Source organism: Tachyglossus aculeatus, chromosome X5 (assembly GCF_015852505.1).
Source record: "Tachyglossus aculeatus isolate mTacAcu1 chromosome X5, mTacAcu1.pri, whole genome shotgun sequence".
Lineage (NCBI taxonomy): Eukaryota > Metazoa > Chordata > Mammalia > Monotremata > Tachyglossidae > Tachyglossus > Tachyglossus aculeatus.
In genome coordinates this window covers 1,910,452-1,981,492 of record NC_052097.1, presented here as the reverse complement: position 1 = coordinate 1,981,492, position 71,041 = coordinate 1,910,452, and the positions used below count along the sequence as shown (strand labels likewise).

Here is a 71,041-nt window from a genome sequence, read left to right as displayed (position 1 = left end):
ATCTGTAAAATGGCAGAGGGGTGGGAGGGAGGAGATGCCTGCTTTCCCTACCTCTTAGACTGTGAGCCTCGTGTGTCCAAATGGATTATCTTCTTTCCACCCCAGTGCTTAGCATAGGGCTTGGCACATGGCAAGCACTGAATCGATGCTGTCAGTTGTTATGAAAGCTGGGGTCTCTCGGGCCACGTACGCACACCATGTCGCACAGCACATGGTCTCTGAATGGGCCACCTGAGGTCTCAGTGTCCCCAAGCCCCCGCCCTCATCCTGGTTTGGTCTTTTGGTAGCAGGCCATGGTGGGTGGGCGGGTGGGTATGCTTGCTTGGCTTTGGGAACCCTCATTAGAGAAAGCCAGGTCTCCAGGAAAAAGGGATGAACTCTTTGAAAAGGCAGAGGGGAGATAGGGTGGCCAGCTGGGTTCTAGTATCTGGGCTGCTGTGTGACCTTGAAAAAGTCACTTCTTTTCTCTGAGCCTCTGTTTCCTCCTCTGTAAATGGGGGATTCTGACTGTGAACCCCATGTGAGAAATTGCCTGTGTCCAATCTGATTAGCTTGTATCTACCCTAGCACTTAGTACAGTGCCTGGCACATAGTAAGTGCTTAAGAAATAACCTTAAAAAAAAAAGGAAAGAAATCCTGAAAGTGCTCAGGCCCTGAAGCCGGGGAGGAGGCCTGGGCCTGGGAACCAATGACTCCATGCGGGTGGCAGCCGAGATTAACGGGAACCGTTCCCAATGAATGTGGGTTGTGATTGTGATTCAAAATATTGTAAGCTCCTCGAGGGCAAGGATAGTATCTACTGACTCCATTGTACTCTCACGGGCACTTAGTACAGTGCTCTGCAGATTGTAGCTGTCCAGAGCAGTGCTGTGCATGCAGGAGACAACGCAGAGAACTAAACCACCAGGAAAGAAAAGTAAGATGCATATGAGGCCGCTTTGACAGACAAGTGTTAGCTTACAGAAAAGGAAAAGAATTGACTGATGATAATTGCCCAGGGAGCCAGTGGTGATGTAAAATAAATTGCCGGTGGGCAAGGAATGTGTCATGATGTCTGTTGGACTTTCTCAAGCGCTTAGTACAGTGCAATGACACCCAGTGGCACTCAGTCAGCACCATTATTCTATACTGCTGCCAACTAAACACTTAAGTATGTGCAAACACCTGTAGCCCTTCTGCAGCATATCTTACACACTCCATTACTTAAACACTAACTCACGTCCATATCCCCTTTTCCTCCTCTCTCTTCTCTGTTAATTTATTGTAGTGTGTTAGTACAGCATGGGAAGCAGCGTGCCTATGGATAGAACACAGGCCTAGGAATCAGAAGGATGTGGGTTCAGTGGTACAGTGAAGCTAGTAGACACCATCTCTGCCCTCGAGGGGCTTACAATTTAGCAGGGAAGACTGACATTATCAATCAATTGATGCTAAATATTGACTGCTTACTGTTTGTAGAGTGTATTTTTTTATGGGATTTGGTTAGTGCTTACTATGTAGCAGGCACTATACTAAGAGCTGGGGTAAATAAAAGCTAATCAGGTTGATGACAGTTCCTGTCCCACATGGGGCACACAGTCTTAATCCCCATGTTTACAGATTCATTCATTCATTCATTCAATCGTATTTATTGAGCGCTTACTGTGTGCAGAGCACTGTACTAAGCGCTTAGGAAGTACAAGTTGGCAACATACAGAGACGGTCCCTACCCAACAGCGGGCTCACAGTCTAGAAGGGGGAGACAGACAACAAAACAAAACATATTAACAAAATAAATAGAATAAATATGTACAAATAAAATAGAGTAATAACTGAGGCATGGGGAAGTGAAGTGATTTGCCCAAGGTCACACAGCAGACAGGCACCGAAGCCGGGTATAGAATCAAGGTCCTCTGACTCCCAGGTGTGGGCTCTTTCTGCCAGGCCACGATGCTGCTCAAATATCTTTTGAGTATTAAATGATTTAATTCAACCAATCCCTCAGGTCCTAAATAGTGGTCCTTTGACCCAGGGAGGAGCTGAGAGATTAGAAGCAGCATGGCTCAGTGGAAAGAGCACGGGCTTTGGCATCAGAGGTCATGGGTTCAAATTCCAGCTCAGCTGTGTGACTTTGGGAAAGTCACTTAGCTTCTCTGTGCCTCAGTCAATTCTAGTGCCCCTTCTAGACTGTGAGCCCGCTGTTGGGTAGGGACCGTCTCTATATGTTGCCAATTTGTACTTCCCAAGCGCTTAGTACAGTGCTCTGCACACAGTAAGCGCTCAATAAATACGATTGAATGAATGCATCTGTAAAATGGGGATTAAGACTGTGAGCCCCCCGTGGGGCAACCTGATCACCTTCTAACCTCCCCAGCACTTAAAACAGTGCTTTGCACATTCATTCATTCATTCAGTCGTATTTATTCATTCAATCGTATTTATTGAGCGCTTACTGTGTGCAGAGCACTGTACTAAGCGCTTGGGAAGTAAGATTTGGCAACATATAGAGACGGTCCCTACCCATCAGTGGGCTCACAGTCAACAAGGGGGAGACAGAGAACAAAACAAAACATATTAACAGAATAAAATAAATAGAATAAATATGTACAAGTAAAATAAATAAATAGAGTAATAAATACATTCATACATATATACAGGTGCTGTGGGGAAGCGAAGGAGGTAAGGTGGGGGGGATGGAGAGGGAGAGGAGGGGGAGAGGAAGGAGGGGGCACATGGTAAGCGCTTACTAAATGTGATTATTATTATTATTATTATTAGAAGCCGGCCCAAAGCAGAGGAGGGGGTGCCTGTCTGTCTCCCTCGAAGAGTGTTCCAGAGTGACATCTGCCAGAAGGCTGATAGCACAGGGGCAGCGATGTCTGCCAGGAAGCTGATAAGTTAGCACCCGGGCCTGAAGACGGGCTCATTGTCTGGGCCTTTTGTGGAACCAATCTCATTGTCGAGGTGCCAATGCTAATAGATGGAATGTCAAATAACTTCCATTCAAAGCTGTTAACCAACAGGAGGAAGGTCATTGGAATAGCCCTTGATTCACTGGGGGTGAGAGGGGAAAGAAGGGATGACCTCTAGATGAGAAATATGGGTGGGACTGGCCCATTTAACCTCTCTGTAGCCTGTACCCTGGTCTACCCAGCTTCCGTCCCTATCCCAGGCTTTGCGGACAAACTTTGGGGAGCACTGTGGCCCAGTGGATAGAGCACGAGCCTGGGAACCAACTTGTACTTCCCAAGTGCTTAGTACAGTGCTCCGCACACAGTCAGCGCTCAATAAATACGATTGAATGAATGAATGAATGGGAGTCAGAAGGACCTGGGTTCTAATCCCGGCTCTGTCGGTGTGACCTCGGACAAGTCTCTTCATTTCTTTGTGACCTCAGCTCCCTCATCTGTAAAATGGGGATTAAAATGGGGACTGGGTCCAACATGATTACCTTGTATCTACCCCAGCACTTAAAACAGGGCCTGGCACATAGTAAGCACTTAACAAATACCATTAAAAAAAAATTGGATAGAGGGGGAAGGGGTTCCCAGATTGTATTGATTTTGGAGCCTTGTTGACATCCTGGCTTAATTAATGGCATTAACTGAGCATCTGTAGTGTGGAGAACACTGTACTAAATAAACCCTTGGGAGAGAACAATAGAATCAGTAGACATGATTTCTGCCGTCAAAGAGCATACAGTCTAGCAGGAGAGACAGACCATAAAATAATTTACAGACAGAAGGAAAAGGACTCTGTATATGAGCTTGTGCTTAAATACTAGTGTGTGAGGTGTGCACAGGCATGCCACGAGAGGTTGTGAGTACACAAATGTGTAGGTGGTGCAGAATAGCTGAGTTTATGCAGGATAATAATAATGATGGCATTTGTTAAGCACTTACTATGTGCAAAGCACTGTTCTAAGCGCTGGAGCACTTTCTAAGCGCTGGGGTGTCACCTGGGGAGAAGAAAGGTTAATAGGGAAGGCCTCCTGGAGGAGATGGGTTTTCAGAAGAGCTCTGAAGATGGGCAGAGCCGTGGACCATTGGAGGTGACGGGGAAGGGGATGAGCAATCGGTCGGTTGATGGAGGGTCAAAAATGGGGTTGGACAGAGAGGAATGAAGAGGGAGAGCTGGGGATCGAGGATAAGAAAATAATAATTGTGATACTTGTTAAGTGATTACTATGTGCCAAGTGCTATTAGAAGTGCTGGGGTAGATACAGGTTAATCAGGTTGGACACGGTCCCTGTCCCTCATGAGGCTCATACTCTTAATTCCCATTTTACAGATGAGGTAACCAAGGCCCAGAGGAGTTAAGCGACTTACCCAAGGTCACACAGGAGACATGTGGCAAAGCTGGGACTAGAACCCCAGGCCCGTGCTGTATCCACTAAGCCACCCAAGCTGAGGGGAGAGGGCTGATGGAGGACCTCCAAGCCGTTGGATTTGGCAAGAAGGAGATTGTCGGTGACTTTTGAGAGGGCAATTTCGGTGGAGCGAAGTGGGAGTTAGCGAAGGGGACGGAAGCCAGATTGGAGGGGCTCAAGGAGAGAATTGAAGGAGATGAAGTTGAGACCGTGGGTGTAAACAACCCACTCAAGGAGTTTTGAAAAGGAATGGTAGGAGGGAGGCGGGAAGACAATCGGAGGGAGCCACGGGGTCAAGGGAGGGTTTTTTTAGGATAGGGAAGACATGGGCATGTTTGAAAGCAGTAGGGAAGAAGCCACTGGAGAGTGAACAGTTGAAAATGGTGGTCAGGGAGAGAAGAATTTATAGTAATGTCTGTCTCCTCCTCTAGACTGTAAGTTCGTTATGGACAGGGAATGTGTCCATTTATTGTTACATTGTACTCTCCCAAGTGCTTAGTACACTACGGTGTGCACAATAAGCACTCAATAAATATGACTGAATGAATGACTGAACGGGAGCAAGTGCTTTGATAAGGTGCGAAGGGATGGGGTCGGAGGCTCAGGTGGAAGATGTGGAATTTGAGAGAAAACAGGCTATCTCCTCTTGAGATACTGCTGAATAAAATGAAATATAAATAACATGAAACAGAATAATAATAATAATGGTATATGTTAAGCGCTCACTGTGTGCCAAGCACTGTTCTAAGCGATGGGGGAGATACAAGGTGATTAGGTTCATTCATCCATTCAATCGTATTTATTGAGCGCTTACTGTGTGCAGAGCACTGTACTAAGCGCTTGGGAAGTACAAGTTGGCAACATATAGAGACGGTCCCTACCCAACAGCGGGCTCACAGTCTAGAAGGGGGAGACAGACAACAAAACAAAACATGTGGACAGGTGTCAAGTCATCAGAATAAAGAAAAGTAGAGCTAGATGCACAGCATTAACAAAATAAATAGAATAGTAAATAGAATATCCCCCCTCCCCCACGCTTAGAACAGTGCTTGGCACATAGTAAGAACTTAACAGATGCCGTAATTATTATTCATTCATTCAATCGTATTTACTGAGCACTTACTGTGTGCAGAGCACTGTACTAAGCGCTTGGGAAGTACAAGTTGGCAACATATAGAGACATAGTAAGAACACATAGTAAGAACTTCACCAATACCATAATTATTTATTAATGATTGCTATTATTTTGGATGGCCGCCCAAGGTTGACACAGTCCCTGTCCCACATAGGACTCACAGTCTCAACCCCCATTTTACAGCTGAGGGAACTGTGGCCCAGAGAAGTGAAATGACATGGCCAAGGTCACACAGCAGACAAGTGGCATAGCCGGGATTAGAACCCACGACCTTTTGACTCCCAGGACCCGGCTCTGTCCACTATGGCACGCTGCCTCTCGTGGAATAAGGAACAGGGAAGCGACATTTAGTGCTGAACTCTCGAATAGATGGGGGATCGTCAGAGAGAGGCAGCCACACAAGAGTCTGTGTAATCTCTCCTCGAGAACCGTGAAAAGAGCCGTCCGGCCGGGCCGGAACCCCTTCTGCCTGGACGAGCCGGGGAGGGTTTTTATTTATTTGATTTGAACTCGACAGCGCGTGTTCCCTAGGCTTCCTGCCGGGGCCCGCGACCTCAGAGTACCTCAGGCCCACCCCCAGCAGGAAAGGAAATGGAGCCAACTCAAGGGTGTCAGGGGGCAGACCAGTGTCAGAGCCCCCTGGGGTCCCCGGACCCCCGGGAACACTTTCGTTCATTCAGTCGTATTTATTGCACACTTACTGTGTGCAGAGTGATGTACTAAGCACTTGGGAGAGTACAATATTGCAATAAGCAGATACATTCCCTGCCCACAACAAGATTACAGCTTAGATGGGGAGAGAGACGTTAATAGAAATAAATACATTACAGATCTGTACATACATTCTGAAGGTCTGGGAAGGGGGTGGTGAATAAAGGGAGCAAGTCAGGGCGACGCAGAAGGGAGTGGGAGAAGAGGAAAGGGGGACTTAGGAAAAGCTTCTTGGAGGTGTGCCCTCAATAAGGCTTCGAAGTGGGGAAGAGTCACTGTCTGTCGGATCAATCAATCAATCGTATTTATTGAGCGCTTACTATGTGCAGAGCACTGTACTAAGCGCTTGGGAAGTACAAATTGGCAACACATAGAGACAGTCCCTACCCAACAGTGGGCTCACAGTCTAAAAGGGGGAGACAGAGAACAGAACCAAACATACCAACAAAATAAAATAAATAGGCTAGAAATGTACAAGTAAAATAAATAAATAAATAAATAAATAGAGTAATAAATATGTCGGATTTGACGAGGGAGGGCGTTCCAGGCCGGGGCAGGACGTGGGCAAGGGATTGGCGGCGAGATAGGCGAGATTGAGGTGGAGTGAGTAGGTGGCATTAGAGGGGCGAAGTTGGCGATCTGGGTTGTGGTAGGAGAGTGGTGAGGTAATAATAATAATAATAATGGCATTTATTAAGCTCTTGCTATGTGCAAAGCACTGTTCTAAGCGCTGGAGAGGTTACAAGGTGATCAGGTTGTCCTACGGGGGGCTCACAGTCTTAATCCCTATTTTCCAGATGAGGGAACTGAGGCCCAGAGAAGTGAAGTGACTTGCCCAAAGTCACACAGCTGATAATTGGCGGAGCAGGGATTTGAACCCATGACCTCTGACTCCAAAGCCCGGGCTCTTTTCCATTGAGCCACGCTGCTCGGCCACAGTTACCTTACCTCCTTCCCTTCCCCACAGCACCTGTATATATGCATATATGTTTGTATGTATTTACTATTCTATTTATTGATTTATCGTGGCTCAGTGGAAAAAGCCCGGGCTTTGGAGTCAGTGGTCATGGGTTCAAACCCCGGCTCCACCAATTGTCAGCTATGTGACTTTGGGCAAGTCACTTCACTTCTCTGGGCCTCAGTTACCTCATCTGTAAAATGGGGATTGACTGTGAGCCCCCTGTGGGACAACCTGATCACCTTGTAACCTCCCTAGCGCTTAGAACAGTGCTTTGCACATAGTAAGCACTTAATAAATGCCATTATTATTTATTATTTATTTATTTATTATTTCACTTGTACATATTCTATTTATTTTATTTTGTTAATTTGTTTTGTTTCGTTCTCTGTCTCCCCCTTCTAGATTGTGAGCCCACTGTTGGGTAGGGACTGTCTCTAGATGTTGCCAACTTGGACTTCCCAAGCGCTTAGTACAGTGCTCTGCACACAGTAAGCGCTCAATAAATACAATTGAATGAATATGTTTGTACATATTTATTACTCTATTTTACTTGTACATATTTATTCTATCTATTTTATTTGGTTTATATGTTTTGTTTCATTGTCTGTCTCCCCCTTCTAGACTGTGAGCCCGCTGTTGGGTAGGGACCATCTCTATATGTTACCAACTTGTACTTCCGAAGCGCTTAGTCCAGTGCTCTGCACACAGTAAGCGCTCAATAAACACGATTGAATGAATGAATATGTCTGTTTATTGTTGTATTGTACTCTCCCAAATGTTTAATGTAGTGCTCTGCAAATAGATAAGCGCTCAATAAATATGATTGACTGACTAAGCCTGGCTCCACCACGGGTCTGCTGCGTGACCTTGGACAAGTCACTTCACTTCCCTGGGCCTCAGTTATCTCATCTGTAAAATAGGGATTAAGATTGAGTCCCATACGGGACATGGATTGGGTCCAACCTGATTAGCTTGTAGCGACCTCAGCGCTTAGTACAGGACTGGGCACGTAGTAAGAGCTGAACAAATACCATAAAAAGAAAAGTCAGCCAAGGACCCCCGAGGCGGGGCACTGGAAAGGCAGCATGACCCAGGAGAGCAGCAAGACTCCAGGAGGCAGGGCACCTGGGTTCAAGTTCCGCTTCTTCCACTGGGCAGCTGGGTGACCCTGGGAAAGTTGCTGTGCCTCTCTGGGCCTCAGGTTCCTGATCTGTAAGATGGGGCTAATAATACTTGCCCCTTTCCACCTCCCAGCAAATTTGTGATGACAGCTGGGGGGCGAGTGGGGACAGAGGTCAAAGCACTTGGGAAAGAGAAAATCACTCTCTGAATTCATGATTTTGACGGCTTCCCAGCTTCAAAACCAGGCCAGGAAGCGGGAGGAAGGGTGAGCAACTGACGTGAAAGCGAGACGTCTTCTCCTGGCCTAAGAGCCATGTGGATCTGGGTATTGTCTTCCGGCCTTTTAAATATTTGTGGAAAAGCAGCAGTTTCCGCTTTCCCCTGCAAAGGGTCACGGGGCCCTGTTATGAGAAAAGGTCTGTGAGAGGATTTTTTGAGCAGAGAAAAATAACAAAAGGTTTTTCTCCCGTTTAAAATATTTATGCGAGGGAGAATACTGGGCTATGTCAATCCCACAGTGGGGCCCGCCGACCTGCGCCTTTGGGCCTGAGGAGAGCGCGTGCCGGCCGGCTCTGAGGCGGCCCCGTGACAGGGGCAGGCCGGCGGCCCCTCGGGTCCCCAGCACAACAGGAAAGGATGTCTATTTTCGATAACACGGTCTGGTCTGTATCTCTTTCATTTCGAGATTCTAATCCCCGCACTCCGAACGGGGCGGTTAGAAATGATCGTTGGGTCCGGCCAGTGTCTGTTTCTGAGATTCGGGACCGCCGCCCCCAAGGCCTCCCCGCTGGGTAACATCATGATGCGTGGAGTGTGGTACAGGGGTTGCTACAGACAATAATAGTAATTGTGGCATTTGTTAACCATCTACCGTGTGCCAGGCACTGTACTAAGTGCTGGCAAGCAAATCAGGGTGGACACAGTCCCTGTCCCGCATGGGGCCCAGAGCCTCAATCCCCGTTTTACAGATGAGGGAACTGAGGCACAAAGAAGGGAAGTGGCTTGCCCACCATCACACAGCAGACGAGGCAGAGCCGGGATTAGAACCCATGACCTTCTGACTCCTGAGCTAAATCTACTGCACCATGCTGCTTCTCAGACAACGACTGACCAATGAGGAGGGGTGGACGGTGGCCCGCACACCACCTGCGAGGACCAGTTAAAACCAGAATCCCCAAAACTATGGCACATACTGAACGTTTACCACATGTCTCACGCTGGAGTAGGTCCAAAGTAACCAGATTGGACCCAATCCCTACCCCACAGTCTCGGAGGGAAGGAGAGCAGGTGTCTTTTCACTGAATTTCACCGAGGTCCAGAGTAGTTAAGTGACTCGCCCAAGGAGACACAACAGGCCAGTGGCAGAACTGGATCTCAAACCTGAGTCTCCCAACCCTCAGTTCGTTGCTCTTTCCACTAGACCACACTGCCTCCCAGATATTCAGAACGTGAATTGAGAATCTATGCTTCCGCCTCAAATTATAAAGGTGGGGCTTCAGCGGGGCAGCGAAAAGACTGGGAAGTGGGACCGGGGGGAACTGTGAGAGCCCTGGGGGTGTGGAATTAATAGGCTTCTCTGTCTTTTGGTTTCTAGTGATATCATTCCTCTACGGAGAGAGGGAAGCAAGGGAGGTAGAAGCAGAGGCCAAAAGTCACCTGACAGCAATTGCAGCAGCCAGAAGATGGGCCAAAGGTAGGTTCCGGCAGAAAAGTGTCTTGCCATCGAGGGGATGGAGCGACTCAGAAGAGTCAAAACTCCAGCAGAGCTCTGGTGGGGGTAGAGGACTGGGTGGAGGGTGCGAGTTTTTGCCAAGGACAGAGGTCTTTTCTCGTTTCCTGCGCCCTGCCCCTCCTCTTCCGGGCCGGTGCCCTCAAGGTCTGAATGGGCGACTTCCTAGACTGCGTAGCCGTAATGTATGGAGTTGCCCTTCGTGCTCAGAGATGCCAGTGTCCGTGAGATTTGCCCACGGGTGTGTGTAACTGAAAAGGCCAACGTGGGACCCACATTCCTGACCCTGATGTTTACACAGTGTGCGCACCCAAAGGCTGTTTGTTTGCTTATGGTATTTGTTAAGCACTTACTAAGTGCCAGGCACTGTTCTAAGCACTGGGGTAGATCCAGGTTAAACAGGTTGGACCGAGTCCCTGTCCCTCATGGGGTTCATAGTCTTAATCCTCAGATGAAGATGGGGGAACTGTGGCACAGGCAAGTGACTTTCCCAAGGTAACCCAGCAGACAAGTGGCAGAGCTGGGATTAGAACCCAAGTCCTTCTGACTCCCCAGGCTGTGCTCTACCCACTAGGCCACACTGCTTCTCTGTGCCTGGCTGGGCTGTCAGCGCTGTCTGCAGCTCCCAGGGCCATTTGCCTTTGAACCCAGGGCCACTTCAGCTCAAAAAGAGCAGCTCCTTCCCCTACAGCAGGGAGCCAGGCTGGTCCGCCTGAAGCTGGTGACTCCTGGCTTGCAGCTGGGGTACACCCTCCTCTGGAGGCTCTGTTAATACTAGTTATTGGGGTATTGTAGACTCCCAGCCGTGGTTCTTCCACACCTGCCGTGAGCCTCCGGTACAGATTGCCACAGGAAGAGGCTGCAGGCAAGAATTCTGGCTACTGTTGGCTACTCTACCAGCAGAGATCAGGGTGTTTGAGGCACGAGAGAGGCGTTCCTCTGGAAGCCAGCGCAGGGCGGTGGGATGGAGGAGAAGGGAGACCGGCTTGTTAGTGGGTCGGCAGTGAGGGGTTTGCAGCCAAGGCCTATGGGAAACCATGAAAGACAACCAATATCATCATCATCATCATCATCAATCGTATTTATTGAGCGCTTACTATGTGCAGAGCACTGTACTAAGCGCTTGGGAAGTACAAATTGGCAACATATAGAGACAGTCCCTACCCAACAGTGGGCTCACAGTCTAAAAGGGGGAGACAGAGAACAAAACCAAACATACTAACAAAATAAAATATCAGAATACTGGAGACCCATTTTCTCCCCCTGAGCCCTGGCCTCTCCCACAGCTGGAATTTTGTTGGTTCGAAGACCATCCTGGCAGGAGAGCTCGTCCTGAATTCCAGGGACCTGGCTTTTTCTTTTATGGCATTTGTTAAGCACTTACTTTGTGCCAGGCACTGTACTGAACACTGGGGAAGATACAAGATAATCAGGTTGGGCACAATCCGTCTCCCACATGGGGTTCACAGTCTTAATCCCCATTTTATAGATGAGGTAACTGAGGCACGGAGAAGCGAAGTGACTTGCTCAAGGTCACACAGCATTCAAGCGGCAAAGCCTGGATTAAAACCCAGGTCCTCTGATTCCTCTAGGCCACATTGCTTCTCTTTATTTTCCGCCCAAAGAGTGAAGGTGATGAAAAGGTGATAAAAAGCTACTAGAGGGCTCCAGGTTTGAGCTGGGCAAGTGACCCAGGCCTGCCTCCCACTCCCTCCAGGGCCGCCTCATCAGCATCACCAGGGTTTATTGAGCAGCTGCTGGCTCCGAGAGCTGGACTGAGCACCTAGTCCCTGGTGGAAGAGTCCTGACTTCTTAAGATGCTCCTCAAAGGGAAGAAAGCATCTCCATCCCCCCCTACCCCAACGTACTTCACGTGCCCTTAATAAACCCTGGTTAATATTGATGAGCTGGAGAGGCTGGGATCAGAGAGATTGAGGGATTATCCTGGAGTCACCCAGAAAGGTGGAAAGAGCAAGGGCCAGGGAATCAGAGGACTTGGGTTCTGATCCCAGCTCCGCCACTTGTCTGCTGTGTGACCTTGGGCAAGTCACTTAACATTTAGGTGCCTCAGTTTCCTCATCTGTAAAATGGGGAATAAGACTGTGAGCCCCATGTGGGACTGGGACAGGGTCCAACCCGATTACCTTGTATCTACCTCAGGGTTTAGAACAGTGCCTGGCACGGAGTAAGCACTTTATAGATACCATTTTAAAAAATGGAGAGTAAATCCTACTCCTACCTACTCAGGCTGTGAGCCCTATGTGGGACAGGGACTGTGTCCAACCTGATTAACTCATCTCTACCCCAGCGCTTAGAGCAGTGCTTGGCACATAGTAAATGCTTAACAAATACCCTAATTATTTTAGAATTATCAAGGAGGAGCCGGGCCAGGAACCCAGAAGGGCTGCTGCTCTGTCGTTCTGCCGCAGCCTTTAGGCCAGGCCCTCCCTCCCATCCCCCCAACTCCAGGCTGCTTCTTGGGGAAGCTGGGATTTTACCAGGGAGGCACAAGTTTCACCGGTTGAAGGTTTGAAGGGTAGAAAATGGGGATTTAGTTTCCTGGGAAAAGGTGGTCGGGAACTGCTATAAACCACAACACCGGGAAGGGGATAGAAACATATGACTTCCGTGTCGAAGGAAATTGCTTTCCACTCTCGAAAATTACTGGGTGTTTCTGTCTCGGTACACAGTTCTTTCCCGCTATTATGAAGTCAGTCAGTCCGGTCTCCCTCTCTCTCTCTCCCTCCCTCCCTCCCTCCTCCGCCCCACCCTTGTTCAGTTCTTTTGCTGTCAAGCCTCAGCCTCTGCAGTGCGGATCACAGGGGGTTTTATTAAAAAGAAAGATCGTGAGCCACCACATCTCTCCCCGGGGCCCGCTGTGTGCCGCTCAGATGCCTGATGGACTTTTTTAGGCTGTCCGCCGCCATCGACTTAGACACGTGTGCTCCAAGCATTTCTGCAGGGGGTGGGGAAGACGGGCCGCCAGGGAGAGGGAATCCTCAGGGAAGGTTCTTGGTGGCCGGGGCTGGGCTGGGGAACGTCCTAAATGGAGGGTGGGAGCTACCGAGTCGGGGATCCGGGTGAGTAGAGTGACCCAGTGGCCCCGCCGTGGAAGGCCAAGTCCCCTCAGAAGGGCATCTGACTAGACTGTGGCCTATTGACTGGCAAGGCCAACCCTTTTGTGGTTAATAATAATAATGATGATGAGGACATTTGTTAAGCGCTTACAGTGTGTCACGTACTGTTCTGCATGCTGAGGTAGATACAAGCTAATCAGGTTGGACACAGAGTTCCCCATCCCACATGTGATCACAGTCTCAGTCCCTGTTTTACAGGTGAGGGAACTGGGGTCTGGAGAAGTGAAGTGACTTACCCAAGGTCACAGAGCAGACAAGGGGACGATCTGGGTTCTCAACCCAGTCCCGGGCGCTATCCACCAAGCCATACTGCTTCTGCGGAGCTCCAAGTTTGGCTCCCAGAGATGATTCGAGGCTCCCCAAGCCCCAGTGGGGGGCTTCCATCTGGGTTCCGCCCCCCCACCCGCTTCTCTGAGACCCCACCCACCCATAGACAGTACGTAAGGTAGGAGGAAAATGTGTCGTATACGAGATGGCTGAGGTAAGCTCGCTGTGGGCAGGGAGTGTGTCTCCCAACTCTGTTATATTGTTATATTGCTTTGCACACAGTAAGCGCTCAATACGATTAATAAATAATCAATATTTTACTCTCCCAAGTACTTAGTACAGTGCTCTGCGCACAGGAAGAGCTCAGTAAATACCACTGAGTGATTGATTGATTGGGTGAGGTAAGCATGTTGTGGTCAGGGAAGGTGTCTACCAACTCTGTTATATTGTACTCTACCAAGCGCTAAGTTCAGTAAATACGATTCATCGACTTGGAGGTGAGCAACACAGAGTTTAGTGCTCTTGAGGGGTGAGTTGGAGCGGGCTGGGGGGCGGGGAGGTCAGCTGAGGCAGGCGTGACAACCTTCCCCCGTCCCAGGACCAAGAGAGCACACAGGAAAACCTGGAGAACAGTTCAAGTAACGGATTCCAAACTTCCTGTGGTTGTTTATGCCTTCAGACAGATGAAAAGACTATATTCACAGACGTTTGAGTTGAGGGCTTTTCGGCGTGAGCGGAGAGTGCAAAGTCCTACGGGTAAAACCTGGAAAGCTTCCTGCTAACGAGCTAGCCGGGTAAAAATCCAGGAGGGGCTCCCCGGGCCCTCGCTTCTAGTTTTGTTCTCTCCAGACCCCGGTCCTCTCCTCTTGGCTCCAAATGGGGATGGATTCGAGGGGGTGAGGCGGGCACTGAAGCTCCAGTGACCTCAGGTTGGTCCTGGGGTTGGAGGGGGTCCGCATCAAGGTCAGCCGTGTAGCGAGGTGGGATGGTGCGGATGTGTTACGAAAGGCACGGAGCACCGGGGGGGGACATCAAACTGTGCCTGCCCAAACCTGTGACAGGAGTAGTGAATACGAACGATAAACGCCACCGGCTACTAACACTGGGCTTTGTGGGTCCTAACCCAGAAATCAGCACCAAGTCACGAGGCCCCTGTCGGTGGTGACCACTTTCTCTGTCTGAGCCAGCCCTCCTGGCCCACCGGGCCATTCCTGGCATGGGGACTCTACCCACCCTCCTGCTAGCCACCCCCGGACTGGACCTTCTTTGAGGGGGCAGGGCCTGGAGAGGAGGGAGGTGACAGTAGGCGACTGAGGCTGTCTGAACTGCACCTGGCCCGTGGAGTCAGTGGTGACAGCACAGCAGTGTGGCCTAGTGGAAAGAACCCCGGCCTGAGAGTCAGAGGACCTGAGTTCTAATCCCGGCTTCGCCACTTTCCTCTGTGACCTGGGGCCATTCACTTCACTTTTCTGTACCTCAGTTCCCTCTTCTGCCAAATGGGGATTCACTCATTCATTCAATCATATTTATTGAGCGCTTACTGTGTGCAGAGCACTGGACTAAGCGCTTGGGAAGTCCAAGTTGGCAACATCTAGAGACGGTCCCTACCCAACAGCGGGCTCACAGTCTAGAAGGGGGAGACAGACAACAAAACAAAACATAATAACAAAATAAAATAAATAGAATAAATATGTACAAATAGAGTAATAAATACGTACAAACATATATACATATGTGGGACCTGATTCTCTTCTATGTACCGCAGCACTTAGTACCGTGCTTGGCACATAGTAAGCGCTTACCGACTACCACAGTTACTATTATCATCATCAGGACAGCAGCCAGAATTCTCCCTTTGTCTCTGGGCTGTTCCTGCTCACTACGAACCCTATGTGGGACCTGATTCTCTTGTATCTACCCCAGCGCTTAGTACCGTGCTTGGCACATAGTAAGCGCTTACCAAATACCACAATTACTATTATTACCATCAGGACAGCAACCAGAATTCTCCTTTTGTCTCTCGGCTGTTCCTGCTCAGGCAGTCGGGCTGTGCCCCCCTGGGGCTACCGGCCCACAGGTCCCACTTCCCCTCCACAGCTTCCCCTGCCTCATTTCCCCCTGCCCAGGAGGAAGCCAACCTTCTTTCTCTAGGTGCACCCGGGGGTCGAGAAGGGACCGAGACATTCAGGATTCATTTAGAGGAGGTCCCATATAATAACGGTGTTCTTTGAAGCGCTTACTCTGTGCCAGCCACTGTACTTAACTCTGGGGTGGAAAAAAGCAAATCGAGTTGGTCACAGTTCCTGTCCCATGCGGGGCTCACCGTCTCAAGCCACATTTTATAGATGAGGTAAATGAGGCACAGAGGAGTGAAGCGAGTTGTCCAAGGTCACGCAGCAGACAAGCCGCAGAGCCCCGTGACCTTCTGATTCCCAGGCCCTATTCACCATGCCAGCGACGGCAAGTGCCTCCGTCCACGGGACCGGGCACGGAGCCTCCACGCCCCCCCTAACTTCAGCAACCCCCGCACCCGCTTACCACCGTTGACTTTCGCTGTTGGACCTTCATCAAGGGCAGCGTGCTGGGCACCGTGCAGGGAAGGAAAGAAGGGGCACCTTTTGAGAAGCTAATAGGGCAGGTATTTGGGGTTCTGCATGGGGAAGGGGCTCAGACATCAGCCTGGGGGCTTACCGAAGATTCTTCCAGGTGGGTAGGGAACTGAGGGTGTGGAAAACACCAGATCTGCTTGAAATCCCGATTCTTCTTTTGTCTTTAGAAGAGGAAGTTCATTGTGATGAGAGGGCCCTCAGGGAGGGTGCTAGCAGGCAGCCCCGTAGGTTGCTCGGGAGGTAACCAACAAACAGATAATACCCAGTAGTGTTGGAGGCTTGGGGCTCCTGCTGCCGCTGCCAGGGAAAAGCAGCTGAACGAGAGCAACTTCTGCCCTCGGAAGCAGGCTGGGAGAGGGGAGCCGGCTTATAGAGAGCCAGAAGGCTTGGGCCTGTTGGTTTTATTCTCAGATATCCAAGATGGATAATCCGTTGCACAGGTGTTCCTCAGCTCAGGTGATCTGCCACCACACAGATAATCCACGTGTGCATTTTTGCCAGTCGACTAGAGTCCCTTCCATTTCACTACTTTCCCCCCCCAATTCTCCCTCCTCCAGCCCTAACTCTCCCCTCGTGCTCCAGCACAGACCATTCAGCACCCGACTCTCCCTTCTCCATCCCTAACTCTCCCCCGTCACCTAGCATGAACCATCCAAAACCCCTGACTCTCCCTTCTCCGTTTCTGATTCTCCCCCAGTCACTCAGCACAAACTAGTGACCCAGCAGGGAACACCGCCCATTTTTCCCCTTTCCATCCCTACCCTCCCCTCAATGACCCAGCAGAGACCATTAAGTTATCTGAGTAACTTAGTTGTCATCAAGGCATATTTGGCTCAGGGGAAAGAGCCCGGGCTTTGGAGTCAGGGGTCATGGGTTTGAATCCCAACTCTGCCAATTGTCAGCGTAAGTCACTTAACTTCTCTGGGCCTCAGTTCCCTCATCTGTAAAATGGGGATTAAGACTGTGAGCCCCCCGTGGGACAACCTGATCTCCTTGTAATCTCCCCAGCGCTTAGTACAGTGCTTTGCACATAGTAAGTGCTTAATAAATGCCATCACTATTATTATTTATTATTATACTTATCACATGACCTGTCTACACCAAGTCCTCCAGCTATTTGCTCCCACTGCTGTTTGACATCAGTTGTCTAGATGCAGCTCTCATCTCCCCAATTCTCCCCAAATGATCGTAGCCCCTCTCTCCCCTAGCCCTTCTCCGCTGTTCCGCCATGGCCCCTCCAACCCCCAGACAGGACCCGTCCTCTTCCTCGGAGTTGCAAGTGTTAGACTCAAACAAATGCTGAGGCTGACGCTCAGCGCTCCGGGCCCCCCTCCCCTCCGATTCCCATCGGAGTGCCAGGCCCTGATTGGGAACAGATGCTGCTTCCCCCGAGCACAGCTTGTTCCCCCATCAGCTCTGTTGGCGGAAGAGTGGGGCGTCTCCTGGGCCTGCCATTTGGGGGGCTGTTGACTGAGCTCAGCAGGAGCACCGGAACGTGGTCCCGAGCCGATCTGGCCGGGACCCGGGAATCGTGTTGAGTCAGCGGGGTCAGCAGTGCCGGCGAAAGTGCTAGGGGTTGGGGAGGGGGCTGATTTGCCAGTCTCTGGGGCCAGTCCGGCTGCCTGAGCCCTGAATATGGAGCTCAAAACAGTCCTCCAGTCCCCCTGGCCCATCTTCTGGCCCTTCCTGCCCATCTGGGGCTCCAAGGGACAGATCTGGGCCAAGCCAATTATCAGAACAGGATTATCAGAATTCTGTGGAATTCTCCCAAGTGCTTAGGCTCCTGTTCTGCCCACGGTAGATTGTAAGCTCTTGGAGGGCAGGGATCATGTCTTCTCACTCCATTGCACTGTCCCAAGCACTTAGCCCAGGCTCTTCAGTCACCTCGGTGCCGGCGCTCAATGAGTGCCATTACTGGATCGCTGGATTGATGTGCTCCCAGTATCTCTGAGGCTGGAAGTCAGACTAGATCTTCCTATAATAATAATAATAATGGCATTTATTAAGCGCTTACTATGTGCAAAGCACTGTTCTAAGCGCTGGGGAGGTTACAAGGTGATCAGGTTGTCCCACGTGGGGCTCACAGTCTTAATCCCCATTTTACAGATGAGGAAACTGAGGCACAGAGAAGTTAAGTGACTTGCCCAAAGTCTCACAGCTGACAATTGGTGGAGCCGGGATTCGAACCCATGACCTCTGACTCCAAAGCACGGGCTCTTTCAACTGAGCCATGCTGCTTCCTGATTGAGCATTGTGTGTCAGGAATACCCCTGAGCCTGAGACTCTCTGAGGACCCTTCTCCACAGCAGCTGTTGGGCCTCACTCTCCAGCAGTCATTCAATCAATGGGATTTATTGAGCACAGACTGTGTGCTCAGCACTGTGCTAAGTGCTTGGGAAGGAACAATACAGTAGAGTTGGTAGACACGATCGCTCTCCTCAGCAGTTTCCAGGACCTTTGTTCCCGCCCCATGCCCAGAAAGGGTCCTTTAGTGGAATCCCGCTCACCCACCTGAGGACCCTTTCAACACGACTCTTAACAATAATAATAATAATAATGGTATTCGTTAAGTGCTTACTTTGTGCCAGGCACTGTACTAAGCACTGGGGTGGATACAAACAAATCGAGTTGGTCACAGTCCCTGTCCCGCATGGGGCTCACAGTCTCAGTCCCCATTTCACAGATGAGGTAACTGAGGCCCAGAACAGTGAAGTGACTCACCCAAGGTCACACTGCAGACAAGTGGCAGAGCTGGGATTAGAACTCATGACCTTCTGTCTCCCATGCCTGTGCTCTATCCACTACGCCACACTGCTTCTCCAGCTCTTCAGCTCCCAGACCCTGGTCCTTGCTAAACAAACCCTGTGGGTTTAATAATTAATAATAATTATGGTATTTGTTAAGCGCTTACTATGTGCCAAGAACTGTTCTAAGCGCTGGGATAGTTACAAGGTAATCAGGTTGGATACAGCCCCTGTCCCATATGGGTCTCACAATCTAAATCCCCATTTTACAGATGAGGTAACTGAGGCATGGAGAAGTGACGTGACTTCCCTATGCGGACAAGTGGCAGAGCCGGGATTAGAGGCAGGTCCTTCTGAATCCCAGGCCCGGACTCTATCCACTAGGCTACACTGCTCCACGGTGTGCTTCTCACACTCCTTCTCAGGTTTCTCTATTCATCCATCCCGTTTCCTCCCCGGTCTCCAGGGAGCAGATCGCAGGTCTCGGAGGCAGAGGGAAAGGGAAAAAGAAACCAGGAGAATCCCTCCCATTCACCCTTCAGGTCTAAGCTGTCCTCAGAATATAAACATTGCCCCCTCTCCCCCCTTTTGTGATGGGCTTGTGCAGGAGGGTCGGTTCTGCTGATAAAAGATGCCAGTGGAAGGAGAGTCAGGAGCAGCAGTCACACCTTGAATTGAGAAGAGCTTTTTTTCCTAAATTTTCCCACAGCACATTTCTGCATCAGTTATCCCTTCCCAGACCTTCCCAGACTAAGCCCCCTCCTTCCTTTCCCCCTTCTTCCCCTTCCCCCCAACCTTACCTCCTTCCCCTCCCCACAGCACCTGTATATATGTTTGTAAGTATTTATTACTCTATTTTATTTTTACATATTTATTCTATTTTATTTTGTTAATGTGTTCTGTCTTGTTGTCTGTCTCCCCCTTCTAGACTGTGAGCCTGCTGTTGGGTAGGGACCGTCTCTTTAGGTTGCCAGCTTGTACTTCCCAAGCACTTAGTCCAGTGCTCTGCACACAGTAAGTGCTCAATAAATACGATTGAATGAATGAATGAATGAATCCCTGTTTACCCTCCCACCAGGCTTGGGAGAGGCAGGGATCGGGCTTCCCATTTTACAGTCGAGGCCCAGAAAGGTTAACTGTCTGGGCCAAGGCCACCAGCAGTGCCGGTCTCCCAACTCCCACAGCCCCGGGGTTTTTCCGCCAGGCAGCACTGCGTCCCGGGCCCCAAGAAGCCAGGAGTTTTGGGCAACTCGGTCAGATTCTTAATACGATTGATTGATTGATTGATCGGAAGGCCTCCTGGAGGAGGTGAGCTCTCAGTAGGGCCTTGAAGGGAGGAAGAGAGCTAGTTTGGTAGATGTGGGGAGGGCTAGAGACGGGGACAGACATTAATACGAAGAGTCAGTCGGTCAATTGTATTTCTCGTGTGCTTACTGTGTGCAGAGCGCTGTACGAAGCGCTTGGGAGAGGACGATAGAGCAATAAGCAGGCGCATTCCCTGCCCGCAAGGAACGTACGGTTTAGGGTCCAGACTGAGCCCCTTCCTCCAGACTGAGCCCCTTCCTTCCTCTCCCCCCGTCCCCCTCTCCATCCCCCCCGCCTTACCTCCTTCCCTACAGCACCTGTATATATGTATATATGTTTGTACATATTTATTACTCTATTTATTTATTTATTTATTTTACTTGTACATATCTATTCTACTTATTTTATTTTGTTAGTATGTTTGGTTTTGTTCTCTGTCTCCCCCTTTTAGACTGTGAGCCCACTGTTGGGTAGGGACTGTCTCTATATGTTGCCAGTTTGTACTTCCCAAGCGCTTAGTACAGTGCTCTGCACATAGTAAGCGCTCAATAAATACGATTGATGATGATGATGATGATGATTCTTCTGTTTCGGGCACATCCTGAGAGAACCAAGTGTGTTGGTTTGCCTCGAGGCCTGCCGTGTGGATCCTCCCGTGGTTGACAAGTGACAGATAAATCTCCGGCCAGATCGGCGACTGCCTTTGCATTGATTCACTGCTGAATGTTTCTCAGCTGTCCTTAGTCGCGGTAATTACAGCAACACGTGAAGGGTTTTCAGAGGCTCTGAAGTAGCTGCGCTGTTGTAGACGAATGAGAGCTTTTAAAGAGCACGCCAAGGGGAATGTGCGGGCTTGGCTTTCAAGTCACCAGGCACAGAGCTGTATTCCTCACCCTCTCCCCTGCCCCTTCGAGCTCCACCCTGGTGATTGGCCCTTTGAAGAGGTTCTCTGAGAGACGGGAAGAGTCAGAGTTTCATTTCGTGGGTATTAAATTCGCCGAGATCCTTCAGCAGCATCCCACTCGGCCGAGATTTCCTTCCAAATGGAAAGAGGGAGGGGAAGATCGCGTGACGGTCCCAGCACAACACTCTGATACCGACTGGATGCCACACCCGGAAGGAAATCCAAATCCCTTTTAAAGCCATCTGTTAACGAGCCTTCTACTTGATATTAACGCTCAGAACTTACATTTCCATTTCGCAGAGGGAAATGCCCTCCCAGGTTATCTTTCCCATTAGCGAAGCCCGGGGTTCTGGGCGTGTGAGTATGCTCACCCGTTAATCACTTTCACCCAGTCAGAAAGGAACGAGCAAAGATGTGAAGGCCTCCTCCAAGAGGCCTTCCACGACTAAGCCTTCATTTCCTCTTCTCCCACTCCCTTCTGCATCACCCTTGCACTTGGATTTGCTCCCTTTATTCACCCTCAGCCCCAGAGCACTTATGTATAGATCTGTAATTTATTTATTTATCGTAATGTCTGTCTCCCCCTCTATACCATAAACACTCTCGTAGGCAGGTAACGCGTCTACCAACTCTGTTATATTGGACTCTCCCAAGCACTTAGTTCAGTGCTCTGCACACAGTAAGTGCTCAATAAATACGATTGAGTGAATGAATAAATGCAATTGATTGTTCGATTGACTGAAATGAGCTCACAGTGTCTGAATGGGCTGATTGGCCACCCGACTCCATCATTTTTTTTTCCTATGGTATTTGTTTAATGCTCTGTGCCACGCACTGTATTAGCAACGGAGTAGACTCAAGCTAAAGTTAGAACCAGTCCATGTCCCACATGGGGCTGACAGTCTTAATCCCCATTTAACAGATGAGGGAATTGAGGCGCAGAGAAGTGAAGTGACTTGTCCAAGGTCACATAGCAGACAAGTGGCGGAGCGGGATTAGAACCCACGACCTCTCACTCCCAAGCCCGTGCTCTGTCCACTAGGCCACAGTGCTTCTCTACTGACAGGATCCTCCGGATGAACTGGTTTCAGTGTCAGGAAGCCACACTCCCGATTCCATAGTTGAACCACATTAACCCGTGCAGAGATTTTGGTATGTTCATGGATAACGCAGTCTGTGTCTTCCCACGGCCCCTTCCCCCCACCCGAGGACCAGGCTCCTCCTCCCCAAATTGTGCAGGGCACTTCCTATAGAATATAAGCTCATTGTGGGCAGGGATTGTGCCTACCAACTCTGTTGTATTTAGCTCTCCCTAGTGTTCTGTGGTTTTTGTTAATAATAATAATAATAATGATGGCATTTATTAAGCGCTTACTATGTGCAAATCACTGTTCTAAGCGCCGGGGAGGTTACAATCAATCAATCAATCGTATTTATTGAGCGCTTACTGTGTGCAGAGCACTGTACTAAGCGTTTGGGAAGTACAAGTTGGCAACATATAGAGACAGTCCCGACCCGGCAGTGGGCTCACAGTCTAAAAGGGGGAGACAGAGAACAAAACCAAACATACTAACAAAATAAAATAAATAGAATAGGTATGTACAGGTAAAATAAATAGAGTAATAAATATGTACAAACATATATACATATATGCAGGTGCTGTGGGGAAGGGAAGGAGGTAAGATAGGGGGATGGAGAGGGGGACGAGGGGGAGTTACAAGGTGATCAGGTTGTCCCACGGGGGGCTCACAGTTTTAATCCCCATTTTACAGATGAGGGAACTGAGGCACAGAGAAGTGAAGTGACTCGCCCAAAGTCACACAGCTGACACTTGGTGGAGCCAGGGCTTGAACCCACGACCTCCGACTCCAAAGCCTGGGCTCTTTCCACTGAGCCATGCTGTTAAGCATTTACTATGTGCAAGACACTTTTTTGATGCTATTGATGCCTACTTGCTTTGTTTTGTTGTCTGTCTCCCCCTTCTAGAGTGTGAGCCCGTTGTTGAGTAGGGATCGTCTCTATCTGTTGCCGAATGGTACTTTCCAAGCGCTTAGTACAGTGCTCTGCACACAGTAAGCGCTCAATAAATACCATTGGATGAATGAATGAATGTTGTAAGCACCGGGGTAGATAGAAGATCATCAGGTTGGACACAGTCCATGACCCAAGTGCTTAGAACAGTGCTCTGCACACAGTAAGCACTTAGTAAATACCACTGATTGATTGAGAAACGAGATTGAAGCACACCGAGTTGGTGTCAGAGGAGTGAAGTGTGTGGGCCAGTGCATAGCAGGAGAGAGCTTATTGAGTGTCTTAAAGCCTTAAAGTATTAGGGGGGATTCCCGGCGGGTTGATTCTTTCGGTCCGGAGTCCGGTGTGGGGAGCAGCCCCTCAGCCATCCCGCCACCGCCCCATCAAATAGAGAAGCAGCGTGGCTCAGTGGAAAGAGCCCAGGCTTTGGAGTCAGAGGTCATGGGTTCAAATCCCGGCTCCACCAATTGTCAGCTGTGTGACTTTGGGCAAGTCACTTAACTTCTCTGGGCCTCAGTTACCTCATCTGTAAAATGGGGATTAAGACCGTGAGCCCCCCATGGGACAACCTGATCACCTTGTAACCTTCCCAGTGCTTAGAACAGTGCTTTGCACATAGTAAGCGCTTAATAAATGTCATTATTATTATTATTATCAAATAGGGGAAGACAGGGCCGGCCTATCTCCTGTCCTGTTGGGCCACTGCCGTGCCGTGACTGTCCCACCGGCCCTCTGGCTTAGTAGCTCCAGGTTGTGCTCCAGGAGAAACAGGAGAGGCCTGGGAAGCGGGGATCTCCTCCCACCTCCTGCCCCAAAATACACACGTGCACGCACAGCCCTCAGAAGACAAAGCTGCCCTTTGTCCAGTGGCGCAAGGTCCACCCAGGGGAAGCCACAAGAGCGCTGTGGGCTGACTCCCCGGAGTCTTTCAGATTTTGCCTGGGCCGAGGCCGACCACAAAATATACGGTGGAAACCACCTTGGTCTGGGCACCAAGGCCAGGGCTCGATCATGGTTCATGGGAAGGAGGCCTTCCCAGACTGAGCCCCTTCCTTCCTCTCCCCCTCACCCCCCTCTCCATCCCCCCCATCTCACCTCCTTCCCTTCCCCACAGCACCTGTATATATGTTTGTACAAAGTTATTACTCTATCTATTTATTTATTTATTTTACTTGTACATATCTATTCTATTTTATTTTGTTAGTACGTTTGGTTTTGTTCTCTGTCTCCCCCTTCTAGACTGTGAGCCCACTGTTGGGTAGGGACTGTCTCTAGATGTTGCCATCTTGTACTTCCCAAGCGCTTAGTACAGCGCTCTGCACACAGTAAGCGCTCAATAAATGCGATTGATTGATTGATGGTTCAGATCCTGCCCTGATGCTCCTATTCCGACTGTGCCAGAGCCCCGAGGACACAGCAGGATGGACAAAGCACGCATGCATCCCCCACCCCCTCTACACAAACGCACACACAAACACACACACACACACTTGTGCTCTCTCTCTCTCTCCCCCCCATCTCCCCTTTGCCCTCCTTCTGGGTGGCCACTGATGGCGTTTGATAATAATTACGGTATTGCTTCAGCACTTCTTATTGAGGACCAACATGGCCTAATGGAAAGAGCCCAGGCCTGGGATTCAGAGGACTTGAGTTCTAATCCCAGCTTCGCCACTCAATCAATCAATCAATCGTATTTATTGAGCGCTTACTGTGTGCAGAGCACTGTACTAAGCGCTTGGGAAGTACAAGTTGGCAACATATAGAGACAGTCCCTACCCAACAGTGGGCTCGCAGTCTAGAAGGGACTGTCTTGTCTGCTATGTGACCTTGGGCAAGTCACTTCACTTCTCTGTGCCTCAGTTCCTTCATCTGCAAAATGAGGATCAATACCTGTTCGCTCCCCTACTTATTTTGTGTGCCCCATGTGGAATATGATTATCTTGTATCTACCCCAGTGCTTAGCAAAGTGCTTGGCACATAGTATGTTGCCGATTTGTACTTCTCAGGCACTTAGTACAATGCTCTGCACACAGTAAGTGCTCAATAAATACAACTGAATGAATGAATGAATAGTAAACAGTTAACAAATGCCACCATTTATTTATTTTTTAATTAATTATTATTATTGTTATCATTATTATTATAATGGTATTTGCTAAGTACTTACTTAACAACCAAGGCTGCCTTTTACTGCTTCCTTAAACGTTTCCCCCTCCAAACAGGCCCATGCTAGTTCACCATACCACAGCTATTGACTATACTCGGCGCATAGAAGGTGCTCAATAAATACGATTGAATGAATGAATGAATCAATCAATCAATCAACAGAATTTAACAGTAGTGCTCAATAAATTCTGTGGAGTAATTGATTGATTCATTCATTCAATTGTATTTATTGAGCACTACTGTGTGCAGAGCACTGTACTAAGCGCTTGGGAAGTACAAGTCGGCAACATATAGAGACGGTCCGTACCCAACAACGGGCTCACAGTCTAGAAGGGGGGAGACAGACAACAAAACAAAACATATAGACAGGTGTCAAAACCGTCAGAATAAATAGAATTATAGCTATATGCACATCATTAATGAAATAGAGTAGTAAATATAATAATAATAATGGCATTTATTAAGCGCTTACTATGTGCAAAGCACTGTTCTAAGCACTGGAGAGGTTACAAGGTGATCAGGTTGTCCCACGGGGGTCTCACAGTTTTAATCCCCATTGTACAGATGAGGGAACTGAGGCCGAAAGAGGTGAAGTGACTTGCCCAAAGTCATATAGCTGACAGTTGGCGGAGCTGGGATTTGAACCCCTGACCTCTGACTCCAAAGCCCGGGCTCTTTTCCACTGAGCCACGCTGCTTCTCCCCCAAAAGAGTAATAAATATGCACAAATATACACAAGTGCTGCGGGGAAGGGATGGTGAGGAGGAGGAGGAGAGGGAAAAGGGGGCTCAGTCAGGGAAGGCCTCCTGGAGGAGGTGAGCTCCCAGAAGGATTGATTGATCCTGCCGATGTCCATTTCCCCGCTGTGCTGATTCCCGTCCCTTCCCTGGCTCCAAGATCGAGGAATAAAGGAGGAGGGGGGAACACACAAAATCTCCCCCCAACTTTCCTGCTTCCTTCCTGCTAAAAAGCTGCAACAAAGAGCAGATCTGGGCCTGCCGGTTATTCCCTGGGTTGGTGCTGCCCCCTGGTGGCCAGTACGGGCACGGACGCTTGGCCGGGCGAGTTGTCCCTGATCTGCCCGCCTCAATCAATCAATCAATCAATCAATCGTATTTATTGAGCGCTTACTGTGTGCAGAGCACTGGACTAAGCGCTTGGGAAGTCCAAGTTGGCAACATAGAGAGACGGTCCCTACCCAGCAGCGGGCTCACAGTCTAGAAGGGGGAGACAGAGAACAAGACAACAAGACAGAAACTCAACAGGGCAGAAATTCCTCACCCTGGGCTTCAAGGCTGTCCATCCATCACCTCACCCCCTCCTACCTCACCTCCCTTCTGTCCTTCTCCAGCCCAGCCCGCACCCTCCGCTCCTCTGCCACTAATCTCCTCACCGGGCCTCGATCTCGCCTGTCCCGCCATCGACCCCCCAGCCCACATCATCCCCCTGGCCTGGAATGCCCTCCCTCCGCACATCCGCCAAGCTAGCTCTCTTCCTCCCTTCAAATCCCTACTGAGAGCTCACCTCCTCCAGGAGGCCTTCCCACACTGAGCCCCCTCCTTCCTCTCCCCCTCCCCATTCCCCCCACCCTACCTCCTTCCCCTCCCCACAGCACCTGTATATATGTCTGTACAGATTTATTACTCTATTTTACTTGTACATATTTATCCTATTTATTTTACTTTGTTAATATGTTTTGTTTTGTTCCCTGTCTCCCCCTTCTAGACTGTGAGCCCGCTGTTGGGTAGGGACCATCTCTATATGTTGCCAACTTGGACTTCCCAAGCGCTTAGTCCAGTGCTCTGCACACAGTAAGCGCTCAATAAATACGATTGAAAGAATGAATGAACGAAGGTAATCAGGTTGTCCCATATGGGGCTTACGGTCTTAATCCGCATATTACAGATGAGGTCACTGAGGCCCAGAGAAGTGAAGTGACTTGCCCAAAGTCACGCAGCTGACAAGTGGCGGAGCCGGGATTTGAACCCATGACCTCTGACTCCCAAGCCCGGGCTCTTTCCACTGAGCCACGCTGCTTCCAAGATCTCTCCTGGGAGAACTGAAGAATGTAGGGGAGGTGGCGGTGCAGGATACCAGGCCCGGGAAAACCCACAGCTCCATTCATTCATTCATTCATTCATTCAGTCGTATTTATTGAGCGCTTACTGTGTGCAGAGCACTGTACTAAGCGCTTGGGAAGTCCAAGTTGGAACATATAGAGACGGTCCCTACCCAACAGCGGGCTCACAGTCTAGAAGGGGGAGTGCCCACACTGCTAGCCGTGGGCACACCGGCCCCGGCAACCTGGTCCACCCCTTAATCAGCCGGTCAGTGATATTTCTTGAGCAATTTCTGTGTGCAGAGCACTGTACTGAGTGCTTGGGGGAGAACAATGCCATGGGAAGCAGCATGGCCTAGTGGATAGGGCACAGGCCTGGGTGTCGGATGGACCTGGGTTCTAACCCCGGCTCCACTACGTGCCTGCTGTGTGACCTTGGACAAGACAGTGCACTTCTCTGTGCCTCAATTACCTCATCTGTAAAATGGGGCTCAAGACTGGGAGCCCCATGTGGGGCAAGTGCTTAATACAGTGCCAAGCACTTAATATAGTGCTCTGCACACAGTAAGCGCTCAATAAGCTTACTTTTATTTTACTTGTACATATTGTATTTTACTTGTGCATATTTTCTATTTATTTTGTTAATGATGTGCATCTAGCTTTACTTCTATTTGTTCTGATGACTTGACACCTGTCCACATGTTTTGTTTTGTTCTCTGTCTCCCCTTTCTAGACTGTGAGCCCGTTGTTGGGTAGGGACCGTCTCTATATGTTGCCAACTTGTACTTTCCAAGCACTTAGTACAGTGCTCTGCACACAGTAAGCACTCAATAAATACGATTGAATGAATGAATGAACATCAATAATCAATCAATCATATTTATTGAGCGCTTACTGTGTGCAGAGCACTGTACTAAGCGCTTGGCAACATCAATAAGCTCAATAAGCACTTACGTCTCATCTGTAAAATGGGGATGAAGACTGTGAGCCCCCCGTGGGACAACCTGATCACCTTGTTAACCTCCCCAGCGCTTAGAACAGTGCTTTGCACATAGTAAGCGCTTAATAAATGCTATCATTAATTAATTAATATGACAATGACAGGGACTGTGTTCAACCTTATTAGCTCGTGTCTACCCCAGCGCTTAGAACTGTGCTTGACATATAGTAAGCACTTTACAAACACCGTCATCATTATTAGTAGTATTCATATTATTATTATTACAGAGCTGGTAGACACATTCCCTGCCCTCAAGGAGCTTGCAGTTTATTAGGGGAGGCAGACATTAAAATAAATGAGAGGTAGGGAAAGGGGCAGGGTATAAGGATATGAACATGAGCGCTATGGGGGTGGGGTCGACACCCCTCCGGGCCCTCCTGCCCCATCTCCCGCTTTTCCACCCCATCCCCGATTCCTTTCTCCCACTTGGATCTTCCCGCTACACCAAGCCCCAGTCATCCCCATCCTCAGCACCTCCTAAAAAGCCACCCTTAGTATTCAGGGATTTATTCTTTTATTTATTCACTGAGGTCCAGTATTTAAATTGCTCTCACATTGATAGTTCTGGCCTACTTAACCATAAGGAAGCAGCGTGGCTTAGTGGAAAGAGCCCGGGCTTGGGAGTCAGAGGTCGTGGGTTCTAATCCCGGCTCTGCCACTTGTCAGCTGTGGGATTTTGGGCAAGTCACTTAACTTCTCTGAGCCTCAATTACCTCATCTGTAAAATGGGGATTAAGTCTGTGAGCCCCACGTGGGGCAACCCGATTACATTGTAACTACCCCAGCGCTTAGAACAGTGCTTGGCACATAGTAAGCGCTTAACAAATACCACCATTGTTATTAGAGGGCAAGGACCTTGTCTCTTACTTCTTTTAAGCTTCCCAAATGCCTAGTACACCCAAAAGACACCAGTGCAGCACTGGGCACATAGTAATAATAATAATTATAGGATTTGTTGAGCACTTATTATGTGCCAGGCACTGAACTAAGCTCTGGGGTGCATATAAGCAAATCGGGTTGGACGCGGTTCCTGCCCCACGCGGGGCTCGCGGTCTCAATCCCCATGTTACAGATGAGGTAACCAAGGCACAGAGAAGCGAAGTGACTTGTCCAAGGTCACAAAGCAGACAGATGGCGGAGCCGGGATTAGAACCCATGACCTTCTAATAGCCCAAATATCTAACTGCAGTTGCCTCCTTACCAGGCTTACCTCCAGCTGGACTTTCTCCTGGACAGCTTCCTTGAGTGTCAGGGTTCCTACTTGAACCTCCTCAGACATCATAAGGGTTTGCGTTTAATGGATTCCCCTCCAGTATCCGGCACCACCACTCTCCCCATTTCCAAAGCCTTAGGAAAATCCCATCTCCTCCAAGAGGGCTTCCCCAGCTAAGTGCTCACTTCCCTTACTTCCCCTCCCTTCTGCATCACCTATGCACCCATACACCCTCCCTCTTCATAGTCATTCATTTATTCATGCATTCATTCATTCAATCATTTTTTGAGCGCTTACTGTGTGCAGAGCACTAAGCATTTGGAAAGTACAATTTGGCAACAGATATAGACAATCCCTACCCAATAACGGGCTCACAGTCATATCCAACAGACGATCATTCTCTCCACCCTCGAAACCTTATTAAAAGCCCATCGCCTCCGGGAGGCCTTCCCCGACCAAGCCTCCCTTTTCCTCTCCTTCCACTCCCTTTTGCGTTACCCTTGCACTTGGATTTGCACCCTTGATTCACCTCTCCCTCAGCCCCAAAGCACTGATATACTTCCCAAGCGCTTAGTCCAGTGCTCTGCACACAGTAAGCGCTCAATAAATACGATTGATGATGATGATGATGATGACCAGGCCCATGCTCTATCCACTACTCCATGTTGCTTCTCAATAGGCACCCAGCACAGTGCTCCCCATGTTAGGCCCTTATTACAGTGCTCCACACACACCTGGTGCTCAGGACAGTGCTCTGCACATGGCAGTTGCCCACTCCAGTGCTCTTTCAGCCAGTTCCCAGTGCAGCGCTGGTGATACTGGTATTATGCCGCCTTACTCTGCTTCTCCTTGACCCCCCACCACAGTCCAACAAGACCACCGCTGCCACTGCAGCGGTGCAGAGAAATGACTTTTTCTTTGATTGGAACCAAATTCCGGCCCCCTTGGGGAAGGCCTTGGGGCTGGGGAACAGAGGGCTCAAATGACCTTTTCCCCCACCCCTAATAATAATGATGGTATTTGTTAAGCGCTTACTGTGTGTCATGCACTCTTCTAAGCACTGGGGTAGACACGAGCTAATCAGGTTGAACACAGTCCCCGTCCCACATGGGGCTCACCGTCTTAATCCCCATTTTATAGATGAGGTAACTAAGGCCCAGAAAAGTGACTTACCCAAGGTCACACAGAAGACAAGTGGCAGAGCCGTGATTAGAGCCCACGTCCTTCTCACTCCCAGGCCCATGCTAAGCCTGGGAGTCACTTATTCATTCATTCATTCATTCAATCATATTTATTGAGCACTTACTGTGTGCACAGCACTGTACTAAGCGCTTGGGAAGTACAAGTTGGCAACATAAAGAGACGGTCCGTACCCAATAGCGGGCTAGTCACTAAGTCCACTAAGCCACGCTGCTTCCCGGAGGCAGAGTTTACCCCCGTGATGTTACCTTCCTGTCAATCCGTCAGTGGTATTTGATTGCTGACTACATGCAAGGGGCTGTACTAAACGCTTACCCAAGTCTAGTACAATTGGTAGTGACGATCCCTGCATCGGAGGAGCTTACAGTCTAGGGAGAAAGAGGGAAAAATTTGGGGTGTTTCCCGAGCCGGTCTGGATCACATCATCCTGGCCTGCCCCCAGCCCCACGAGCAGGAGGGCTCCTCGACCATCCAGTTCAAACAAACGAGACCAGCACCCAGTCGCGCTTTAAATCATACGTCATTTATTGAAGGATAAAGATCTCCGTTTACAGGCTTGAAAATAAAATCCCCCCACAGGGGCCTGACCATTTCATTCCCCAACCCCCCCACCCCCACCACCCTCACCCCCCACCGGGCACCCCTCACACATTCAGCACACCGTCACTGGGAAACACTTCAGTTTTTATTATTCTAAAATAGACATTTGGGACTTTTCAAAAGTGCAACAGTTAAACGTGCCTGTAGGGGACTATCACAGTCAAAAAAAAAAAAAATTAAAAGGCAGTGATACAGCTTGTCATAAATGTTTTGGCAGTATTCTAGATGCCTATATAGAAATACATATATACACACCGATGTATAACATCACCATTATCGTCTAACCCTCTGGGCGAAGCCGGAGCGGTCTTCCCAAGCGGACACGCCACGTTCCTAAGGAAATCCTGGTGGGTGGGGAGGGGAGGAGAGCCATCTCCCTGTGGGAGGGGGCTTTGATTGTCGTGATGGAGGGAGGAGGGAAGGGGCGATCCACGGGCACAACGAGAATCGGGTGGACACAGTGGTCTGCCCCGAGGCGCCCACCCCAACTCAGCCTGGGCCTGGGGGCGGCAAGTTGGGTGCTCCCAGAATGGAAGGTGGCAGAGTGAGGCAGGAATTTGGGGGGCTGCGTGGCCCGTGGACCCACAAGAAATCAGGTGGCTTCCTCGGCGCAGCGGGGAATGGACAGAAGCCAGAGGTCGGCTGGTGCCTGGGCTTCAGAGGTCAAGGGTGACCAAGTCGGGCCTGATCCATGGCCGCGCTGGAGGTTCTTTCTCCACTGTGGCCCCTAGTCACCTTCCCACGGTCTAAGCTGGCCTGGGGGCCTGGAGCGGTCGGTGGGCACAGAGGTGTCGGGGCTGCGTGGGCTTGGGGTGAATCCCAGGCCGGTTTGCGGGGGGCACGGGTGCCTGATGCTGCCGGGCATCCTACCGCCTCCATTATTCTGGCTGTAGAGGAATGGAGTCCCTGCTTGGACTTTTGGCAGCATCAGCAGGACCGGGTTGTACCGCCTCCAAACACGGCAGCCCCTTCCTCCCCGTCGGCTACAGAGGGCAGGAAAAACCCTGCCCTGCTCAGATCCGGGGACCTACCCCTCAGGGGGCACAGAAAAGGGGGTGCCTGCAAGGCGCAGCCCCTCCGGCCTCCCCGCTTTCGGCTCCCGGCCAGAGGACTTTCTCCTCGGACTCGCTAGAACGCGCGGCGTTGTGCTGTGCTCTCTGCTCCGCTCTCGTCTCGGCTGCGGCCGTGACCCCATGGGACCCGGCCCCTCAGAAAGACTTCCAGTTCGATGCTTCGAATGGCAAAAACCTGGCCCCTCCTGAGTCCCCGTGGGGGATTGTGCTTTAGCTCGAGGGTAACGTGTCGCAGGCTCCACACGTAGAACTATTGAAGACAGTAGTAGTAGTAGTATCATACACGCTGTTAGTACGCGGACAGACTTCCTGGGCTTGTCGCTAGTGGGAATCTATTCGGGGAGGGCTCCCGTCCGTCATCGCCGTTGGCCTCCAGCATCCCGTGAATGCTAAGAAAGGAGGATGCTATCGTCCTGGTGCCTGGGAATGTCACAAGTGGTTTTGGCTCTTGAGCTGAGCCCGGGGCTCGAGGGGGGAGATTCCACAGGCGTCCGGAGAGGTCCCTTCTCCGGTCCAGGGCGGGAAGAGCGGCGGACGGCATACTGGGGTGGACGGCTATTTACATAATTACAGGGGGCAGGGGGGTGGTGTCTGCAGCGAAGGGACGGGGAAGCCGTGGGCCTAAGTGGTGGGGCATTTCCAGGCAGCCACAGATGCCGCTGAGATGTTCCCCTATCCCCCCACTGAGAAACACACACCAGAAAGGTCCATTTGGGCCCAGCGTGCCCAGTTCCGGGGCCCTGGGGGTCCGTCGGGGCCACCAGCCTCTTTTGACACAGGCCAGAGGCTCCTCGGGGGCTTTTGCATTGCAATAAAGTGGTTTTCGGCAAGACGGGGAGGGGCGGGGGGCGGGGGGGGGGACGCGTATGCGTCCCAGGACGGGGGTTTTGGGGGGTGAGGGGTGGGAGGACTACAGGAAGCTGTCCTCCACCAGATCCGACGAGTCGATGCCGATGTCATCATCCATCAGGTCGATGTCCTCGATGGTCTCGTCCTCTCTCTTGACGAAGGTCGAGCTGCTGGAACCGGTCTCGATGGCGCTCTCCTCGGACGTCTGGGAGCTGGGGAGCGGGCAGAGGCGCCGTGGGGTGGGGGAGTCGGTGGGGGCAGGAGCAGGGTGGACATCCAGGGCCCCCACCCTTGGGGGCAGAAGCATCCCCTCCAGGGCAGAAGCGGATAAGGGGACCCCGACCCCCCGGAATGGCCCCGCTGTCCCAGGGGCGTCGGAGGGACCGAGATTCCAGCCTGACACGGTACGCCGCTCCCATCCTCCCGCATTGAGCCGTACCGCTCCGCCGGCCCCCGGGGACCAGTGCCCGGGATAACCTCCGCGGTTGGCACCTGACCTCAGTGGACAGTGCCAGGGTCACACGCCTCCGGTAATGGCACGGTGGGCAGCAACGGCTCCTAGCCCAGGGGCTCGGGGACTGAAACCCGCAAAACTGTCTCCTTCCCCCTCCTCCCTGCTTTCCTCGCCAACCTTCCACTAGGGCCGGGAAGAAGCTGAACGCCTCTATCGATTGATTTGTTCCCATGAGCGATCTATCGCTTGGATTTACCACTCCCATGCCCCCTCGCACCCTTCTGACTATGCGTCTCTGCATCACTTTATGTTGATTTGTCACCCTTATTAGACTGGGTTTCTCAAGGGAACGAACTACATCTCTTATTTCTGTCTGTCTCCCAAGCACCTTCTGTAGTGCTTTGCCTATAATAGGTGCCCAGTACAGTACTCTGCACACAGCAGACACCCAATACACTACTCACACTCCCTCTGCATCACCCTTACCCTTGGATTTGTACCCTCCTTGAGCCCTACAGCACCTATGTACATATTCATAATTTATTTATAAGTAATGTCTGCATACCCCACTAGACGTTAAGCTCGTTGTGGGCATGGAATGTGTCTGTTATACCATACTTTCCCAAGTGCTTAGTAATAATAATAATAATAATGATGGCATTTATTAAGTGCTTACTATGTGCAAAGCACTGTTCTAAGCGCGGGGGAGGTTCCAAGGTGATCAGGTTGTCCCACGGGGGGCTCACAGTCCCATCCCCATTTTACAGATGTGGTACCTGAGGCCCAGAGAAGTCAAGTGACTTGTCCAAAGTCACACAGCTGACAAGTGGCGGAGCTGGGATTTGAACCCATGACCTCTGACTCCAAAGCCCGGGCTCTTTTCCACTGAGCCACGCTGCTTCTCCGCTGCTTAGTACACTGCTCTGCACACAGTAAGTGCTCAATAAGTATGATTGATGGATTGATCTGCACACAGCAGGCATCCAGTACACTACTCTGCACCCCGTATGGGCACAGGACATGCTCTGCATACAGCAGGTATCTAGTACAGAGCCTAGGGGAGAGGGAGGGGAAGCTGGCAATTATCTGACCCTACAGAGGGCCAATCCCAGCCACTCAAGTAGGAACACCTCCCCGCTTTTCCCCAGTTATTGGGGCCAATCAGTCAATCAATGGTATTTTTTTTGAGTGTTTATCGTGTGCAGAGCCCTGTACCAAGCAGAGGGCTCGCCCGGAGGTGACTTAGCCAGTGCTCGGGAATTCCACAGGGAATTTGTGGTCCCCAGCAACTTGGCACCCGGGCAAGGGGCTCCCAATCAATCGGTCAGTCAGTGGTATTTATTGAGCGCTTACTGTATGCAGAGCACTGTGCTAAGCGCTTGGGAGAGTACAATATAACAGGAAGGTGGTAGACACACTCCCTACCCACAAGGAGCTTACATTTAGGCAAAACCTCCCAAACCTCCAAACTGTAGACTTGACTGCGTCTGCCCGGTCTGGATGAGGTGTGGGGGGTGACAGGTCAGCGGGCACCGCGCAATGGGCAGGAGGATGGTGAGGACCACGGCGTCGGGGGGTCAGGGAGAGGGTGGCCGGGCGGCCGGTACCTGTGCCGGTTCCTCTTGCCGAGCTCGTCCTCCAGTCCGGGTTCGAGGTCCGGCAGGGGGATGATGTAGCCGCTGTCGGCGCTGAGTCTCTGCTCGTCCAAGCCGCTCTCCCACTCCTTGAGTTTCTCCTCGTTCTTGTAGGTGACACCCACGTACGGCTCATCGCTCTCAACTCTCATCCGGGCCACGGCCGGGTGGTCGCTCTTCAGGAAGTCCCGGTGGATTTTCTCGTAGCTCTGGGGACACGCGACGGGCCCCGGTTACTATAGGCTTTGGATCAACGTGTTGCCAATTTGTACTTCCCAAGCGCTTAGTACAGTGCTCTGCACATAGTAAGCGCTCAATAAATACGATTGATGATGATGATGCTAGCAACGACAGGGTTTACCAAGTACGCACTGAGTGCCGAGCATTGTGCCAAGTGCCAGGCTGGTTGCGGTCCCCGTCCCCCACGGGGCTCCCAGTCATTCATTCATTCATTCAATCGTATTTATTGAGCGCTTACTGTGTGCAGAGCACTGGACTACGCGCTTGGGAAGTACAAGTTGGCAACATACAGAGACGGTCCCTACCCAACAGCGGGCTCACAGTCTAGAAGTCCTGGAGGGAGGGAGAGCAGGGATCTTAAGCCCCGCTTTGCGGGGGAGGAAACTGAGGCCCAGAGAGGTGAAGGGACTTTCTAAGGTCGTCCAGTGAGCCCGGGACTCCCAGCAGCCCGGATTCTTCTGGAACGCCGCAGCCCAGCCCCTCCGCCCCCGTAGTGCCAGCCCAAGGTGGGCGAACCTTCTTGTAGTGGCCGGGCAGCAGGCTCTCCACGATCTCGCTCAGGTGGTAGAAAGATGGTCTCTTCTCCGGTTCGCTGTTCCAACACTTGACCATGATCTCATACCTGGAGAGGGAGGGGAAGGGGATGTGCCGGGAGAGCAGGACGCAGGCAGTGGGGGGAGAGGTGCAGGGGCCCAAAAGGGAAAACTTAATAATAATCATAGTAGTTTTGATATTTGTTAAACACTTACTACGTGCCAGGCACTATACTAAGCCCTGGGGTGGGTACAAGCAAATCTGGTTGGATATAGTCCCTGTCCCAGGTGGGGCTCACAGTCTCAGTCCCCATTTTACAGATGAGGGAACTGAGGCGGAGAGAAGTGAAGTGACGTGCCCAAGGTCTCACAGCTGACAAGTGGCGGTAGTTTTGGTATTTGTTAAACACTTACTACGTGCCAGGCACTGTACTAAGCCCTGGGGTGGATACAAGCAAATCTGGTTGGACGTAGTCCCTGTCCCAGGTGGGGCTCACAGTCTCAATCCCCATTTTACAGATGAGGGAACTGAGGCAGAGAGAAGTGAAGTGACGTGCCCAAGGTCTCACAGCTGACAAGTGGCGGTAGTTTTGGTATTTGTTAAACACTTACTACGTGCCAGGCACTGTACTAAGCCCTGGGGTGGATACAAGCAAATCTGGTTGGACGTAGTCCCTGTCCCAGGTGGGGCTCACAGTCTCAATCCCCATTTTACAGATGAGGGAACTGAGGCAGAGAGAAGTGAAGTGACGTGCCCAAGGTCTCACAGCTGACAAGTGGCGGTAGTTTTGGTATTTGTTAAACACTTACTACGTGCCAGGCACTGTACTAAGCCCTGGGGTGGATACAAGCAAATCTGGTTGGATATAGTCCCTGTCCCAGGTGGGGCTCACAGTCTCAATCCCCATTTTACAGATGAGGGAACCGAGGCAGAGAGAAGTGAAGTGACGTGCCCAAGGTGTCACAGCTGACAAGTGGCGGGATTAGGATCTATGACTTACACCTCGCTGGTGGCGTGGTCCGGCTTGGCCATTCGGTAGCCGCTCTTGATCTTGTTGTAGAAGGTGGAGTCGACCATCATGCCCGGGTAGGGCGTGCCCCCTGTCAACATAGCAGTACCGTCCCGTCAACCACGGGATGCCATTCCGGCCACGGAGGGCCCGGCCCATGGTGACTTGGGAGCCTGGACTGCCAGTTCCACAGCCTTGGAGGGGCGGGCAGGGCGGATGGGGAACGTGTGGTCCCCAGACACCTTGGCACCAGGGCAAGGGACTCTCACAAGAACGAGAAGCTGGCAAGGCCAAAGGGAAGCACAAGGAAAGGGGGTGAGCACAGGACTTTCTTCCCCAAGAAGCTGCTCAGCCCGAAACCCCAGCGGGGACAGAGGAGATTGGATATAGCCATGGATGAGGAATTTATGCCGGATCTGTGCTGGGGCACCGGAGAGAGAGTCAGGAGTGGAAAGGGGAGAGTCAGGGGTCCGTACTGGGTTGACTGGGGAGACAGAGGTCTGTGCTGGGTCACTGAAGGGAGGGTCAGGGGTGGAGGGGGGAGAATTAAGTGTCTGTGCTGGGTCACCGGAGAGGGGGGAGCATTAAGTGTCTGTGCTGGGTCACCGGAGGGAGAGTCGGATGGAGAGGGGAGTGTCAGGGGGTCCGTGCTCAGTTACTGAAGGAATAATTAGGGGTGGAGAGGGGAGAGTCAATGTTCCATGCTGGGTCCCTTGGGGAGAGGCAGAGATGAAGAGAGAGAGGTGCGTGCCCATCCACAGCACGAGGTTGGGTGTCCAGGAGGGCAGCTGGCCACCAGCCCCTTCCGGCGTGCCACCAGGAGGATGCCAGGGGCAGGACGGGGGCGTTGAGAGGGACGTACCGAGAGAGAAGATCTCCCACAGCAGGATCCCGTAAGACCAGACATCACTGAGCGTGGTGTACAGGTTGTCGAAGATGCTCTCCGGGGCCATCCACTTCACAGGCAGGAAGGTCTGCAGCGTGGAGGAGGCACACAGAAAGGATTCAAAAACCCCATCCCGCCCTCCTAGGAATAATAACAACAGGACTAGTAATAATTATGGTACTTGCTAAGCTCTTTCTGTGGCCCAAGTAATGGTAATAATAATTACAGTATTTGTTAAGGACTTACTATGTGCCAGGCACTGTTCCATGCACTGGGGTGGATACGAGCTATCAGACTGTACACAATCTTGTACCACGTGGGGCTTAAGGTCTCAATCCCCATTTTAGAGATGAGGTAACTGAGGCATAGAGACGTAAAGTGACTTGCCCAGGGTCGCAAAGCAGACAAGCGGCAGGGCTGGGATGTCGTACTAAATATCATACTAAGCAGTCAATATCACAGTCTTTTAGACTGTGAGCCCACTGTTGGGTAGGGACTGTCTCTATATGTTGCCAGCTCGTACTTCCCAAGCGCTTAGTCCAGTGCTCTGCACACAGTAAGCGCTCAATAAATACGATTGATGATGATAAGCACTGAGGTAGAGCCAGGATAATCAGGTTGTATTGTATCATACTCTCCCAAGTGCTTAGTACAGCGCTCTGCAAATAGTCAGCCCTCGATAAATGCCAACAATTGACTGACTAGTGCTCCAGCAAATCGTGTTATTGTTGACGACTGAGAATGAGAACACCCTTCCAATCTACTGCTTTCTTGGTTACAATTAAACCCCTTCCCAGCCTCTCCCAGAGACCAATTCCCCCTCTCAGCCCCACTGCACTTATGTCCACATCTGTAGTATTAGTAGTTTATATTGATGTCTGTCTACACCTCTGGGCTGTCTCCCCCTCCAGCTTCTTGTGGGCAGGGAATGTGTCGGTTATATTGTTATAATGTACTCTCCCAAGCACTGAGTACAGTGTTCTGCCTACAGTAAGCACTCAATCAGTACAACTAACTGATTGACCGACTGACTGGACAAGTCTCCGCCCGCAGCCCGCCCCCTCCCCTCCCCTCCAGCATCTCGAGGGGATGGGCAGCCTCCCCTCGGCCCCTAAAATCCACGTTTATGCCCTGAGCTCATACTTACGCTGCCCTTGGACACGTAGTTGGAGTCGTGCATGATGTCCCTCGCCAGCCCGAAGTCGCAGATCTTCACGATCTTCCCTTGCGCCAGTAGGACATTCCGCGCAGCCAGGTCCCGGTGGACACACTTTGGGGAAAAGGAGATGGACCTGGTCATTGCGGGAGCCACAGCCTCGCCAGTCCTCGGAGGCCGGCCGCTTATGGTGGACTAGGGCCTCTTCCCACTGCCCAGGGGCAGAAATATCGAAATGCTGGGAGGGGATGTCTGGGTACATGGTGGGCGAGCGGTCTAGATGTGTCTGGAGATCTCTAGACGTCAAGAGGACTCATCTAGACTATGGTGGGGGGGAGGCCCATTTCCCACTGCAGAAGTGACCATTTCCACCAGAAACATAGGCCCTTGAGCCTCCACCCCCCATCCCCGCATTGCACACCCCACTGCACCCCCCCCCCCCCCCAGAGACACGCACATTTTTCGAAGCCAAGAACTCCATCCCGCGGGACACCTGGTAGGTGAAGCTCAGCAGGTCCAGCAGGCCAAGGCCTTCCGAACCGTCATCCGACAGGAGGTCCGTGACTTCAGCGTCTGCCAGTTGTAAGGGGGGAGGGCAGAGAGGATGTCAGGAATCTGACAAGAGCAGTGCCATCCTGGAGGGCCGGGCTGGCTCCCCTAGAGAAGCCCCCGGAAAGGGTCTCCTGACCCCACCATGACTGGAGAATTCTGTTATGTTATTATGTTGTTATTATATATTATTCTGTTATTATGAATTATGTTGCCGACTTGTCCTTCCCAAGCGCTTAGTACAGTGCTCTATACACAGTAAGCGCTCAATAAATACGTTTGAGTGAATGAATGAATGAATGAATGAATGGAGAATCCCCCTGCCTTTGAGACCGCCCTACCCAGCCCCAGGAGAAAAAGGTTGCTACTGGCCCACAGCCTCCAGCCCTCGACTCTTTGCTTCACTCTGACCCCCATCTCCCACCACTTCCTCCTCCTCCTGCCCCACCTAAGGGAGAGATTATAATAATAATAATAATAACCATGGCATTTATTAAGCGCTTACTATGTACAAAGCACTGTTCTAAGCGCTGGGGAGATTATCATTATTATTATTATTATTATTATTAAAATGGTATTTGTTAAGTGCTTACTCTGTTCCAGGCATTGTACAATAATAATAATGATGGCATTTATTAAGCGCTTACTATGTGCAAAGCGCTGTTCTAAGCGCTGGGGAGGTTACAAGATGATCAGGTTGTCCCACATGGGGCTCACAATCTTAATCTCCATTTTACGGATGAGGGAACTGATGTCCAGAGAAGTGAAGTGACTTGCCCAAGGCCACACAACAGACAAGTGACAGAGCCAGGATTAGCAGCGTGGCTCAGTGGAAAGCGCCCGGGCTTTGGAGTCAGAGGTCCTGGGTTCAAATCCCGACTCCACCAACTGTCAGCTGTGTGACCCTGGGCAAGTCACTTAACTTCTCCGTGCCTCCGTTACCTCATCTGGCAAATGGTGATTAAGACTGTGAGCCCCCCGGGGGACATCCCTATCATCTTGTAACCTCCCCAGCGCTTAGAACAGTGCTTTGCACATAGTAAGTGCTCAATAAATGCCATTATTATTATTATTATTATTATAACCCAGATCCTCTGACTCCCATGCCCAAGCAGAGGACTTGGTTCCCAAGGTGGCAGAGCAAATGATCCCCACCCACATGCTGCAGTGCCCAAATGGCCTGGCATTCTCTACCTAGTCCATTCATTCATTCATTCATTCAATCGCATTGATTGAGCGCTTACTGTGTGCAGAACACTGTACTAAGCGCTTGGGAAGTACAAGTTGGCAACATACAGAGACGGTCCCTACCCAACAGCATGCTCACAGTCCAGCCAGCCTCCGCCAGTAACGCCCTCAGCCCTTCACCTGGACGCGCTGCCCCCGGCCCACCTCTCCACCCGACAGTCCCACTCACCCGACACGGACTTCTTCTTGTAGGAGGCCGGCCGGTTGTACAGGGATCGCTGGATGTCCGAGTACTTGGATGACTCCTTCCTCTCCAACATGGACACGTACTGCGTGGCGTCCGCCTGCTTCATGTCCATGTAGTCCCCGTTGTTTTCGAATGAGAGGATGACGTAACTGCGCCAGCCGAGTAGAAGCGTTAGCCGGGGGGCCCAGCTCCCCCGAGGGAAAGGTTCGTCCAGAAAATAGGCGTTTAAGGAGGGGACGGGGGCTGGCCCTGATGGCCTCTCATTGGTCAGGGATCCTCCAGAGTGGGGCCACTTCTGGCCCTTCCCTTCCACTGCGGCAGAGGGATTTCCCGCCACTAATTCCTGATTCCTCTCCAGCCCCGGGGAAGCCCCCGTTTACAGAAACAGAGGCCCAGAGACCACCAGGTTTTGAGCAACACCTGCCAGCCCACCCCCAAGACCCCGACTCCGAACGGGCAACATACTGGTTGTCCTCCTGGACAGTTAAGGATGGACTGTCCAACATCCCTGACTCTCCCCCAGTGACCCAGCACAGACCATCCAACACCCCTGACTCTCCCCTCTCCATTCCTAACCCTCCCCGAGAGACCCGGCACAGACAATCCAACACCCCCGATGCTCCCTTCTCCATTTCTGGCCATGACGGTGGGCATTCAGGAGGGCAACCAGTACACAGCCCCACCCCCTCCGGTTTCAGGGCGATACCCAGCACGCCCTGCCCTAACCCACCTCCTGGTGCTCTCGTCGGTGGGGCTCATCCCAAAGATGTCCAGCTCTTTCTTCGTCTTCTCCGGGTGGCGAGTCAGGAAGTTATCGCGGTTCTTGTGCAGGTAGTTGACCAGGTCGCCGTAGAAGCAGTACTCGGTGATGATGTAGATGGGTCCTGAGGCCGGGGCAATGGGAAGTGAGCGGGGGTGGCGGCGGAGAGGGGTGCACCCACTGAGCCCCAGCCCTCCACCCCAGTCATCCCTCGGCCCCGGCCGTGCCCTTCCCTGGCACCCCCACCCACCTGATTTGGTGCAGGCCCCCAGGAGGTTCACGATGTTCAGATGGGGGCCCAGATGCGTCATGATCTTCAGCTCCGACATGAGGGCCTGCTTCTCGCTGGATCGAGCCGTGGCTGTCGGGGTCAAAAACCGTGTGTCGGTCAGTCTGGGCAGTCCGGCCCCCAGGAGCTAGAGCCCCCACGGCATGGCTGCAGACCCCCCAAGGGTCCCCCACCACCCAACTTCCCAGCCCTCAGGATGTTCCAAAAAAAATTTTCCCCATGTCTTTCTCCTCCTGCAGACTGTAAGCGCCTTGTGGGCTGGGATCGTATCCACCAACTCTGTTATACCATACTTCCCAAGCACTTAGCACAATGCTGTGCACACAGTCAGTACTCAGTAATTCCAAGCACTGCCCCACTCCTTTATGGCACAAAAAGGCCTCTCTGTCCACTCGCCTTTATGGCCCGAACCCAGCCACTTCCCTTATGGGCTAAAGGTCACCAGTCTTAGAGCGGGGTGATGAGTGGAAGGCGAGCCCCCACAGCCACAAAGAGGGGAGACCGAGGTGACAGAGATGCACGAGACCCCCAAGATGTGGGAGGAGAGAAGAGCCTTTCTCTAACAGCTTTCCCCACCCCGGACCACTGATAAACGGCAATGGAAGGGTTGTTCACCCTTCTCATTTCCCCTTCCCGGCCTCGGAGAGGGGCTGACAAGGGGCGAAGGGCACTGGAGGAAGAACAGGAAGGGGAAAGTGGGGGCCTGGATAGTCCACAAAGCAGTCCCTGAGAGTTGACTATCGTTCCCTTGGTTACGATGGTCACCGTGAGTGGCACAGAGCAGTTGAGGTGGGCGCTGGTGGCCCGGTTTGGACTGTGCTCACTTCTGGGGGCTGAGGGCATTGCCGGAGAAACATAAGCTTCTCTGTGCCTCAGTTCCCTCATCTGTAAAATGGGGATTAAGACTGTGAACCCCCCCGTGGGACAACCTGATCACCTTGTAACCTCCCCAGCGCTTAGAACAGTGCTTTGCCCATAGTAAGCGCTTAACAAATACCATCATTATTATTATAAGGTGGGTGCCCTGCTCTCAAAGAGTGTGTCCTAGTGGAGGGGGCTGTTCTCCATGAGCTCTCCCTGCTACCTTATAGACAGACGTAGGTCCTAGGGAGGAGGAAGAACCAGAAGTTGGTATGATGAGTGCGTGCAGCACGGGCATGGTTAGTCAGGGGAGGCTTCCTGAAGGAGGGGGGCTCAGGAGAAGGGCTATGATGGGGGCGGGGAGGGTATTTCCACTGGGAGGAGTGGGGGCAGGGGCAAGCAATGTGATGGGAGAGGGGACGGTGGTCGGGGGGGAGAGGCCCAGCCAGCTACAGGAGAGGTGGGCATCCAGAAGGGCAGAAACTCAGTCCAGGAGAATGGGTAAGGGTGTGTCGTGTGAGGAGGGGATGGGGGCCTGCTGGATGACCTTGATCAAGTCATTTTAACCTCTCTGGGCCTCAGCCTCCCCATCTGTAAAATGCGGATGAGATTCCTGCTCTCCCTAACTGTTTAGCCGTGAGCCCCAAGCGGGACAGGGACTGTGCCCGACCTGATAATACTGAATCTACCCCAACGCTCACCGTAGCGCTCGGCACCTAGTACGCCCTTTATCAATACCGTTACCAGGCCGCGGCCGGCGAGAGAGGCTGGGGCAGGGAGGCAAGGAGCTGGGGAGACCAGCAGCACCACCCACCCCGTTGCACCCCAAAAGAGTCGATCCCAGGGGATTCACCCCAGCAGGGTGGGGGGACGGAGCGGGAAGGGTGGAGAGGGAGCGCCCTCCCAGTCCCCCCTTGCATCATGGAAGCCCCCAAGGGCACCAAGAGAGTCACTCACGTTTTAACATTTTCACGGCCACCTTCATCACGGGCTGGGAGCGGCTCAGCCCGTATGCAGTGCCTTCCACCACCTTCCCAAATGCTCCGGACCCAAGGATTCGGCCTGTGGGCGACAGGGCTGGTCAGAGCAGGAGGGAGCCGGACCCACCTCCCTCCCACTGCTTCCTGCCCGCCTGCCTTACTGGGGCTCTCCTGGGGGGCTGTGACCTGGCCTGTGGGCACATGTGTGTACGGATGTGCGGATGTGAGTGTGCATGGGCCTGTGGAGGTATGCATTTGTGCATGTGCATATATGAGCATGTGTGTCTACGTGTGTGCAGGGGTGAGTGCGTATGTGCATACAAATCCCCGCTATCCCTCCCTCGTAGACTGTGAGCCACGGGTGGAGCAGGGTCTGTTTCTGATCTGATAGTCTTGCGTCTACTCAGCGCTTAGCACAGGGTTCTTGGTTAAACGGCCCATAAAGCCATCGTTAGTCCTTGCTATCGCTAGCCCGTTGGCTTTGCCCCCAAGGTCGCTCGCATTGGGCAGGAGTCCCCGGGGTTTGGAGGCCACGGGCCGGCCGGCAGGGAGGACCCTGGGGAGCGTACCGAGCACCAGCCCGTCCCTCGGAAACTCCCAGCGCGAGTCGTAGGGGAGCTGCATCGGGTCCACGTAGATATACTCGTGGCCGTCCGGGCTGATGGACTCGATGACCCGCCATCGGATCTCATAGCGCGGCTTCTGCAAGGCGAGAGGGGCGTCAGGGCCCGGGGAGGCCGGGCCGAGCAGAGACCCCGGTCAGCCCCCGCCGGGGGGGAGTGGGAGGGCTCTGCCCGGAGTTGGTCCTGACCTGTTTCCAGATGATGACCAGCACGATGAGGGAGACGATCACGATCACCAGAAGCACCAGGACGGCGGCAGCCACGGTCAGCTCAGAGCGCAGGGCTGGGGGCGGAGAGGCCCGAGGGTCAGCGCGGCCCCAGATGGAGAGGAGGGAGGAGGAGGAGGAGGAAGGGAGGGCTGACTCCACTTGTCATCATCCCCCTCTGTCCCCTACCAACTCACCAGGGGCCACCAGCTTCAGCTCCCGCGTCACGGCCCCGAGGTGGTTCTTGGCCAAGCAGCGCACCGCCAGCGTCTCCTCCACCTGCCGGAAGGTCACCTGACTCTCCATCGTGTCCTTGTCGCCCATGTGGGCCTCCACGGCGATGTCGGACGCGTTGGCGGCCAGGAGGGTCCACGAGGTCTCGTTGTTGCATCTGGGGAGAGTGGGGAAGGGCGAGGCTTGAAGTGGGAAGGAGGCAGGATTTTGCCAGCATTTTCCACCCCGACACGCCTGCTGGTCACCGCACCCTCGGCTGGTCATCCCAGAGAATAAACCAGGCCAGGGGCTGTGCTGAGTCCCCAGTGGACCTAAGCTCCCTACCGGCTTCAGTTTCCCCGAAACCCTCAGCAGCCCCAGGGTCCCTCGGCCCCTCAAAACGCATCCCCTGGGGCTCAGACCACCAGCGCAGACCCTCGGACCGAGGCCGGGAAGGAAGAGGTCAGGCAGCGCGGGCTGCCCTGCGTACTTTTTAATGTCCCTGCAGACCATCCAGTCGACGTCAGGCAGCGGCATCCCTTCGGCGACACAGCGGACGGTCTGGCCCCCCGCCGAGCCGTGGTGGTCGTCCACCAGATCCAAGATGGAGGCCGGCACTGGAGGGAAAGGTGGAGCAATCAATCAATCAATCGTATTTATTGAGCGCTGACTATGTGCAGAGCAGGAGCGGTGGGGGAAGGAACGGCTTTCAGCGCTGGGCCTGGGGCACCTCAGGGGTGCAGAGCGCCTTGCTGGATGCCTACTCTGGTCAGGGCGCTGTGCCGGGCACCCATTATGTGAAGGACCCTGTGCTGGATGGGGAGAGGCCCCATTTATACAAGCGCCGCCCCCTGCCCTATCTGACCAGCTGTTCTCCCCCTCCGCCGCGGACCGAACAAGAGGAAATGGGCTTGAACCGCAGTGAGAGGCAAAAAGAGTGGAGACGGGCAGTGCCACGGGAACGGGGCTCGTGGGGAGCCCGGAAACTCCTTCTCTGGGAGCCGGTGGCCAGCAGGAGTGGAGCTGAGCCACCCCAAATAGTTACTCTCCACCCTCTTGGAAATCGCCATTTCTCCCTCTTGGAAATCGCCATTTCTGGTAGTGGGGAATGGGGAGCCGGTGTGCTCTACTCTGAGCTCGTCGCTGAGCACCTGCCCCACAAAAAGCTCACCAGCCCATGACTGGGGTGAGTCTTCAGGGCCTTTCTAAAAGCCCATACCCCCAGGAAACCTTCCCTAATTGATTCAATTAATCAGTGGTATTTATTGAACACTTACTGTGTGCCGAGCTCTGTACTAAGCATTTGGGAGAAGGCAGTATAATAGAGTTGGAAGGCTTGATCCCTGCCCACAGGGACCTTACGGGCTAGACTAATTCCTACATCTCCAGTCCCATCAGCCTTCAATGCTTCCTCATTTTATTCCTGTACTCCGCACTCATGCTGGCAATTGATTTAATCCTTATATCTATATCTCTACATTTAATTAGTTGTTCAGCTAATCCACCCAGATCTATTTCAATCAATCAATCAATCCATCATATTTACTGAGAACTTTATGTAGAGTACTGCAGTCAATATATAAATCAATCAGTGGTGTTTATTGAACGCTTACCGTGTGCAGAGCACTGTACTAAGCACTTTGGGAGAGTACAATGTAAAAGATCTAGTAGATATGATCCCTGTAAATAATTTTTGCCAGCCACCCACAGTAGGTCAGGAGTACCCTGAGGGTAGGGAAAGTGCATCTGGCTGCTATTGTACTCTCCCAAGTGCTTAGTACAGTGCCAGGCCCGGTGCTCGGGGAATCTTGTCGATTGATCGATTGGCTGACTGGGTGGGGAGCGGCTGCCCTGCTCTCACCCCCAGACTGGAAGCGATAATAATAATAATAATAATGGCATTTATTAAGCGCTTACTATGTGCCAAGCACTGTTCTAAGCACTGGAGAGGTTACAAGGTGATCAGGTTGTCCCACGGGGGCTCACAGTCTTCATCCCCATTTTACAGATGAGGTAACTGAGGCACAGAGAAGTGAAGTAACTTGCCCAAAGTCACACAGCTGACTATTGGCAGAGCCGGGATTGGAACCCATGACCTCAGACTCCAAAGCCAGTGCCCTTTCCATTGAGCCACGCCGCTTCTCCATAGGGGCATCTTAGCGATGCCCCTAAACCTTACCTTGAACCAGCAGCTCAAAGGTGTAGTTCATACTATCATCGTCGTTTTGCACCACAATTGTGTAGTGCCCGCTGTCTTCCTCCTTCGCTCGGATTAGCTTCAGCTTGCTCTGATACCTGGTGACACCGTGAATACACTCATTAGACGCTACAGAAAACCCATACGTGGAAGGTTTCTAGTTAAATTATTCTGCAAAAGGTGAAAGTCTTTACTATTTCACTTCAACAGCAGGGAAGCAGTATGGCCCAGTGGAAAGAGCACTGGCCTGGGAGTGTCCCAAAGGGTGCCAGGACCGGGGGAGGAACTGCATGCCGGTTGCTTCACCGGGTGCCCAGTGTAGACCATGCCCACCCAGCGTGGATCGGGGCCCAGGTGCCTACGCCTGTCCCAGGGTGGGCAGGGGAAGGGAAGAAAGGGGAGGCGACAGACCCGGAGGGCATCTCCTTCGCCTGGCACGGCCCCGGTGGGGCCAGTGGTCCAAGTGACTCCCACCCCCCACCGAACGGCCATTTCAGGTGGACGGGACCTTCCGTCTTCCGACTGTAAGCTCGTCGTGGGCACAGAATGTCCCTGTTTATTGTTGTATTGTGCTCTCCAAAGTGCTTAGTACAGTGCTCTGCACACAGTAAGCAATGAATAAGTACAATTAAATGAGTGAGTGAAATACCCGGGGAAATCAATCAATCAATCAATCAATCGTATTTATTGAGCGCTTACTGTGTGCAGAGCACTGTACTAAGCGCTTGGGAAGTACAAGTTGGCAACACACAGAGAAGTCGCTACCCAACAGCGGACTCACAGTCTAGAAGGGGGAGACGGAGAACAAAACCAAACATACTAACAAAATGAAATAAATAGAATAGATATGTACAAGTAAAATAAATAGAGTAATAAATATACACAAACGTATATACATATATACAGGTGCTGTGGGGCAGGGAAGGAGGTAAGATGTGGGGGATGGAGAAGGGGACGAGGGGCAGAGGAAGGAAGGGGCACACGTCACATGCCACATGTCTGCTGTGTGAACTTGGGCAAGTCACTTAACTTCTCTAAGCCTCAGTTCCCTTATCTGCAAAATGGGGATGAAAACTGTGAGCCCCATGTGGGACAACCTGATCACCTTGTCTCCCCCCCACAGCGCTTAGAACAGTGCTTTGCCCACAGTAAGCGCTTAACAAATGCCATCATTATTATTATCATCGTTATTATAAAGTGGGGATTAAGGTCAGGCTCCGTCACCTGATCTCCTGGGTCTTCTCCAGGCTGGTGGTGATCTCGGTCAGATTCTCCGTGAGCGACACGTTGTTCTTCAGCCAGGACACCCTGGGCGGGGGGTAGGCCTCCAGCTCCACGCCAAAATGCCGGACCTCGTGCAGGTTCACGGCCTCCACCGGGCCGAAGCCAGGCTGGAGCCGGACGAAGCCTTTTTCTGGGGACGGGAAGGGGTTTGGTGAGCAGGGTGGTGCTGGGGGGTGGGGGGGAGGCCAGCTGGCCATGGGCCCCGCCCCGCCGTGGGGACTCTCACTGTACCGTGGACGGTGATGGTGACCTTCTTGATCTGCTTCACCTCCTTGGTGGCGTGGCGGGCAGCACACTCATAATCGCCGCCGTCCTTGGCCGTGGCCTCGGGCACCGTCAGGGTGTACACCAGCTTGATGGACGGGACCTTAATCTCGTCCAGCTTGATGATGCCCTTGTCCCTCTGTGCCAGAGAGAGGGGTCGGGGCTCAAGCCACCCAGCAGAGAGAAGGGACACCCGGGAGAGGTCAGGGGGTCCTTGCGGGGCCTTTCCTGGATCTGATGCACCGTCCTCTCTCCCCACCCTCTGTCCTGGAATTGGGCCCCGGGGGTGGACCGATAGATGCCAGTAGATGAAAATGGGGAGAAAGAAGGGGATGAAGAGAGAGACGCAGGAGGAAAGGCATCAGGGCAGAGGGGAGGGAGGAAGAGGGTGCAAAGATGGAAGAGGAGAGTGGAGGCAAAGGACCAGGAGGAGGAGATGAGGGGGAGAGATTAGGCAAGGAGGAAGGGGCGTGGGCAGTGGCAGAGAGGGAGAGGAGAGGAGAAGAGGGGAAGAACTCTCTCCTGCCCACGAGGACCTGCGAGGTCGCCTCCCCCAGACCCACAGGGGAGGAGGGCCGTTTCCTGGACAGTGACCGTCAGCTTGGCTCCCCGACTCATGCCTTTTAGACTGTGAGCCCACTGTTGGGTAGGGACTGTCTCTATATGTTGCCAATTTGTACTTCCCAAGCGCTTAGCACAGTGCTCTGCACATACTAAGCACTCAATAAATACAATTGATGATGATGATGATGATGCTCCACCCTCCTCCCTAGCAGTGGTTGGCCTTGCCTCTCCCACCTCTGATCCCTCCTCACGGCCCCGCCTTGGTCGGCAGCTCCCTCCCTCCTAACAGCCCCCCGACTGCCTGAAGGCCTTCAAAACCTCCTAAAATCCCTCCTCCTCTTCCTCTTCATCCATCTCCTCCTCCTCACGAGGCATCTCCCCAGGTCCCCACCTCACAACAACATCCACCATAGCACCTGAGCACTTTTGTTCCTCTCATCGTGCACTCTCTGCTGCTCAATCACTTAGTCACTTCTCCAATTCACTCTGCTTCTCTCTGCCTTTCTCCCCCAGTGAGATTGGAAGAAGTAGTTGTATTGGTATTCATTAAGCAGTTACTGTGTGCAGAACCCTTTACTAGGTGCTGGAAAAGAGTACACAGTTGGGAATTAGACCCAGGTTCTATCCCTGGAAGGGCTCACAATCTAAGAGGGCAGGGACCATGCCTTTTTCCTCCATCGTACTTTCCCCAGTGCTTTGTACAGTGCCTAGCACAGAGTAGGCCCCTCTGATGGTGCTTTACACCCACAAGGCACTGAGTAGACTCGCAAAGCAGTGCTCCGCCCCCAGTAGATGCTTAATCAATTAATGAAGAGGGTGTCTCCACCACTTGGTCTCCCTGTCCATCGGGCCTGAGGTCGTGCCTCCAATGCTCTGCACACAGAAAGTGCTCAATAAATACTACTGAATGAACGAAAGCCTCCTTCTGCGTCACCCTGGTGCTCCCTTTATTCATCCCCATGACACTTACGTCCATAGCTGTAATTTATTTATTACTATTAATGTCTATCTCCTCCTCTAGACTGTAAGCTCATTGTGGCCAGGTATTGTTTCTCTTATGTTACTGTACTCTCCCAAGCACGTAGTCTATTTATTCCTATTAATGTCTATCTCCTCCTCTAGACTGTAAGCTCATTGTGGCCAGGTATTGTTTCTCTTATGTTATTGTACCCTCCCAAGCACGTAGTCTATTTATTCCTATTAATGTCTGTCTCCTCCTCTAGACTGTAAGCTCATTGTGGCCAGGTATTGTTTCTCTTACATTATTGTAATAACGATGGCATTTATTAAGCGCTTCCTATGTGCAAAGCACTGTTCTAAGCGCTGGGGAGATTACAAGGTGATCAGGTTGTCCCACGTGGGGCTCACAGTCTTCATCCCCATTTTCCAGATGAGGTAACTGAGGCACAGAGAAGTGAAGTGACTTGCCCAAAGTCACACAGCTGACAATTGGCAGAGCCGGGATCTGAACCCATGACCTCTGACTCCAAAGCCCACGTTCTTTCCACCAAGCCACGCTGCTTCTCCCAAGCGCGTAGTACAGTGTTCTGCACACAGTAAGCGCTCAGTAAGTACGATGGACTGACTCCTGCTCGAAGCCCCATCCCCACCATGCCCTCCCCGGCCGGCGCACCAGAAGCAGGACGTACCACCTTCCCCGGGTAGTTCCACTGGAAATCGACCACCTCGTTGTCCAGGACGGCACAGGTGACCACGATGGTTTCGCCCGTCTTGTAAACCGTCTTCGGGGCCTCCATCTCCACAACGATCTCCGGGGTGGCTACAGGGAGGTCAGGCGTGAGCAGGGGAATCGCCATCCCCGTCTCTGCACGGCGCCCAGCCCGGGGCCCCGAGGGGGCTGGACCCGGCCAACTGGCCGGCGAGGACTATATACGTTGCCAATTTGTACTTCCCAAGCGCTTAGTACAGTGCTCTGCACACAGTAAGCGCTCAGTAAATACGATTGATGATGATGAGGAGGAGGACTAACCTCAAGGCCGAACCAGGGTGTCCCCAAATAACTGTGGGATTTATTAAGCACTTACGATGTGCCAGGCACTGGTGTAGATACAAGCTAATCGGGTTGGACACAGTCCCTGTTCCACATAGGGCTCACGGTCTTAATCCCCATTTTTACAGTTGAAGGAACTGAGGCACAGAGAAGTGAAGTGACTTGCCTAAGGTCACATAGCAGACGAGTGACAGAGCCAAGATTAGAATCCGACTCGTGATCTCTGATGGATGGGGAGAGGCAAGGTTCTTGGCCCCATTTTACAGATGAGGAAAATGAGGCTCTGAGAGACTAAGCGACTTACGTTCGAGGTCACCCAGCAGTCCAGGACGGAGCCAGGACTAGAAGTGAGGAGTCCTGGCCGCCCGGGTGCCCTGGGCCCCACTGCCTCCCTGAAATCCTCCCGTGAGCAGGGGATCCCAGGGAACCGTCCTCCCCTCGGAGAAGGAGGCGGCGGCCTTCCGGGCGGATGCTCTCGGCCCTCCAGAAAAGGGACCGAGTTCGTCGGGCCCGAGGCCCTCGGGGACCCTCCCCCAGGGGACGGCTTGGACTGACCGAGGGCAGCAGAGATACCTCGCAAGGTGTAGACGTTGAACTCGAGGGTCTGGAACTTCCTGCCACGGATGGTCGTCTCGCAAGTGTAGGACCCCATGGGGAAGTGACCCAGGAAGCCTTGGCGGCTGTCATAGGAGGCAACGATCTCCTTGCCGTCGCTGGCGTGCAGGGACACCTGCGCGTCCCGGTCGGTGGGGCGGCAGGGGATCACGGTGGAATCGTCTTCTTCCACGACGATGAAGTGGTCGACCATGACCGAGGGCACGAAGGCGACGTCCGGGTCTGAGGGGGGACGATGACGATGAGGGTATTTGTTAAGCGCTTACTGTGTGTCTAGCACTGTTCTAAGAGCTGGGGTCGACCCAGGCTGATCAGGTTGGGCACAGCCCCTGTCCCACGTGGGACTTACAGTCCTGATCCCCATCTTACAGATGAGGTAACTGAGGCACAGAGAAGTGACTTGCCCAAGGGCACGCAGCAGACGGAGCCAGGATGAGAACCCAGGTCCTTGTGACTCCCAGCCTGTGCTCTATCCATTAGGTCACGCTGCTTGACGTGAGGGGTTGGTTTGGTGGGGATGTCGATAGGGAAGGGGGAGGAGCAGAGGGCATGCAGAGGATGAAACTGTCGTCACCATCAAGGGATGAGTGCCGGCTGGGGGTGGGGGGCTGTTTATTTATTTATTTTATTTGTACGTATTTATTCTATTTATTTTATTTTGTTAACATGTCTTGTTTTGCTCTCTGTCTCCCCCTTCTAGACTGTGAGCCTACTGTTGGGTAGGGACCGTCTCTATATGTTGCCAACTTGTACTTCCCAAGCGCTTAGTACAGTGCTCTGCACACAGTAAGCGCTCAATAACTACGACTGAATGAATGAATGAGCACTTGCTATGTGCAGAGCACTGGACTGAGCGCCTGCTGTGGGGAGAGTGCTAGCCTGGACAGTTGTGAGGGCAGAGTGCTGGACAGGACGCCTCGCTGTGTGCAGAGCACTGTATTGAGCGCCTGTTGTAAGAAGAGTTGGCTGGGCACCTGCTTTGGGCAGAGCGCTGGGCTGGGTGCTTGCAGCGGGCAGAGCACTGGACTGAATGCCTGCTGTGGGCAGAGCACTGGGCTAGATGCCTGCTAAGGGAAGAGCACTGAACTGAACGCCTGCTGTGGGCAGAGTGCTGGGCTGGGCACCTCCTGTGGGCAGAGTGCTCGGCTGGACGCCTGCTGTGAGCTGTGTCCAGGAGGACAAGCAGCACAAGGTTCCTCACAGTGCCCTGCTACCAGTGGACTCAGATCCCCTGGAGTTCCCCATCTCCACTCTGGATAATAATAATAATCATGAAACTTATTAAGCACTTACTATGTGCCAAGCACTGTTCTGAGCACTGGTGAGATACAAGTTAATCAGGTTGGACACAGTCCTTGTCCCACATGGGGCTCACACTCTTAATCCCCATTTTACAGATGAGGAAACTGAGGCCCAGAGAAGTGAGGTGACTTGCCCAAGGTCACACAGCAGACATGTGGCAGAACTGAATTAGAAGCCTTCAATGTGGCCGAACGGCACCCCGCCATTTCCGTAAGGGAGCCGGTCCAACCCCCATCCGCGGATCTCCCCGTCCAGCGCCGCTGTATGGAAGCCGTGGTCGCCCCCCACCCGGACCACCTGCCCACGGGGGGCCCCCCGCACCCACCGGGCACGTAGATGTAGATATCCCGGCCTTCGGCCTCGGCCTCCTGGGCCTGCGTGTGGTTGTAGTAGCAGGTGTAGAGGCCGGTGTGCACGGCTGTGGCGTTGGCCACCTCCAGCACGGCCACGAAGGAGCCGCTGTTGTTCTCCTCGCTGCGGACGGACACGCCGGGGCTGCCGTCGTCCAGCGTGGGGAACTGCCAGCTGACCTCGCTGTCCCCGGTGCACCGCAGGGAGAAGGACATGTGCAGGGACACCACCAGCTCCTCCTCGTCCGGCAGGATGGCGGGAAACGGGGGCTGGCAGGCTCCGCGTCGCAGCCCTGAGGTGGGGGGAGTCAGTGGGAGCCGGTCGGGAGCGGGTGGGCGGGCGGAAAGCCGGTCCAGTCTGAGCGGACCCTCCACGAGGAACCCACCGGGGGGTGCCCCATCCTTCAACTTGGGGGTTCCCTCTTTGGGGGATCCCCCATACCTCCCTGAACAACAGCTATTGTGCTCAGGACCTCCCCTCACCCAATCCTGCAGGTCACAGCCTTTGCTTCCCAGAATCCGGGTTGGGACACCCCATATTGGCCCTAGGGAGCCAAGAACCCCTGGGTTCAGCCCAGGGAGCTGTGACCAGGAGCTGGGCCTGGGTAATCCGACCCTGGGACCCCCTCCGGGAGCAAGCTCAGGCCCAGAGACCCCATCCCCTCCCCATCCCTCACCCCCAGAGCCAGGCCCCTCTTCTGATGGAAGCCACGGAAATTCCCTTGGGTCACTAGGGATTGCCGACATTCACTCCTGCTGGGAACCCAGGTACCAGCGGCCGGGGGCAAAGACCAGGGGAGGTTTGGCCCTGTAGGGGGGCACCACACCTGGCAGAAGGATTGAGGGCGAAAGGAATAGCCCATTCCCCTGTGGCAGCTGAGACAGAATCCTGTCCACTCCCCCAACCCACACTCAGTGGAGTGTAAATGGGGACCCTCTGCCCTTAGGAGCTTGGGGCCAAACCAGTCTGTTTTTTCTGCCTTCCCCAGGTGGTACTCTGCGGCGGGGGTGAGGGACAGTTCCCGGGATAGGAGGGCAGGGCCGTATTGGGAGAAGAACCTCCCCTGCCCCCCAACACACTATCATCATTTTGCTGGGGTGAGTTGCCCCAGAATCCCACCCCTTAGCTGCAGACCTCTTGGGTCTGCCCCCAGAAACATCTAGAAGGGGGGATGATTCTGCCTCTCCCCAACTCCTGGCTCCGAAGGGACACCCTTCATGAATACAACTCCCACCCTTCCCCCTCGACTGTCTTTGGCCTCTGGATCACCTCCCCCTCCCCACCCCCAGGGCTGGAGGGGGGCATGGGCCTTACCTGACAGCAGATACCCCAAGACTAGGAATGTCCATGAGAAAGGACCCATGGTCGATGGAGAACTGGGGGAACAAAGACAAAGTCAAAGTTAGAACCAGGGTTGGGGGGCTGATGCCATTGACCCACTCTCAGTTGACCCTGGACCCTCTTGAGCTGTCCTGTCCCAGTCCAAGAAGCGGGCTGGATTCCACATCAGCCCCAGGGATCCCCCTTCCCATCCCTCTTTCAGGCTCCCAGGCCTGGGGGGCCCTGCACCATCCCAGATTTCCATTCCTAATCGACGCCGGGATGATCCAGCCCGTGTGCCCCGTCTCCACCCCCAGAACGGGAAGGTGACCAGTGGGGAATGAGCCAGCTAAGAGCCGGCCACATCCCTTCTAGCAAAGATAAACATTCATTCAATCGTATTTATTGAGTGCTTACCGTGTGCAGAGCACTGTACTAAGAGCTTATAATAATAATGTTGGCATTTGTTAGGCGCTTACTATGTGCAAAGCACTGTTCTAAGCGCTGGGGGGGATACAAAGTGATCGGGTTGTCCCATGTGGGGTTCACGGTCTTAATCCCCATTTTACAGATGAGGTAACTGAGGTTCAGAGAAGTTAAGTGACTTGCCCAAGGTCACACAGCAGACATGGTGGAGTCGGAATTCGAACCCATGACCTCTGACTCCAAAGCCCATGCTCTTTCCACTGAGCCACGCTGCTTCTCTACCTTCCCTTTCCCTTTGATATCACCCTCCCGACTCACAGACACCAATAATAATAATTGGGGTATGTGCTTACTATGTGCCAAGCACTATGCTAAGTGCCAGGGTAGATACGAGATAATCTGGCTGGACACTGTCCCTGTCCCATTTGTGTGTGGCTGAAAAAATCCCAACCACTACCCTCTCTCTCTTTCTCTCCCCACCTCTCCCCCCAACTCACTCTCTAATAGTAATTATGGTACTTGTTAAGCGCTTACTATGTGCCAATCACTGTCCTAAGTGATGGGGTAGATACAAGTTCATCAGGTTGGACACAGTCCCCGTCCCACATGGAGCTCACACTCTTTTCCCATTTTACAGATGAGGTAACTGAGGCCCAGACAAGTGAAATGACTTGCCCAGGGTCACACCACAGACAATTGGTGAGAGCTCACCTCCTCCAGGAGGCCTTCCCAGGCTGAGCCCCCTCCTCCCCCTCCCCATTCCCCCCACCTTACCTCCTTCCCCTCCCCACAGCACCTGTATATATGTTTGTACATATTTATTACTCTATTTTACTTGTACATATTTACCATTCTATTCATTTTATTTTGTTAATATGTTTTGTTTTGTTGTCTGTCTCCCCCTTCTAGACTGTGAGCCCGCTGTTGGGTGGGGACCGTCTCTATATGTTGCCAACTTGTCCTTCCCAAGCGCTTAGTCCAGTGCTCTGCCCACAGTAAGCGCTCAATAAATGTGATTGAATGAATATGGTGGAGCCAGGATTCGAACCCACATCCTTATACTCCCAGGCCCATGCTTCTCTCTTAACGCCAATCTCTCTCTGGTGCTCATCTCATTCATTCAGTCGTATTTACTGAGTGCTTACTGTGTGCAGAGCACTGTACTAAACGCTTGGAAAATACAGTTCGGCAACAAATCGCTGCCCCTGTCGATTTCTGTCTCTCTCCCTCCCTCACAGCCTCCCTCTCTTTCTCTTTCCCTGTTGAACTGTCATGAAAGATGCCGTACCTGATGCAGTTTTCACTTTTGCTTCCTTAACCCTCCATCAGTTTTCCTTGAAATACTTTGAAAAAGGGTTTTGCTGGCCCTCTGCTGCTCCCCCTGCAAGTAAACACGAAGACTTCTTAATCCCCACGTTTAAAAAAAAAAAAACAACCAAAAACCAAAAAACAACCGGGAGGGGCTGACTGGAAACCTTGTTAATTAGGAATGTGGGACGTAGGAATAATATGCTCAGCCTCAAATCCCGAGAAAGGTTTTAATCCAAAACAGCTCAACTCCCCAGACTTTAACCCTTTCCTCAAAAAGCTCCCTTAAAGGGAATTTGTACACTCCAGATTTGTAGGAACTGCCTTTCATTTCCTCCATTAATCATAATTGTTGAGCACCCACGGTGAGCCGAGAACAGTGCTGGCCGCATACTGTAGGAAAACAACCTACGGGGCATCTAGAATTTGCCAGGTACTGTACTGAGCACCTGGGAGAGTATGATAGAGTTTATAGGCCCTCCCTTTTACCTCAAGGAACTCACAGTCTAACGGGGGAGGCACACTGCTTAATTTTGAGATAGAAAAGAATGGAAAGATGGATAGGCGAATAAATCAGTGTTTCAGTAGCAGAGTGGGTAATATCTCTTGGGCCTCAGTTTTCTCATCTGTAAAGTAGGGATAAACCACCTCAGTTCCCTTCCTCGTAACCCGAGCCCCCCGAAGAACAGAGACTGTCCGATATCATCACCATCAATCATATTTATTGAGCGCTTACTGTGTGCAGAGCACTGTACTAAGCGCTTAGCACTGTACTAAGCGATATGATTACCTTGTCTCTTCGTATAGAGTTTAGCACAGTGTTTTGGCACACAGTACGCGTTTAATAAATAATAATGACAGTGTTAAGCGCTTACTGTGTGCCAAACACTGTTCTAAGCACTGGGGTAGACACAAGGTAATCAGGTTGCCCCGCGTGGGGCCCACAGTCAATCCTCATTTTACAGATGAGGGAACTGAGGCACAGTGAGTTGCCCAAAGTCACACAGCTGCTAAGAAGTGGCGGAGCGGAATTAGAACCCACGACCTCTGACTCCCAAGCCCGGACTCTTCCCACTAAACCACAGTGCTCCTCCTATTAGGAGATTATTAGGGCTGGCGTCGGCCCCTCTCCCCTCACTTTGGGCCAACCTAAGCCCCGAAAAGAGCAAGTCAAACTCCGGCGTGCAGTCCTTCTGCAGGCCAGGACGCTTTTTAAACTTTTTTCAGGAAAGGTTGTTAAGGCGGCCAAGCTAAGCACTACGTATTTGGAGGTTTTGCGTGGCTTATTCCGGGAAGTACCCTCGGGGGGAAAAAAGCAAGCAAGCAAACAAACAAACAAAAAAGCGTTTTCCTGCCTCTCAGTTTTTCCTGCCTCTCGGTTTTTCCTGCCTCTCGGTTTTCCCTGCCTCTCTTTTCCCTGCCTCTCTGTTTACCCTGCCTCTCTGTTTTCCCTGCCTCTCTGTTTTCCCTGCCTCTCTTTTCCCTGCCTCTCTGTTTTTTTTTTAATGGCATTTATTAAGCACTTACTATGTGCAAAGCACTGTTCTAAGCGCTGGGGAGGTTACAAGGTGATCAGGTTGTCCCACGGGGGGCTCACAGTCTTAATCCCCATTTTACAGATGAGGTAACAGGCCCAGAGAAGTTAAGTGACTTGCCTAAAGTCACACAGCTGACAAGTGGCGGAGCCGGGATTTGAACCCATAACCTCTGACTCCAAAGCCTGTGCTCTTTCCACTGAGCCACGCTGCTTCCCTGCCTGTTTTCCCTGCCTCTCTTTTCCCTGCCTCTCTCTTTTCCCTGCCTGTTTTCCCTGCCTCTCTGATTTCCCTGCCTCTCTGTTTTCCCTGCCTCTGTTTTCCCTGCCTCTCTTTTCCCTGCCTCTCTGTTTTCCCTGCCTCTCTGTTTTCCCTGCCTCTCTTTTCCCTGCCTCTCTGTTTTCCCTGCCTCTCTTTTCCTTGCCTCTCTGTTTTCCCTGCCTCTCTGTTTTCCCTGCCTCTCTTTTCCCTGCCTCTCTGTTTTCCCTGCCTCTCTGTTTTCCCTGCCTCTCTGTTTTCCCTGCCTCTGTTTTCCCTGCCTCTCTGTTTTCCCTGCCTCTCTGTTTTCCCTGCCTCTCTGTTTTTTCCCTGCCTCTCTGTTTTCCCTGCACTGTGCATAGCGCTCCTCCAAATCGCCCAGCATTTGATCCCATCCAAGGCCCGCCCCGTGGGACATTCATTTACCGTCGCCGGGAAGGGGGAGGGAAGGGGAAGTTTTGGGGAGCAAAGCACTCGGACCCCGAATTTCACCCCACCCTCCCGCGCAGTTCGGCTTTTGGGGGTCTGTCTTCACTGCTGGGGGGCCCCGGGGCCAAATTACTTCACTTCTCTGGGCCTCAGGTCCCTCATCTGTAAAATAATCGTGGTGGGATTTGTTAAGCGCTTACTATTATTATTATTATTATTATTATTATATTATTCAGGCCCCGGAGCGGAGCTGGAAAACGGCCCGTCCTCTGCTTCGGAAGGAGCGGAGGTCGTGGGTTCTAATCCCGACTCTGCCATTTGACAGCCGTGTGACTTGGGGAGAGGCACTTCACTTCGCCGGGCCTCGGTGACCTTCTCTGGAAAATGGGGATTAAGACTGTGAGCCCCAAGGGGGACAACCTGATTACCTTGTATTCATTCATTCAATCGTATTTATTGAGCGCTTACTGTGTGCAGAGCACTGTACTAAGCGCTTGGGAAGTACAAATAGGCAACAGATAGAGACGATCTACCCTGGCGCTTAGAACAGTACTCGGCACATAGTAAGCCCTTAACAAATACCCGCATTATTATTATTATTCGGAAGGACCGGTGGGAAGGCCTGGGAAAACCATTCATTCAATTGTATTTATTGAGCGTTTACTGTGCACGGAGCACTGTACTAAGCGCTTAGGAAGTACATATCGGCAATAGATAGAGACGATGTACCCCAGCGCTTAGAACAGTACTCGGCACATGGTAAGCCCTTAACAAATAACCGCATTATTATTATTATTATTCGGAAGGACCGGTCAGAAGGCCTGGGAAACCTATTCATTCATTCAATAGTATTTATTGAGCGCTTACTGTGCGCAGAGCACTGTACTAAGCGCTTGGGAAGTACATATCGGCAACAGATAGAGACGATCTACCGCAGCGCTTAGAACAGTACTCGGCACATGGTAAGCCCTTAACAAATAACCGCATTATTATTATTATTATTCGGAAGGACCGGTCGGAAGGCCTGGGAAAACTGTATTCATTCATTCAATCGTACTTATTGAGCGCTTACTGGGGGCAGAGCACTGTACTAAGCGCTTGGGAAGGACAAGTTGGCAACAGATAGCGACGGTCCCGACCCAACAACGGGCTCACGGTCTAGAATAATACTGATGGAATTTGTTAAGCGCTTACTATGTGCCAAGCACTGTTCTAAGCGCTGGATCTCCTCCAGACAGCGTCGGAAGTCGGGGGTCCACAACCCGAAACAGGAAAACAAGCGTCCAAAACGTCTTCGTGAGGGAAAGGGGGCCCCCGATTCGACCCCCGAGAAACGCTTCCTTAGCCCAGAGAGGCAGCGTCATTTAGTGGAAAGAGCCCAGGCTTGGGAGTCAGAGGTCGTGGGTTCTAATCCCGACTCCGCCCCTTGTCTGCTGTGTGACCTTGGGCAAGCCGCTTCACTTCTCTGGGACTCAGTTCCCTCATCTGTCAAATGGGGGTGAAGACGGTGAGCCCCACGTGGGACAACCTGATCACCTTGTGTCGTCCCCCCCCCCCAGCGCTTAGAATAGTGCTTGGCACATAGTAAGCGCTTAATAACTACCATAGTAATTCTTCAAGCGCTTAGAACAGTGCTCAGAGCTTAAAACAGTGCTTGGCACATAGTAAGCGCTTAATAGCTACCACAGTAATTCTTCAGCGCTTAGAACAGTGCTCAGCGTTTAGAACAGCGCTTGGCACATAGTAAGCGCTTAATAGCTACCACAGTAATTCTTCAGCGCTTAGAACAGTGCTCAGTGCTTAGAACAGTGCTTGGCACATAGTAAGCGCTTAATAACTACCATAGTAATTCTTCAGCGCTTAGAACAGTGCTCAGCGCTTAAAACAGTGCTTGGCACATAGTAAGCACTTAATAGCTACCATAGTAATTCTTCAGCGCTTAGAACAGTGCTCAGCGCTTAAATCAGTGCTTGGCATGTAGTAAGCGCTTAATAGCTACCACAGTAATGCTTCAGCGCTTAGAACAGTGCTCAGCGCTTAGAACAGTGCTTGGCACGTAGTAAGCGCTTAATAACTACCATAGTCTTCATCGCTTAGAACAGTGCTCAGCGTTTAAAACAGTGCTTGGCACATAGTAAGCGCTTAATAGCTACCACAGTAATTCTTCAGCGCTTAGAACAGTGCTTGGCACATAGTAAGCGCTTAAAAACTACCATAGTAATTCTTCAGCGCTTAGAACAGTGCTCAGCGCTTAGAACAGTGCTCAGCACTTAGAAAAGTGCTTGGCACATAGTAAGCGCTTAATAACTACCATAGTAATTCTTCAGCGCTTAGAACAGTGCTCAGCGTTTAGAACACTGCTTGGCACATAGTAAGCGCTTAATAGCTACCACAGTAATTCTTCGGCGCTTAGAACAGTGCTTGGCACATAGTAAGTGCTTAATAGCTACCACAGTCATTCTTCAGCGCTTAGAGCAGTGCTCAGCGCTTAGAACAGTGCTTGGCACATAGTAAGTGCTTAATAACTACCATAGTAATTCTTCAGCGCTTAGAACAGTGCTCAGCGCTTAAAACAGTGCTTGGCACATAGTAAGCGCTTAATAGCTACCATAGTAATTCTTCAGCGCTTAGAACAGTGCTCAGCGCTTAGAACAGTGCTTGGCACGTAGTAAGCGCTTAATAGCTACCATAGTAATTCTTCAGCGCTTAGAACAGTGCTCAGCGCTTAGAACAGTGCTCAGCGCTTAGAACAGTGCTTGGCACACAGTAAGTGCTTAATAACTACCATAGCAATTCTTCAGCGCTTAGAACAGTGTTTGGCACATAGTAAGCGCTTAATAGCTACCATAGTAATTCTTCAGCGCCTAGAACAGTGTTTGGCACATAGTAAGCGCTTAATAGCTACCATAGTAATTCTTCAGCGCTTAGAACATTGCCCAGCGCTTAGAACAGTGTTTGGCATATAGTAAGAGCTTCATTCATTCATTCATTCAATCGTATTTATTGAGCGCTTACTGTGTGCAGAGCACTGACTGTACTAAGCGCTTGGGAAGTACAAATTGGCACTTAGGTCTATATCTTAGGTCATTTTATTTATTTATACTGATGTCCGTTTATTTGGACTGATGCCTGTCTCCCCCACCTCTGGACTGTGAGCTCGTGGTGGGCAGGGATTGTCACTATTGCTGTGTTGTACTTTCCCAAGCGCTTAGTAATAATAATAAGTATTATTATTAATAATAATAAGTATTATTATTAATAATAATAATTATATAACTATAATTATATACTAAAATATATTATATATAATGATAGAATTATATATTATCGTGTAATAATAATAATTATGGCATTTGTTAAGCGCTGAGTAGCTTAATAGCTACTACAGTAATTCTTCAGCGCTTAGAAAGTGCTTGGCACATAGTAAGCGCTTAATTCCATTATTACTATTATTATTATTATTATTATTATTATTATTATTAGCCCGCGCTTGGGAAAGTACAATGTCCGTTTATTTGGATTGATGCCCGTCTCCCCCACCTCTAGACTGTGAGCTCGTGGTGGGCAGGGATTGTCTCTATTGCTGTATTGTACTTTCCCAAACGCTTAGTAATAATAATAATAATAATAATAATAATAATAATAATAATAATAATAATAATGGCATTTATTAAGTGCTTACTATGTGCAAAGCACTGGTCTAAGCGCTGAATAATAATAATTATTATTATGGCATTTGTTAAGCGCTTATGTGCCAAGCACTGCTGTAAGCGCTGAGGAGGATCCACGTGGGGCTCACAGTCTTCATCCCCATTCGACGGATGAGGTCACTGAGGCACAAAGAAGCGAAATGACTTGCCCAAGGTCACACAGCCAGCAAGTGGCGGAGCGGGGATTAGAACCCACTTCCTCTGGCTCCCAACCCGGGGTTGTTTTCCACGAAGTCCGTCAGCCGATGGTATTTATTGAGCGCTTACTGTGTGCAGAGCACCGTACTAAACGCTTGAGGGGAGAATCCAATAATATGAAAAACAATACCTGCCCACAACTGTATTGCTGTATTGTACTTTCCCAAACGTTTAGTAATAATAATAATAATAATGGCATTTATTAAGCGCTTACTATGTGCAAAGCACTGTTCTAAGCACTGAATAATAATTATTATTATTACGACATTTGTTAAGCGCTTATGTGCCGAGCACTGCTCTAAGCGCTGAGGAGGATCCACGTGGGGCTCACAGTCTTCATCCCCATTTGACGGATGAGGTCACTGAGGCACAAAGAGAAACGACTTGCCCAAGGTCACACAGCCAGCAAGTGGCGGAGAGGGGATTAGAACCCACTTCCTCCGGCTCCCAACTCGGGGTTGTTTTCCACTAAGTCCGTCAGTCGATGGTATTTATTGAGCGCTTACTGTGTGCAGAGCACCGTACTGAGCGCTTGAGAGGGGACAATCCAATAATATGGGAAACAGTACCCGCCCACAACGATCTTACAGTCTAGAGGGGGAGATGGACATTAACAGAAATAAATAAATTACAGATATGGACGTTAAGTGCTGCGGGGCTGGGAGTGGGGATGAATAAAGGGTAAGAAGTCTTTCGTTCCCTCCCTTCCCCACAGCACCTGTATATTTGTATATATGTTTGTACATATTTTTTTACTCTATCTATTTATTTAATTTATTTGTACATATCTATTCTATTTATTTTATTTTGTTAGTATGTTTGGTTTTGTTCTCTGTCTCCCCCTTTTAGACTGTGAGCCCACTGTTGGGTAGGGACTGTCTCTCTATGTTGCCAATTTGTACTTCCCAAGCGCTTAGTACAGTGCTCTGCACATAGTAAGCGCTCAATAAATACGATTGATGATGATGATGATTTCGTTCATCCAGTCGCATTTATTGCCACGCTGCTTCTCAGTACAGTACTCCTTAGTACAGCGCTCTGCACATAGTAAGCGCTCCATCATCATCATCAATCGTATTTATTGAGCGCTTACTGTGTGCAGAGCACTGTACTAAGCGCTTGGGAAGTACAAGTTGGCCCATGAGATCGAGTGGATGAATGGGGCAGGGTGGGGGGAAGCGGCTGCATCAGTGCTCTGCACACAGTAAGCGCTCAATAAATAGGATTCAATGAATGAATGCACTAGAAGTCAACATGCTCTGATTAGAACGGCACTTTGCACACAGTAAGCGCTTAATAAATGTTATCATTTTAGACTGTGAGCCCACTATTGGGTAGGGACTGTCTCTATATTTTGCCAGCTTGTACTTCCCAAGCGCTTAGTACAGTGCTCTGCACACAGTAAGCGCTCAATAAATGTGATTGATTGATTGATTGATTATCGTTATTATTACTATTAAGCTTGGGAGTCGGAGGTCCTGAGTTCGAATTCCGACTCCACCACTTGTCGGCTGTGTGACTTTGGGCAAAGTCACTTAACTTCTCTGGACCTCAGTTAACTCATCTGTAAAATGGGAATGGAGACTGTGAGCCCCCCCGCCCCCGTGGGACAACCTGATCACCTTGTAACCTCCCCAGTGCTTAGAACACTGCTTTGCACATAGTAAACGCTTAATAAATGCCATTATTATAATTATCATTATTATTCTCTGGGCCTCAGTTCCCTCATCTGTAAAATGGGGATTGAGACTGCGAGCCCCACGTGGGACAACCTGTTCACCTTGTATCTACCCCAGTGCTTAGAAACAGTGCTTTGCACATAGTAAACGCTTAATAAATGCCATTATTATTATTATTATCATTATTATTATTATTATTCTCTGGGCCTCAGTTCCCTCATCTGTAAAATGGGGGTTGAGACTGCGAGCCCCACGTGGGACAACCTGTTCACCTTGTATCTATCTTCTAGACTGTGAGCCCACTGTTGGGTAGGGACCGTCTCTAGATGTTGCCAACTTGTCCTTCCCAAGCGCTTAGTCCAGTGCTCTGCACACAGTAAGCGCTCAATAAATACGATTGAATGAATGAATTAATTTACTATTTATTTATTTTATTTGTGCGTATTTATTCTATTTATTTTATTTTGTTAACATGTTTTGTTTTGTTGTCTGTCTCCCCTTTCTAGTCTGTGAGCCCACTGTTGGGTAGGGACCGTCTCTAGATATTGCCAACTTGTCCTTCCCGAGCGCTTAGTCCACTGCTCTGCCCACAGTAAGCGCTCAATAAATACGATTGAATGAATTAATTAATTTACTACTCTATTTTATTTGTGCATATTTATTTTATTCTGTTAATATGTTTTGTTTTGTTGTCTGTCTCCCCCTTCTAGACTGTGAGCCCACTGTTGGGTAGGGACCGTCTCTATATGTTGCCAACTTGTCCTTCCCAAGCGCCTAGTCCAGTGCTCTGCACACAGTAAGTGCTCATAAATATGATTGAATGAATAAATGAATGAATTTACTACTCTATTTCATTTGTGCATATTTATTTTATTTTGTTAAAATGTTTTGTTTTGTCCTCTGTATCCCCCTTCTAGACTGTGAGCCCACTGTTGGGTAGGTACCGTCTCTATATGGTGCCAACTTGCCCTTCCCAAGCGCTTAGTCCAGTGCTCTGCCCACAGTAAGCGCTCAATGAATACGATTGAATGAATGAATGAATGAATGAATTTACTACTCTATTTTATTTGTGCATATTTATTTTATTTTGTTAATATGTTTTGTTTTGTTCTCTGTCTCCCCCTTCTAGACTGTGAGCCCCCTGTTGGGTAGGGACCGTCTCTAAATGTTGCCAACTTGTCCTTCCCAAGCGCTTAGTCCAGTGCTCTGCCCACAGTAAGCGCTCAATAAATACGATTGAATGAATTATTACGGTAAGCGCTCAGTAAATACGTTTTGAATGAATGAATGAATGCGATCCGGTAAGGTCGGGGAAGCCTCCCCAGCCGGTCCGGGGACCCCCCAGGCCCGGAGCCTGCAGAGCTCGCCGCTGCCACCAGAGGGCGCCCCCGCCCCGCGGCCGCCGCCAGAGGGCGCTCCCGCTCCGCGCATCCCGCCGGCGCCGCCGCCAGAGGGCGCCTTCGCTCCGTGCATCCCGCCGGCGCCGCCGCCAGAGGGCGCCCCCGCTCCGCGCATCCCGCCGGCGCCGCAAGGACCAGCCCGCTCCTCGCCATCGTATTTATTGAGCGCTCACTGTGTGCAGAGCACTGTACTAAGCGCTTGGGAAGTACAAGCTGGCAACATATAGAGACAGTCCCTACCCAACAGTGGGCCCCCAGTCTAGAAGCACTGGACTACAGTGCTCTGCACACAGTAAGCGCTCAATCAATCAATCAATCAATCAATCGTATTTATTGATTTATTGTCCCTGTATATACGTATACGTATTTATTACTCTATTTATTTATTTATTTGACTTGTACATATCTATTCTATTCATTTTATTTTGTTGATATGTTTGGTTTTGTTCTCTGCCTCCCCCTTCTAGCCTGTGAGCCCGCTGTTGGGTCGGGACCGTCTCTATGTGTTGCCAACTCGGACTTCCCAAGCGCTTAGTCCAGTGCTCTGCACACAGTAAGCGCTCAATAAATACGATTGATTGATTGAGCGCTTACTGTGTGCAGAGAGAGCACTGTAGTCCAGTGCTCTGCACACAGTAAGCGCTCAATAAATACGACTGATTGATTGACTGAGCGCTTACTGTGTTCAGAGCACTGCAGTCCAGTGCTGTGCACACAGTAAGCGCTCAATAAATACGATTGATTGATTGAGCGCTTACTGTGTGCAGAGCACTGTAGTCCAGTGCTCTGCACACAGTAAGCGCTCAATAAATACGATTGATTGACTGATTGAGCGCTTACTGTGTGCAGAGCACTGTAGTCCAGTGCTCTGCACACAGTAAGCGCTCAATAAATACGATTGATTGATTGATTGAGCGAGTGCTGTGTGCAGAGCACTGTACTAAGCGCTTGGGAAGTCCGAGTTGGCAACACACAGAGACATTCCCGACCCAACAGCGGGCTCACAGTCTAGAAGGGGGAGACAGACAACAAAACAACTTAACAAAATCCCACTACTCGGCCGGATGCGACCCCCTCCCCGCCGCGCAGGGTGCGGCCGGGGGTCGGGGGCCGCGGGGAGGGAGGAGGGGGTCGAGAGGAGGCATTAAGAGAAAAAGCGGGACTCAGTGGAAAGAGCCACGGAGGTCGTGGGTTCTAATGCCGCTCCGCCACTCTGCTGTATCATTTGGGACAAATCACTTAACTTCTCTTTGTCGGTTCCCTCATCTAGAAAATGGGGATGAAGACGGGGAGCCCTACGTGGGACAACCTTGGGTCATCTACCGCAGCGCTTGGAAACAGTGCTTTGCACATGGTAAGCGCTTAACAAATACCATCATTACTATTACTACAGTAAGCGCTCAGTAAATACGTTTGACTGAAGGAATGAATGCAATCCGGTAGGGTCGGGGAAGCCTCCCCAGCCGGTCCGGGGACCCCCAGGCCCGGCGCTTAGAACAGTGCTTGGCACCCAGTAAGTGCGTAACAAACACCATCACTATTACCTAAAACCGTGCTCAGCGCTTAGAACAGTGCTTGGCACCGAGTAAGCGCGTAAAAAACGCCATCATTATTACTTAAAACCGTGCTCAGTGCTTAGAACAGTGCTTGGCACCCAGTAAGCGCGTAACAAATACCATCATTATTACTTAAAACCGTGCTCAGCGCTTAGAACAGTGCTTGGTACCTAGTAAGCGCGTAACAAATACCATCATTATTACTTAGAACAGTGCTTGGCACCGAGTAAGCGCGTAACAAATGCCATCACTATTACTTAAAACCGTGCTCAGCGCTTAGAACAGTGCTTGGCACCGAGTAAGCGCGTAACAAATACCATCATTATTACTTAAAACCGTGCTTAGCGCTTAGAACAGTGCTTGGCACCCAGTAAGCGCGTAACAAATACCATCATTATTACTTAAAACCGTGCTCAGCGCTTAGAACAGTGCTTGGCACCGAGTAAGCGCGTAACAAATGCCATCATTATTACGTAAAACCGTGCTCAGCGCTTAGAACAGGGCTTGGCACCTAGTAAGCGCGTAACAAATGCCATCATTATTACTTAAATCAGTGCTTGGCACCGAGTAAGTGCGTAACAAATACCATCATTATTACTTAAAACAGTACTCAGCGCTTAGAACAGTGCTTGGCACCGAGTAAGCTCGTAATGAATACTATCATTATTACTTAAAACAGTGCTCAGCGCTTAGAACAGTGCTTGGCACCTAGTAAGCGCGTAACAAATGCCATTATTATTACTTAAAACAGTGCTTGGCACCGAGTAAGCGCGTAACAAATACCATCATTATTACTTAAAACCGTGCTCAGCGCTTAGAACAGGGCTTGGCACCTAGTAAGCGCGTAACAAATACCATCATTATTACTTAAAACAGTCCTCAGCGCTTAGAACAGCGCTTGGCACCGAGTAAGCGCGTAACAAATACCATCATTATTACTTAGAACAGTGCTTGGCACCTAGTAAGCGCGTAACAAATACCATCATTATGACTTAAAACCGTGCTCAGCGCTTAGAACAGTGCTTGGCACCGAGTAAGCGCGTAACAAATACCATCATTATTACTTAGCGCAGTGCTTGGCACCGAGTAAGCGCGTAACAAATACCATCATTATTACTTAGCGCAGTGCTTGGCACCGAGTAAGCGCGTAACAAATACCATCATTATTACTTAGAACAGTGCTTGGCACCTAGTAAGCGCGTAACAAATGCCATCATTATTACTTAAAACCGTGCTCAGCGCTTAGAACAGTGCTTGGCACCGAGTAAGCGCGTAACAAATACCATCATTATTACTTAAAACAGTGCTCAGCGCTTAGAACAGTGCTTGGCACCGAGTAAGGGCGTAACAAATACCACCATTATTACTTAGTGCTCAGTGCTTAGAACAGTGGTTGGCACATAGTAGGCGCTTAACAAATGCCATCGTCATTATTATTATTATTAATAAGACTGGGGGGAGGGGGAGACACGCCCATCCCCCCGGGAATTGGGGCGCGCTTCGTACCCTCCCCCAGCGCCGTCGCACTGCCCCTCTGCAAGGATGCCGTTTGATGTTTGTTGCCAACTTCTACTTCCCAAGCGCTTAGTACAGTGCTCCGCACACACTAAGCGCTCAATAAATACGATTGAACGAATGAATGAATGTTCTCCCGCCCCAGGACCCTCGGAACTCGAGGGCCCCTGGCCGGGGTTGCGGGGAGGGGGTTTCATTCATTCATTCATTCATCCAATCCTATTTATTGAGCGCTTACTGTACTAAGCGCTTGGGAAGTGCAAGTTGGCAACATATAGAGACGGTCCCTGAGGGAAGCCCCCTCCCCTTTCCCTCTCCTCGGGAGGGACCCGTTGTTGGGTAGGGACCGTCTCTCTTATCCGTTGCCGATTTGTGCTTCCCAAGCGCTTAGTGCAGCGCTCTGCACATGTAGTAAGCGCTCCCTCAATGCGACCGAATGAATGAATGAGACCTACCGGGCCGCTGGCAAAGGGGAAGAATTCATTCATCCATTCAATCATCTTGAGGGAGCGCTTACTTAGTGCTAAGCGTTTGGGAAGTCCAAGGATCCCGGCCCGAAGTTGAATCAACCGCTGTTGAAAGCCGGGCCGCCCGGCGACAGGGCTGGACGCTCAGTACAGTGCTCTGCACCCAGTAAGCGCTCAATAAATACGATTGATTGATTGACGGCTGGACGGGGCGTCCCACCCACCTCCCCCGGCTCTTACCTTGCGCTGAAGGCGATGCACTCCGCTCCCGACCGCTCCCTAAACTCCCGCCATGGGCCGGGACCCCGGGCTCTTGGCTTCCCGGCCTTCCTCTCCCGCCCAGAGAATCCCCGCTCCTCACGGGAGGAAAAGGAAAAAATGGGAAAAAACCAAAAAAAAAAAAAAAAAGAAGAAAAATCAGGCTCCGGGCAAAGATTCCCCGGGCGAGGCTCCCAATAAGCAACCCCCAGAGGGGAGCGAGACCCCCGAGCCCCCGAGGGTGAGACCAAGAAACTCCAAATGTGTTTGTCATTAAAGTCGGGGGGGGCTCCTGGGACCCCCAAATCCCCCCGCCCGCATTCCCAAATTCCTCCGCGGCCTCCGCTTTCCCGTGGCCTCCAGGGCCGGTCCTTTCCCAAGCCCCCCGACCCACGGGCTCCCCCGGGGGTCCCCGCCACGTCGAAGGGTGGAAGCCCCTCGACGGGGGGAGGGACGCCGTCCGGGACGCCCCCTCCAATTCCCAGAAGGGGAGGACTCCTCCTGTGTGTGTGTTCTTTTCCAGGAAAATGAAGTGGGAGCCCCCGCGCGCATGGGGAAAAGGGCAGAGGGGGCAGGGGATGGACAGGGCCCGGGGCCCGGGGGGTGGCCGGGCAGGGCCTCCTGCCGGGCCTCGGGGCCCGGGGACCCCCGGGGGGGTCTCTTCCTCGGTTGCTCCCCCTTACCTTCCCTTCCCCGACCCCCGAATCCGGCCCCCCGGCGTCCCGGCCCCGTCCGAGCCCCGCGCCGGATAATTGAATCAGCCCCGCAGTCCGCTCTTCCCCAGACTAATCTTTTGGTTTAAGTAAATAGCTGTCAGGATAGGAAGCCCCCCCCACCCCCTACACACTCACACACACTCACACACACACACACACCCTGCCCCCCCTCCCTCCCTGGCAGCCCCTTCAGAATAAAAGCCTCCCCCCCCCACCCCCGCGCGCGCGCGCTCCGCCGCCTCCGGCCCTCCGGCTCTTACGCTGACAGGGGGACCAGCCTTCATCAACAACGGGGGGCCGGGCCATATGGGGAGTGGGGGGGCCCAACGGCTCACATCAATCAATCAATCAATCAATCGCATTGATTGGGCGCTTACTGTGGGCAGGGCACTGGACTAAGCGCTCGGGAAGGACAAGATGGCAACATAGAGAGACGGTCCCCACCCAACAGTGGGCTCGCAGTCATCGTCGTGAAAGAGGAGCTTCTCCCACTCTGGGGGGGCTGGGGATTTGGGGGGGGACGGGGGTTGCTCCCCTTTTTCCCCCCTCTGGCTCGGCTTTTGGGGTGGAGAGGGGGTCCGGGAGCAGAGCCGGGCGAGGGTGCCCCGAGGAAGGAGGGGAGGGGGAGCGCAGTAGAGACCCTTGCCCCGATCCTAGAACAAGGCTTTGCATCATCAATCGTATTT

The 71,041-nt window shown here is 51.5% G+C and overlaps 1 protein-coding gene across 2 annotated transcripts; it reads right to left on the bottom strand.

Moving 5' to 3' along the window:
- Positions 1–33,224: 33,224 nt before the first annotated feature.
- Positions 33,225–69,708, bottom strand: PDGFRA (platelet derived growth factor receptor alpha). Of its 2 annotated transcripts, XM_038769354.1 has the most exons (24): positions 69,622–69,708; positions 56,615–56,707; positions 54,895–54,956; positions 53,555–53,872; positions 51,886–52,149; positions 50,951–51,081; positions 48,705–48,876; positions 48,414–48,603; positions 47,172–47,287; positions 45,483–45,609; positions 44,977–45,170; positions 44,762–44,856; positions 44,520–44,652; positions 43,928–44,032; positions 42,071–42,181; positions 41,791–41,944; positions 41,043–41,209; positions 39,534–39,649; positions 39,068–39,190; positions 37,897–38,008; positions 37,026–37,125; positions 36,008–36,113; positions 35,225–35,460; positions 33,225–33,375 (listed from the first exon to the last, which is right to left on the bottom strand). In XM_038769354.1, the coding sequence occupies exons 3-24, from the start codon at positions 54,941–54,943 to the stop codon at positions 33,225–33,227; spliced, it is 3,270 nt and encodes a 1,089-aa protein (XP_038625282.1). In that variant the 5' UTR covers positions 54,944–54,956; positions 56,615–56,707; positions 69,622–69,708. The 2 variants fall into 2 exon arrangements, with proteins under 2 accessions (XP_038625282.1, XP_038625283.1); XM_038769355.1 differs by lacking the exon at positions 56,615–56,707 and having other exon boundaries at positions 69,622–69,674.
- Between the last annotated feature and the right edge of the window lie 1,333 nt (positions 69,709–71,041).

Excerpts from the sequence above, each read along its gene's own strand:
- PDGFRA (XM_038769354.1), bottom strand. The coding sequence starts at position 54,943 with ATGGGTCCTTTCTCATGGACATTCCTAGTCTTGGGGTATCTGCTGTCA. Across the intron at positions 45,171-45,482 it reads GTCTGCAGGGACATTAAAAA|ATGCAACAACGAGACCTCGT; the intron begins GTACGCAGGGCA and ends CACTCTCCCCAG. Across the intron at positions 33,376-35,224 it reads GGCAAGAGGAACCGGCACAG|CTCCCAGACGTCCGAGGAGA; the intron begins GTACCGGCCGCC and ends CCCGCTCCCCAG.